Source organism: Elaeis guineensis, chromosome 9, assembly GCF_000442705.2.
Source record: "Elaeis guineensis isolate ETL-2024a chromosome 9, EG11, whole genome shotgun sequence".
NCBI classification, from domain to species: domain Eukaryota; kingdom Viridiplantae; phylum Streptophyta; class Magnoliopsida; order Arecales; family Arecaceae; genus Elaeis; species Elaeis guineensis.
In genome coordinates this window covers 89,597,041-89,669,129 of record NC_026001.2, presented here as the reverse complement: position 1 = coordinate 89,669,129, position 72,089 = coordinate 89,597,041, and the positions used below count along the sequence as shown (strand labels likewise).

Genomic DNA, 72,089 nt, shown 5'->3' with positions numbered 1-72,089 from the left:
TATCCAAAAGAGACCAAAGGATATTATTTCTACCTAGCTGATGAACAAAAGGTGTTTGTCAGCCTTAAGATAATCTTTTTGGAAAAGAATTTCTTTGGTGAAGGGACTGTTGCCTCTAAGGTCGAACTTGAGGAAGTTCGGCAGGTGAAAAAATTGACACAAGTTGCTGAACTTGAACTGGATTTGGTTAGATCAGATCCGAAGCCCATCGTTCCTGCACCTTTAAGGCGATCTGGTAGAGTACCACATCAACCGGACAGATACTATGGTTTCTTGATCCGGGATGACGATCCTGTCGAACTTGATGAAAATGATGAGGATCCGATCATCTACATGGATGCAATGTAGAGACCTGACTCTGAGAAATGGCTAGAGGCCATGAAATCCGAAATGGAGTCCATGAAGGTCCATGATGTGTGGACATTAGTTGACCCACCCGAAGGAGTAAAACCCATAGAGTGTAAGTGGATCTTCAAGAAGAAGAGGGGTGTAGACGAAAAGGTGGAGACCTATAAAGCCCGTCTGATTGCCAAGGGATATCGTCAACGTTATGGTATAGACTATGACGAGACGTTTTCTCCTGTGGCAATGCTCAAATCCATTCGGATTATGCTTGCGTAGGGATGGCAATGGGTAGGGTTTGGGTCGGGTAGTATACTATCCATCCCCAAACCCGAACTTAATACCCTATACCCAAACCCTATCCGATACCCAATCGGGTAAGAAAAGAGATACCCATCCCCATACCCAACGGGTTCAGGGATACCCGTGGGTAACCCATTTCTCCATACCCAATCCATACCCGCCCCATACCCAACCCATACCCATCCATTCTATACAAAAAAAAAAGTAAAATAATTTTATGCATATTATCAATCAAAAATAGAATTACCAATTATATATATATACATACATACATACGCACATACACACTTCTAACACACACACACATACACACATGCATACATATATGCATGCATACATATACATACATACATATATATAATTATATATATATAGAGAGAGAGAGAGAGATCATATATGTGTGTGTGTGTGTGTGTATATGTATGTATATGTATATGTATATATATATTCGGATATGCATATATGTATATGTATATGTATATATATATTCGAATATGCATATATGTATATGTGTGTGTGTGTGTGTGTATATATATATATATATATATTCGGATATTGGTTCGGATATTACCCATATCCATAGGTTCGGATCGGGTTCGGGTAGAAAATAGCACTACCCATACCCTACCCATACCCGTACTATAGTTTTCGGGTTTTACCCAAACCCGAACCCAAACCCAGTCAAACCCTATTTTTCGGGTTTGACCGGGTTCGAATAGGGTGTATACCCATCGGGTCGGATTAATTTTGCCATCCCTATGCTTGCGATAGCTGCCCATCTGGACTATGAAATCTGACAGATGGCTGTGAAGACAGCTTTCCTAAATGGAGAACTGGACGAAGAGGTATATATGATACAACCTGAAGGGTTCACATCCACAGATGAGTCTAAGGTGTGCAGGTTACAGAGGTCCATTTATGGACTTAAGCAGACATCCTAGAGTTGGAACATACGTTTTGATAGGACGATCAAAATGTATGGCTTCGTTAAGAACGGAGAAGAGCCCTGTATTTATAAGTGGGCTAATTATCCAATAGTGATATTTCTTGTATTGTATGTGGATGACATTCTCTTAATCGGAAATGATGTCCCTGCATTACAAAGAATAAAGATTTGGCTGTCGTCACAGTTCTCCATGAAGGATCTGGGAGAAGCTTCCTACATCCTAGGGATGAGGATCTATAGGGATAGATCTAAAAGATTGCTTGGCTTATCCCGATCCACGTACATTGATACTATGCTGAAGAGGTTCAGCATGGAGAATTTCAAGAAAGGCTATCTACCGATAGGCCATGGAATTTCTCTCTCGAAGAGAAATTGTCTGACAACACCTCAAGAGAGAGAGCGTATGGGTAGAATTTCATATGCTTTGATAGTGGGATCTATCATGTACGCCATGATATGTACACGACCAGATGTGGCATACTCACTAGGGGTAGTGAGTAGATACCAATCTGATCTAGGGGAGATCACTGGAAGGTTGTTAAAATCATCCTGAAGTATTTAAGAAATACTAAGGACCAGTGGTTTATTTTTGGTGAATCGGACTTGAGACTTATAGGGTTTACAGACTCTAGTTTCCAGTCTGATCACGATGACAGCAAGAGTGTGTCGGGATTTATTTTTACCCTTAATGATAAGACTGTCTGCTGGAAGAGTTCCAAGAAGCACACTGTGGCTGATTCAGTTTGCGAGGCAGAGTATGTCGCTGCATCAGATACTGCCAAAAAAGCGGTGTGGCTGAAAAAATTTCTCATTGAGCTCGGAATAGCATCCTCCCTTGTTGGTCCAGTTCTACTCTACTGTGATAGCTCTGAAGCCATTGCTCAAGCGAAGGAACTGAAGGCACACCAGCGGACGAAACATATTCTACGCTGCTACCATCTTATCCGGGATATCATAGATAGAGGTAACGTCGACCTTCAGAAGATCAACGGGAAGGAGAACCTGATCGATCCATTCACTAAAGCCATTGCAGTGAAGGAGTTCGACGACTTCAAGTCGAAGATGGGTATTAGATACTGCACCAATTGGCTTTAGGCCAAGTGAAAGATTGTTGGGAATAGTGTCCCAAAGCCAATCGTCAGTCTGTTGATGGTTGTGCTCTTTCTTGTATTAGTATATGAATTATAAATTAATAAAAGTTATTTTGATATTTTTCATCACAAATTGTTTCATCTTCTAATGAACTCCTGTGTTGTGGTGAAGTCCTTAGGACTATTTAGACTCGACAAGGGAGGATTTGTCGTTTAATCCTTAAACCTGTTCGCGACCAAATGATACGTTGTTACCAAGGACAACAACGTTTATCAAGCATAGGTCGTTGTGTGCCATATGGGTTGGTTGTTCTCTTAACCAAGGAGTGTGGAGACACTAGTATGGCATACAGGTGAGATATAAGGATACATCTGCACTGAATATGATCGACTCTAGAACTTTTTTTGCTGTCAAGATTTGCTCCGATGGGATATGGGTATAACTGTCCCTCCGACCTGAGACTGCCACAGTGACTTGCAAGCAACTCACTGTACTTAGGCACTGGACTACCTGAATTTCTAATTCAATGACGGAAGGCTGCTGGGTGTAGTCAAGTACTTGACTTATCGGTGCGTGTCAAAATGAGATTGACCACTCCAGTTCAGGAGCTGTGTACAGTCGTGTTTCAATTTAGCAAAATCTTGGCTAGGGTAGTCCTAATGAGGAGTCACAGGACTGTTTGAGTTGGGTACGATTCGGATGATCTGATCAGGATTGACAGTTTAACCCTGAGTCGTCCTATACACAGGGGTCAAAAGGGATGAATTATACAGTAACCATATTCGCATAGGTTCTGAATGTTGTGATTGTGACTATTTGACCTATCCGGACGTCGGGTATCATTGTTAGATGGTCACTTCGATTAGTACAGGAATTGGTTCCTGTGCTACCGGCTTAGGTTCGAACCTGTGGGGTGACACATATTAGAAATTCCTATCTGATCTGATGGCTGGTGAAGAGTCCCACTGGACTGGGACTCTTCGACCAAGAGTCCTAATGCTCGGGGACTCTGAGTCCTATGTGTCTGAGACTCTGTGATCGAAAATTAGGATTCTTTGATCACGAGTTCCACATATTTTGGGTACCGGGATCAAGAGTCCCACTGGTTTGGGACTCTTCGATCAAGGTTTTATATCGATGGACTTTGATGTCCGATTGCCCATCGAATTTGGACTCAGTATTTATGAGAGGTTTGTTTTGTGATTTGATCACTAATTAACTCAATTTGATTGAGTAATTATTTTTGGATCAAGTCCAATTGAATTGGATTCAGTTGGGTTTGACCTGATTAAGTTAAGAGTTGACCTAATCGTCGAGGTGGTTTGGTCCCTGATCTGATCAAGGATTGGGCTTAGTCAATTTCTGATTTGATTAGAATTTTATTGAGCCTAATTAAGCCTAATTGTATTGGATTTAATTTAGTCTAATTATGTCTAACCTATTTTAATAAGGTTGGTTCAATTAGGTTGATTTAATATTTGAAACCACCTTGACTTATCTCCCTGCGCCACCTCACCCACCTGTGCCTATTTGAATTCATGAGAAACAAGTTCTCGTAAATTTTCTTCCACGTAGAAGCCTTCCCACACCTCACCTGTGTGTGCCATTTTGAGTGGATAAAGATGGTTGGTTGGCCATTCAAATTCAAATGATGTTTGAATTTGACTGGGCAACTAATCACATGCGCCACCTTATCCATTTGTGCGCCACTTGCTCTACATAAGAAAAAGTTTCTCGTGTAAACTCTCCACACACAAAGAACCCATACCCCTTCTCTTCTCATTCCTTGAGTGGATAAGGATAGGTTGGTTGGCATTTGAATTCAAATTCGATTTGAATTCAAGTGAGCAACCACCTAGCTTTATCCTCTCACACGGTGAAAACACTGAAAAGATACGATCTTGCACCATTTTAAAATGAGAGAGAAGGTGGGGCGTGCGATATCTAATCTGAGAGAGAAAGGGTGGCGTGAGAAAGGCCTTCTGTGTGAGAAAAGAAAAGAAAAGAAAAAAAAGAAAAGAAACAAAAAGGACGCAGGGTTTTTCTGAGAATACCCTAGGGTTTCTGCCTAGGGTTCGGAAAGTGAGAAGGTGAGCTACGAGTGTCGTGAGTCTACCAAACTTTAGAGAGAGCTTTATCAACCTCTCTAGTATCTTTGCTGATGATTCGAAGCATCCAAAGAATCGACAGACACCGATCGAAGAAGTTCGATCAGCATCAGCCGTCGAAAGGGTTCTGCAACGAACTAGCATTCATGAGGAGCCGATCAGACCGAGAGCTTCGTATGAATGATCCACAGAGGTCAGACATACTGTGTGGCTGTATTGCAACGATCAGATCTTTCCGACGGTGATCAGACTGCAGCGATCGACTACCTGCATGAAGGTAATGTGTTCGGAACACATAATAGTAAAATATTTACTGTAGAAGTTTAAATTTTAAATTTAAATGCATGCTATATATATCATATTTAGATCTTTGTGTAGGGTTAATACATGTTAATTAATTAGATTAATTAATAATTTTCACTGTAAAATTATAATTTTAAAAAAATTTTAAAATTATTATTTTACCCTTGCACTGAAATTTACTTCAAAGAGACCATCTATATCTTCTTTCTTCTTCATCAAGCTTTCCTCATCTTCAAATTCTTTTCTCCTTCTACAAAGGTAAAGGCATCAGTTTTCTTTCATCCATCGATAAGATCTTTCTTCTTCTTGAATCTGCTAGGTACAAAAGGAATCTCATTTTTTTTATGAAAGTTTATCTTTAAAAAAAAAATATAGACGAAAGGAAAGGGAAAAAGCTAATATTTTATTTATTTATGGATGTTTATCTTAAAAAAATACTTACCTTAAAAAAATACAAACAAAAAGAAAGAATATCCATCCATTTATTTTTTTTTTATTGATGGACATATGGAATACGAAAGTGAAAATACTGAGGATGACATCCATTAAAGAAAGAAAAGGAAATATGACATCCCATGGATAACATCTATATACTCAATATGTCCACCTAGACAACAGGTCTTTTAACCAGAGAATCTTATTGATAACCTTCCACCAATTTTCAACTAAGTCCTCAATATTCTCACTTTCAGAAAGGCTCTTATACTTGATCATCCTTTCTAACAGATTCTAGGCTTCTATCTTTTCTAAAAAGTTCATATGGGCCTGTATGTAACATGAAGCACATCCATATTCTTTTCTAGATTTTTGCTATAGTACTTTTAATTCATTAAAGAAAACATATATTTATAAAATTATTTTTTTTTTCATTATTTCAGTTCATACTTAGAAACAACTACAATGTCATTATTTGAAGTTAGTATTTTAATTCCTAATCTTTATCTATTAAAGTATGAGTTTTCTTTTTTATAAAACCGTTATTGTCTCATCGAGATTTTGTCTCAACTCAATGCTTTTAAAAAATTATATGATAGAGAACTTAGATTATATATATCTAGTGCTGGGAAGGATATATGTTGATAAGAAAATCAAAAAAATAGTTTAAAAACAACAATGAAGAGCATGAACGAATATGACTTCTTCTTTTTTAAATTAATATCATTTATTTTCTATCTTAGTATGTTTTATGTAGATTGATTATGGCAAGAAGGAAAAAGATTTATAGTCATGAAAAAATAAATGAGGAGAAGATGAGAAAGAAGGAAAAAGAGACGATTACAAAAAAAAGAAAAAGAAAAATTGATGAGAATTTGGATAAGGAGAAAAAGATAAAAAAAAGAAAAAAAGATAACAGATAGGAAATGAAGGAGAAAAAAAATTAAGAATTTATAAAAAGTTAAAAATGCAAATAAGAAATTGATTTTTCATGAAGAAAATATACTTGAAAGAGAAGAAGGACATAAGAAAAATGATATACCTGAATTGATAGATATAAAATGTTATGTCATGTATTTTGCAAATTAGTATAAGGTTAATGTGGTCAAAAGTATGACAGAAAAGCACCATAGATTGTTGGCAAAAACTCCATTTTATCATTTCCTTGATTTTTTTGGTAAAGGATGCAATAAGGATCGATTAGATGATATTTTAGAGTTATAGATGACAATAAAGGTGTTATTTTAGTAAACAAAAAATGATATCATTTGTTGGAGAAGATGTCGAACCCATATTAGGGTTGCCATGTAAAGGCTATAAAATAGGACTATCAAAAAAGATCAATCTTGAGGAGTCTGAGATGTATATGAAATAGTTCTCCACTCATTTTTATCCTATAAAAAAATATTTAAAAAAGTTTTATAGAGTTGAAGACAAATAAAAAGTAAGCAGAAGATTTTGTCAAGCTTGAAATATTGTAGATCTTTTGCATCTTTTTTCCATAAGCAAATTAGGAAGTGCCTAAAATCTAATTTTCATATACTGATAATTTGGATAATTTATGGACATATGTTTAGGGGATAGCTGTACATAATTATTGATGAAGTGGAATTTGGTGCTCTATAAAGAAGGTACAGTTAAGGAAGAAGAAAAAATGCCAAAAAATTGGCTATCTTCATGGATGCGCTTTCATATTACTGATAAATTTTATTTTAAAAAGTTATTTATAAATTTTAATTATAACTATAATAATATATTAAAAATTGATATGATATGTAGGTATTATTTGAATATACATCCTGTGGACAAAGATGTAGTAATCAGAATATGCCTTGCTATCTTAATTAAAAACTTTGGAGCCACTATGAAAAAAAGAAAGTTCTACTGAAAGAACTATCTAAGGTACCTTTAAGTCAGATAATCTAATATATGTATTTGATATTTGATTTTAATATTATAATATTATAAGTATTTATTATAATTTTTTAAAATTGACAGATTATCATTACTTTTTTCATACCAATGGATGATTAAAAGTAGATTTTGAATGCAAATTCCCATTCTAAGATAAAATCTTTGAAAAGACTAAGAGATGAGCAAGATATTCATAAAAGTATGGATAATGAAGATAAAAAAAATATGACTGCAATGCAGGCTAAGAAATTATAGAAGGATGATACTGCCAAAAGGATACTCCAACTTGAAAATAAAATAAAATATTAATTTATGAGAAAGGTCTTTTTGTTGAGCTTACTGATAATTAGAAGGTTAGAATTGAAGAGCTAGAAGAATAGATAAAAAAACTAACCCATGAGATCGAAGAGATAAAAGAAAAAAAAATATAAGAAGTGCAAAACTATAAAGTAGAAAAGGGTGAAAATGAGTCAACCTATGGTTTCAATGATTCAATACATGCACACCTTGCTTGAAATATTATTTCTTATAATTTGAGAGGTGAACATATAAAATCCTTTGGAGCTTTATTATCTCCTTCTGTAAATATACTTGAAGTAATTTCAGAGAGTACAGAACCAAAAAAAATAGTATAGAAGAGCTATGCAGTAAATAAAAAGAACAAAGATATTCAAAGAGTTTGCTCCTATAGTGGATATATTATCCATCGAAGAGAAACCATAACAATCGATAACTACTCATTTCTATCAATTAATAACTTTATGTTTATATTGAATAAATGTTGCTAAACATTATACTACTTTTTTGCTAAAATTTCTAGAGCATAATCAAAATTATGCTGGTAGAGAATATATTTAGGAGAATGAGAAAGCATTATTTGATACTTGATTGGAGCAAGAGATTGATAGGTATATTAATTTAATTTCATACATGAATTAATATATTTGTATTTTACATATTTAATTATGGCAACATGAGATTAATTATCGCTAATCAATTTTAATTTGTTGTTATAGTTTGGTGCTTGAGTAGCATGATGAGTGCTCTTCTATTTCAAAATTTTGTATAAAGCAACTATTATTTAAATGAGAAATACCGAATGATGTATGAAAAGTTTTAATAGTACAATATCTTGATATCTATTCTCTTGTAATCTAGTATGTCCTAATGTATTGATCACTTACTTTTTATGGTAAAAGATTATTTTGGTCACCCTATATATTTGGAAACAAGCATGATAATTTATAGATTATCCATCAATATCACTTACTTGTATCTCTTTTTAGTATGGCTTCTCTTTTCTTTTTTTTTTTTTCTCTTCTCAAGTGCACTCTTCATCCTTTTAGTGGATAGACCTTTCTTAATAGGTGGGGGCTTGATTGTGATATAATTATTAGATATTTTCATATTAATCATTTCTGATATAATATTTTTTTATTTTTTATTGTCAATATTATTTATATTCACTTGATGTAGCATCTTTTTGACCTGCATAGTCAATTTATCAAGTTCATTTTCTACCATCTTTAAAATATCACTTGAAATAGCACCTTTGACTGCCATAGTGATTGCCTTTTAGCATACTTTGGTATAATGAGAAGCCAATATTTCTTTACCATTTGAATGGACAATTGATTGATGAGTGTTTGACAATGCGCCATCTTTTATGAACTTAGTCCATCATTTTAGTATATATTTAAAAGGTAAATAAAGAATATTATTATGATGCAAAACCTTTAGTGCATGCAAATATAAAATGCCCATACTCTCAAATTTTAAATAGCTACATTTAACTGAGATATCAAGTGAATTAAATTCAATACAGGATAATAACTATCTAGTAAAGTAATCTTATAAGTGTACTCATCATTCTCACATCCTGTACATTCACAAAAACATGCAAGTTAGTTTCTAAACTCCTCTTCAAAATCACTATAAACATGCTTTGTATATTTTTCAGCTATGTTTGTTAACATGGACAGTCCATAGATATAAACAACTAGTTTTGTTTGTCTTGATTTAAAATCTTCATACAATTCCTATTCTTAAAATAGCTTTGTTACTTTCTCGTACCTTTCTATAAATATTAAAAGAGATAATTTTAAAAAAAAAAGCTTTTGAAGTGATTATTCATACTCTTATTTCGTTGTATTGTTGTCATATCGACATAAAAGGACTATCGATGATATATTGAAGCTCATTTCTCACATAATTCATACAATTCATTCATCTATCGATTTTCTTCAAGTTTATATTTTTTAACTAAGCATTTTCATTATGACTGAAAATGCTCCACAGAGCGGCATTCATATATGCAAATTTTGAACTCTGTTTGAAATTCAGGATGACTAGCATATATATGAAAAAGATTTTTTGCAGTATTTTAAAATATATGTCATAAACATAGATGGTAGCATGTATTGGGTAGGGTTATATTGATAGCTGTCGACATGGTAGCATACTGATCTGTAAAGATTGTTTTGAGTTATTTCTTAGATATTGCAGCTAAAAAGGTTCTAAACAATCAAACAAATGAATCAATTATTTCATCAAATAATAAAGCCACCCTAAACACAATCATTTGCTTGTGACGATTAATGTCAAGAAGTACAACAAATGATATTTCATATTTGTTTATTTTAAAAGTAGTGTCAAATGAAACAACATCCTCAAAATATGCATAGTCTATAATGATCTCCCATCTGTCCAAAAGAAATTAGCCACCTACCCTATTTCATCGAGCTGTATAGCATAATAAAATGAAGAATCTTCTAAGTGCTGACTCTTTAAATAATCCAAAAAAATTTGTGCATCTCCAATCTTAAGTTATCTCATTCTCTTTGTAAATTAGAGTAATCAATTCTTGTAAACCTGATATGTTCGACACCTTAGGATCCTTCGAAAAAAAAAATTATAAGCTTGTGAAGAATTGACTCCAACTTTTTCCATCTGATCAATAACCATCATGTGAATGGGTAATAGTTTGCGATGTGACCTTAACATATATGTCTTGTCGGGACTTGTTAGAGGATGATTATGATCAATGATTGCTTTACTCACAACCCATATATTCTTATGATCAATTTTGAATTCAATGCGAGCCATGCAATTTGTTCTCCCGATGGCTTATAATTTCTTAGTACTATGTGTGGGATGAGTAACATGAATACCTTTGTTATTATATAAAAATATTATACTCTGTATACTTCCATCCTTTCTAATCCTATAGTGACCTTTGCGAACACTAAAACCAACTCTCTTTGCATATAAGTTATAAAACTTATACGCTTCTTCTTCTAAAGTAAACATCATGCCAATTTCTAGGTTCGAATGTGAAACCAACAACTATTTTTGGCAATAAACTTTTATTTTGAATAAATATCTATAAACATCAAACAATTCAAAAAAAATAACTTATCTATATTTATAGTACTATATATGTATGTCAGTGAATTTTTGAACATATATTAATAAATAATAAGATTTGTATCAAAAAAAATATGTATGCAGTCATTCTTACTATATTATTTTAGCTTGATATATGCATGTATTATTTGCATATGTTGTATGTATTTGTATAAGAACTAAGTAATATATGGATATCCGCATAAGTAGAGCAATGTAATTTAGCGTTGCAAATAAGAGATCAAACATAGAAATTAATTCAGCTAATACCATATTTTTTGGTGCAAGGAGCTCGGCATTCTGAATGGGACATGTGCTACAACCTGTAATCTCATCTCTCATCTTCTAACTTTTTCTTAGCATAATTTATATATAAAAAAAGAGGATAAAAAATTTAACGGAATGATAAAAAGAAGTTTCTAGCTTTGTCTGACATAAGAAATTATATACATACTATTCTTTAGATTCCATAAACTTTTAGATGAAAAAAATCTTAGAAAAGAAGAAAACTTTGAAAGAGGAAAAGAGATTCGAGAAAGATCTCAAGGATAGAAGAGATGCGGAAGGAAGACCTTACGGATGAAAGAAATGATTTCATGAGGAAGATGATGGATGAAGAGGCTTGATAAAGAAGAAAGAGAATATAGATGGTCACCAAAGGTCTCTCTTAGATGTGTATTTTATTTTCTTTGTTATGGAACTAACGAGCTCCATTAGTAGGAGAAATTCAATCCTTATTTGACTTCTAGGTTTTCACTTTAAGATGCAAAAAAAGAGAAATGTGGTATTAAATTAGGCTCACCCTATATGATTTTTGTTCATCCCTACCAGCATTCACACGCAAAGATGTTGGCCGGTGTGATGGAGTAATTGAAAGACAAGGATCCTAAACAACTCTTATTGATTTCTCCTTAACGCCCATTTGAAATTATTTTAGATATTAGCAATTGCCTACCACTCAAAAGGTATATAACCCATCCAGCACCCATGAAAACGATATTTCAACTGCAATGTCCAACTTCCTCAGTCTCAAAGCTTGAATGCCCAAACAATAGCTTTAAATATTTTAATTCTCTCCCAAGCTACCAAGTATAGCTTCCTCTGTTAAGATGAGTAGCCACCTTGAAAAACTTCAAAGTATGCTCAATTAATTGGTTTCATGATCTTTGAAGTATTCTAGATTGCAACCTCTCAAGTATACCAACTACCAAGTGTGGTTTCCAACAATCTTAAAGGAATCAATATGTTCAATGTGGGGAAGGAGGAAAGCACAAATTGTAGGAGTACAACACAGCCAGCGAAGGCCAGATCCTTCCACTTCCAACTAGGTTTCAATTGATAAACCTAGTTGATAAACCCATGCAGCATACACCACCCTTTTATTGATCGATGTGGGACTATGACAATCTCTCCCATCCAATCTCATTATGCCCTCATCACTGCTTGTTCCTACTTAAAGAGGGGGGGCGATCCATGACCTGGATTCTACTCTATCCTCTTGGGTCTCGCTTGACCCTGATATCTCCTCATAAAGGGTCTACACAAGCAACGAGAGTTGGTGCATATTGAGTCGGTTCTAATACCATTGGTCATATAATCATAGGCTATAAACTTAAGTTTAGAAAATGATGAGCCCAGACTCCGAAACCCGTGTGGTATTCTTTTTATTAGTCTATGTGGGACTATGAAAATAGGCATCCAAAGATTACTCCATATATCATTCTCGATATGACCCCGAGCTTCTTCCGATCCTTCTTTGAACATCCACAAGAATAGAGAGACTAAATGTGTGATGTACATTGTTGGTCCTTTCCTATCAACTTAAGTTTTGGAAATCACTTATTTAATATGGTATTGCAGCTCAGGTTTAAGGATGCTACACATCTGAAACATCATCAGCCATTTTCCTATTAGCTTAATTTTTGAGTCTTTTGGTCAGTAGTTAATAGGATAAAGGATTTTTGCATACTCACAGCTTGTCCAAATTAAAGACAATTCTTCCTCATATCCTCTTTCAGAACTTTGCCATCCTCTGGAGCAAGCAAGCAATAGTTACAGCTACGATGTATTAGTACATTATTGGAGAGATCAAAGGCTTGTAATCTAGTGGAGCAGTGGCTTCCTTCAGGGTTTTTGACACGTCTGCACATAGTACAATAAAAAAAAATAGAGAGAGAGAGAGAGAGGGCAACGCTGTCCAAGTGGTGACTGGTGAGAAATGCCAACCAAGATGAGGCTGGTTGGCTTTATGCTTATAAAAGTTAAGCAACATGCTTTTACTAAATTCTTCTAATACCTAGTGAGGCTAGCAGTGCTGGATTAGGGGATGCTTGTCAGAATGATCTTTATTGATGCAAGCCCACTAATTTATTTGAGGATTCACTCCAAAGCTCACCACTGTCGGATTCAAGTGGCTAAGAGGTTGTTAAACAGCAGTCATTCAGTTGGTCCCACAGGTTGGTGGCCAACATGACATGTTTTAGGGCTACTAATTGAGTCTTGGCATCTCAATGACATTGCTTTCCCCTGTCTGTGCTGGGGAAGGAAAAGGAGATGTTAATAGCTTAATATATTGGTTGTGTGACTTTAGTAGAATTTTTTTTATTATAGTTTCAATCAAGATTTTTTTTTTTTTAAAAATAACACTCAAAAGGACTAATTGTGTAAAAAAAGGATCAAGATTGCTCATAGATATATTTTTCAATTGTGTTAGATAGACGCGGCATAGATTTGGGTATCTATATATTTTCTGTACCAGTTAGCATGCAGCTAGAAGAAATAAGGGCATCCATTCTAGGAATTTCAAGAACTTTTGCATCAAAATGAGATTATAGGTCTTGGGTATTTTGGTATTTCAAGTACACTTGGTGTAACAATAGAGATGGATTTACCAGAATTTAGGAGAGGTCGGACTTTGTATGTTTATTGAAATTAAAGTTAGTGACCTTGTTGTAGCAAGCTTCGATCATTAGGAATGCAAACAAGCCGAGCCGAGCCAAGTACCAGGCTGCTCGAGCTTGGCCTGTTTACAAACAAGCTATTTGAGCTTGGTTCGAACTCGATCCTAGCTCAACAGAACTAGTCCAAGTTTGGAATGGTCCAAACCCACTCAGGTTCGACCTTGTTCTGCAAAGCAACGCCTGGTTGAGGTTTGGCTATTATGTCCTTAAATTTGATCTCATTCTCAGTATACTTATCAGAAAGAATTCCCAATTTCAGCAGGTTTGCTGTGACCCTGTGAGAGAGCAGGTGCACTCTTTTATGGGGAACTGTTACAACTCCCCTAATAACACACAATAAATGGCTGCATTGAGTTACACTTTGAGCAGTTGTTATCTGACCCACTAGCAGCAAACGCAGTGCTTTCAATATGCAGTTATGTTGCCTGGCCAGAGTGGTGGGATGGTGGTTGATATGTTTTGTTGGGGATGTTTTCTGACCATTTTGAAGCACATAAACTCCAAGTCACCTTTAAACAAGCTGCTCCTTCCACCAGCTTTATGTCCATTTCTCATGATCTCTTTGAATAGCTTGGATGTGAGATTGGCATCAGCAGCACCTCAGATGGGTTTAATGAAGCTTCTCAAACTTCTTCTTTGGGGGATGCTTCTGTTGCATCATTTGGCTGAATCAGCTGTCTATATACATTTTGATCAAGTGCCGCCAGCTCGAACAAAATTCTCTACAGCAGTTTTTAGATACTCTATTATGAACCAGAATGGCCAAGATCTCTGTAGGAATCTAGGATGTTCCATGTATTGTGAGGTAATCCTCTACCATCTCTTTGTTTTCTAGTGTTCTGGAGTATGCTTGAACTTCTGTTTTGACTACTTAGAAATGTTCTGATTCTTCATGACTTCTCACCTTGTTGGGATTCATATTGCGATAGGATGTTGCATTAATTTATTTCTGATGACAAATTTGGTGGGCTGACGAGTCCATAATTAAGAAGCTTCAGATCATCTGGCATTCTAATTGAAAAATGTAGATCTGTAGACTAACACTTTATAAAGCCAATTGCTCCATGAATTCTGTTTGTATTTTTAATGAACGTACATGTTTTTGAAATTTAAACAAATTAGGCAGTCAGGTACTCGCAAAGAAAATTTCAAATGATAATTCATTTTCTAAATAATATAAAGAATTATGACCCAGTGATGTTTCTAGTTATACATCCATAACAATGCTAGCATCTTTTAGCTAAATATGATTCATGAATTGTTGGCGATCTTTAGGCTGAGGTATGTTCTCTCTCTTTTTTTTTTTGCTTGAAAGGCAAAATATTCTTTTAAGCAAATCAGCTGCCTACCACTATGGATTGTCATCCCATGCTTGACCATTTGCTTTAATTATGTAGTTTTCTACTTTACTATGATTGAGGTTGATAAAAATAGATGACTTTGTTCTGATAAGAATAAGATGCATGCCAGCATTAGTACATTGTTTTCAGCAAATCATTTATCAAATGGCATCTAAATCTATCCTACTTATTTGAACAGCTTGACAGGCAGCCCCTGAAGTCTTGCTCCATTGATCTCATGGTATTTGAAAATTTGACTACCAATCATAACCATAATTTTCTTCTTGTTGTCTCAACCCCCACAGGAGAAAAGAACTCAACTTCTTATAACTGGTATATTGGTAAATTTTCTACCTTATTAAAATAATTTTAGTTAAATTGTGCTTTCTTAACTTCTCTTTCCCAAATATCACCTTTTTTTAGCAATTTTCTCCAAATATCACCTGTGCAATTTTCACTTTTATTTGCATCGCAGATACAATCCCACCAACAGCATTCGTTTATACTCAAATGAAATATACCAGTGCTGATAATATCACTGTTGGGATTACATTCAGTGAGGCCTGCACTGGTCGAGGTGGCTTCAAGTGTTCCAATGCTTCAAGCTGCGATGTGAGTACGTCTATAATATATTGATATATATTTTATTTTCTTGTATCATGGGTAATATATTATCTTGCATTGAAGTGTTATGCATGAATTGAGGATGTTGATTAAATGTATCTTTTGGAGCATCATATCTGGAACTACAGAACTACTCTATTAAAGCCTGTCTATCATGACTTAAACTAATGAAGTAATTTGTTTAGACTAACATATGCTTCTCTTTTCAGAGCTGAATTATATTGGTTAAATTTGATGTTTCACCCTCCTTTTCCCTTAAAGAAAAAAAAAAAAAAGGACCTGTAACTGTCAGAATTTCTTCTTTGTTTCTAATATATGCTGTTTAATAAGAGAAGACTTAAAAATGGTCTCGACGATTCATATGCTTGTACTTTCTTATCAAAGGTTGCACTGCAAAGACTGGATATTCAACACCAAAACTATTTATTTTGTTACTTCTTTTGGCTATGTAATTAGCTCCAGCTTTGTTCATCCTTCAATAACTAAACAGCATTAGATACGAGCCATCTAGCTTGTTGGAGTCCCTATTGTTACGTTAAGACCAACTTCGAGGATAACCCCTCTTATTTGCAAAGAATTTAACCTTTAATTTGATTTAACAGAAATGCAATTCCAGTGATCTGATTGTGCAAAAAAAGATGGTATTCGTTAGAAGTCTTCTAATTTTTTAGGTCCCTTGATCCATGCTTGAGGTTCTTATTTCAACTAGCATAACAATTTCTTAGACCACAAGAATGACATTGATATAATATATATATATATATATATATATATATAGAGAGAGAGAGAGAGAGAGAGAGAGAGAGAGAGAAAGAGCGTCGGACTAGAATAAGATCGACCGGATTTGGATTTAGATCCGATCAGGTCAAAACTCTATAATGAGGATCCTACATTGATGATCCAAAGTGTTGGATGTGATTTACTTCTTCAAAACTGCTTGTACACAAAAAATCATATGATTTGGAGACCCCTATGTATCAAGTAGTCGAAAATTGGACAACCTAAATAAAATTAAATTAGATATACTTTTTGATTACTTGATACATAGGCTAAGAATCTCAAAATCATATGATTTTTGGTATGTAAGCAGTTTTGAAATAGTAGAACATATCCAATAACTTGGATTATCGATGTAAGATCCCTATTGTCCGATTTTGACTTGACCGGATCTAAGTTTTAATCCAATGGACCTTACCCAAGTGTGTGTGTGTGTGTAATGTATGTATGCATATATAGATATATTGCTAGATAGATATTCATCCAAGATGCTGTTTTTTTTTAAAAAAAATTGCAACCGATGCCCAAGTTTAGTAGTACTACTGATGATTTGCACGAGCACTACATCAGCTTCTTTTGATTTGCTTTGTAGGTAATGATTAATGGACCTGCCAATGTAGATGCCTCAACATTGCAAATAGTTAAACCTGGCCTCAGATATAGCTTGGTTATTGTGTTCTCTTCAAGTGCAATGCATGGCAGAGTAATAATTAAAACGGGTGAAAGCTTTTGTACTGATCAGGCAGGAAACTCATTCACAAGGACAAAGCACTCGATCCATCTTGTTTATTTTGGTAAGATGTTTATATTACCTTCCTCAATCTAATCATATTCTGTTCTGATCTTTAATCTGCTCTACGACAGATAGACGACAAGTTTATGCTGAACTAAGAACATTGATACCAACTTATGAGTTGGAGATTGAAAAAGTGCCAAGAACTGTTCTTGCCACTAACAGAACTGAGGAAATGAGATTTATTCTGTTCTTCAGAATCCCAGTGATAAATTCAACAGATGATATCTTGAATGCTTTACAAGCAAATGTAGGTCACTTTGTACCAGTTCCTACTGCAACACATGGGAATCGCCATTTCTGTTTTGACGTAAGATATACTTGGCTCCAAAGAAAACCTCCTGTTGTATATTTTCCAATCTGTTCTCAGTAATGGAGAGGCCTGAAAGGCACAGTAAGTCATCCATGCTCTAATATTTGATTGATACTTTCTATATCTCTATTTTGCAGCTCAGAAATGTTTCAGACACAGAAATTATAACAGTCAAGCTTATGCCTGATTCTATTTTCGCGCAATCAGGAATTGCTGTCTCTCCAGTTATGCCTGTTGTGTTCCTTTATGGTACATCCCTGTCTCCATTCAAAAGAAAAAAAAAAAAAAAATCTCTCTTAATATTCTCTCTTCTAGCATCATATTAAGTTCTCAAAATAGCTTTTTCCAAATTGATTATGGATTTGTTTGATAGATACAACTCGTCCCAGTGTCATGCTGAGTACTAGCTCCCCTATAGTTACAAAGGAGGCCAACATCAATGTGGTAGTTGAATTTACCAAACCGGTTTTCGGATTTGATGCCACCAGCATTGAGGTTGAAGGGGGAAAAGTTGCAAGGCAGGTGCATGTGTTGTCACCAGAAAACTTATTTCCTTTTTGCTTGATTATTCTTTGTCGGCTTCTCTTTGCATTGACATCCAAATTGTCACTAAATAATTTTTTTTTTTATAAAAAAAAAAAAAAGACATCCATGCTTAATCTTATCAGAAATTGGGATGCCACCATAATTGAGAAAAGAGCTGAATCCATAATTGATGCAGAGAAATCAGAATACTGGTTCCACGGAGATTGGATTTATAGCTGTTGGAATGAAGTCCATCTTGATGGTCTAGCTGGCCACTAAAAGTCCAATCTGTGTTTTGTTTTCCATTAACAATTCTTTTGGTCAGATTTTTGTGCATGTGTGCCCGCATGTGTGTGCAAAAGTCAGATTGATCAGCCAAATTTCATGCCTTTGCTATCTTTCATGTGTTGCTGATTATTTAGAATAATTTGGTTTCATGTTTCAAGATTCTGGTTCCAGAAAATATATGTTGAATAAAATACCTTATCACATACACACTATAGTTGCCGAGAATCAAAAACATTAGGAGGCAATGAAAATGAGTGCAACATCGATGCATTATAAGCATCAGAATGTTAATATTTTAGAAGAGAACATAATGGCATGATAGCAGGCACCGGTACTTCCCATCAGTGCAAAATACAAATATGTATAGCTAAATCTGAAGCTTCCACATCAACCTAACAAAAACATTGTCTCAACCGATCACTATAGATTGCCATGGTGTTACAATAAGAGTATGTTTTACATTGCAGATTGCTTCTCATATTAGAGATTTTTGACTAATAATTAGACATAAGGATAAAATAGTTTTACCTAAAAGATCTTTCTCGCTGAGGAAAAAAGACCTGATAATTTGACCAAAAAATGTTCTACCATCTATAAATTACATGATATATCTCTCCTCATTTTGTTTCTTTTGCATGCAGACTGAAACAACTCTCTGAGGCTCTCTACTCAGTGACTGTTGAGGTGCTACCTCAGACTATAGTCTCCATCCTTGTACCTGAAGGCAAAGTGAGAGATGTCACTGGAAATCTAAATTTAGCATCTAACAAACTGGAATTGAGACATTGTATAGTACATCACTCTTCCTATTTGCTCTTAATCAGCTCTTTCATGCCTGTTTTATACTAGAAAAGAATAGATACTGGAACTCTTGGTTGCCTAGAAGCCAGTTCTAGGAACATAATATAATTCTTGTTGTGAGGTGGATACTACAAAAAAAGTATAGGGTTCATGCATAAAGACAAGGTATAATATCAACAAATTTCCTAGAAGCCTTTTAGTCCTTCACAGACCTAGAGCATCTATGCATCACCAAGGGCAATACTACAACAATATTAATGGAAAGTCATAATGGAAATCAGCCATCACTACAAACACCTTTCTACAACAATATCAGTCCTTCTGGCTCCTTCTTCTAAACATTGTATTCTTTTATTCTTTGCTAATGAATTGGGGAGAGGTATTTCCTTCCTCCACTTCAAAAACAAAGGTTTCATAGGCTTATGTGACTGTAGTAAAGAAGAACTCTCTATACTTTTTATGATAATAGATCACATATATGTTTCAATGTTCTGATACTTGTGTTCACATGTAGATTTTGTGCCTGCTGTATCAGTTGCACTGTACTCATTTGTGACGGCAGGGATTCTGGGTACATCACTAGCAGCTGCTATTGTTGCAGTCTCCTCAGCAAATCTAGCAGCAATAGGCAGTATAACAAGTGGGATTAACAGTGTAGTCATTTCAGATCCATCAAGAAATCTTCTGGTGAGTGTCAACATACACTTGTGAGCTATGTCTCTCCATACTTTTCTCTTTAAAAAAAAAAAAAAAAAAACTTTTTCCAAATATGAAGGTGGAAGCCCCAAGTTCTCCCTAGATGATACTTGATTTCTGATAAGCTTCTTCAAATTTAACTTTAATGAAACAAAGAAACAGGAGTCAAGTTTCAACTACGGTAGGTAATAAGTGGGCCCAATGTTGTTTATCCCAGGGAATGGCAGGGCATTTGCAAGTATTTGTCTTGTCAGATTGGTATTCAGCTGGCCTGCCTGCTGAATATTCTGAGACAACAAGAGGCCTAAGATGGCTTCTACCCAGAGCAAAGCTTCCATGGAAGAAGGAAGACATGCCCACCTGGCCCAACCATCCTTCATCTTACATAGCCTTCAGTAATATCTCAAAGAAATATGACGAAGGATCTCTTCTTGGTGGAGAAAGAGGACAACATTTGTTGGCTCTGCATTCAAATTGTGCATCTGCACCATCAAGGCAGTCGATGATCCCACCAGATTCTGAGATGACTCTAGAAAAATTTATGGAGCACAAAAGACCATGTGAAGTTAACTCATCTCCAACAGATGCAGGCTCTGAATTTGGTAATTTTCAGCAAAAACAGAATGTGACCATGGCAGATATTCCTTATGGAAAACCTCTCAGTTCTGAGGAATATTTCATCCATTTCTTGGTAAATATCCACCTAAAAAGTTGGGTTTTCACTGAATTCTTGTTAACCCTTCAATGTGATGGTAATTGTTCCGCATGCCTTGTTGCAGAGAGGAGAACCTCTGTCTGCAGCGAATGTTATTAAGAAATTAGAGAATTATGAAGGGTAAGGTCTACTCTGGTCTTTTGCTTTTTATTTCGAGTTAGGAAGATATTTTGCAACATTTTACTGGAACTTGAAGCAGTTATGGTAATAATCTTGTCTGAGGCATGGATTTTGTCATCTTCTCTTCAAACCTTAATGTTTCGCTTTTTGAAACATAAAGATGGCAAGACTTGGAAATGAACTTGTTCTGGCTTGGAGTGGGGGGTGGTGGCCTGCTCATATTGCATTTCATCACACTACTATTGCTAAAATGGAGGACAAGAACATCGGTTCATGGGCTACTCTCCATTCCAAGGTTCGAACTCTTCCTCCTCATTCTCTTGCTTCCATGCATTGGCCAAGCATCAACCTTCGTCATTAGAGGTAAATCTCTTGTCTAAATCTCTGAGTTTCTTGACCTTAAAGATATCTTTCTGCTTTTTCTGGATCCATGCGGTTACCACCATTGATTCTCAGGTGGCACTACAAAAGGAATAGTCATCGGTGCCTTGTTCTTAGCCATTCCCACTGCACTTTTCTTATCAATCCTACTGTTCTTCACAAGCACTATATTCATGGATAGTATGTTCCTATACAAAGAAGTAAAGCGCACCGATGCAGATCATTCAAGGTGTAGCAAACTTTCCAATTTCTTATTTGGTAGGAGCACTACCGGAAAATGGTTTATGGCCGAAGGAGCACCGACATCTTTCCTCTCTCGGTTTGGTATTCTCTTTGAGGACCGGAAAGGTCCTCCATTGTTTGTCTCTGCTGAAACAAAAGATCCAAGCAGCATAACAAAGTGGACTGGCAGTGGGCAAAGTGGCATTGGAAGAATGAGAGCACTAAGCTCAGCTGACAGCAATGAAGAAGCTGGTGCCTCTGAAAGGCTTCTCGGGTGCATCAGATCAGCTTACCTCATTTTAGACCTTATTCGAAGAGTTGGATTGGGAATCCTTTCTGCAGCCTACTCAGTTCCAAGTCAAAGCCAGTGTGTTATAGCTTTCAGCATCACAATGTTGCAGTTCCTATGCCTCTTCCTCCTCAAGCCATATATAAGGAGGGGAGTTCAGATGGTGGAGAGTATATCACTTCTCTGTGAAGCCATTTTATTCGCGCTCGTGTTCTACATCGATCACTTCAAAAATTATAAGAACCAACAGACAATTGGCATTATAATGCTCATACTCCTCTTTGCTAGCTTTGTTTCGCAGCTTGTCAATGAGTGGTATGCTTTAGCCAAATGCCTGCTAAGGATCACACAGACACATAGATCTTTTAAGCTGGGACTTGAATGGATCTGTAAAGGCCTTGTGTTGCTTTACCTTCCAAAGAAATACTGGAGCAGACTCATTCCTGGATCCACTCAGCCTACTACTGGCCTAGTTCCTGTTGTGCCACCAAGTCCAGAGGTTGAATTGGAGCACAGGAAACCTGAAACAACGAAATCCATAAGCCAAGCGAGTGCAATGGTGGTTCCTGTGAGCACTCCTAGTGTAGCTGTCTGCGGCACACTGGAAGGAGCAATGCAGATGAATGTGGGTTCAAATCCACTACGCTGGCAGGTACCGAACCAGAGGAGCAGAACAATGTTTGCAGAAGGAAGGCAGTCGCAGAATTTTAAGTTGGCACAGAAGAGTGATATGAAGAAGCTGAGGAAGTTGGCAAGGGCTAGTTTTTCGGGTAACTATCAGAAGGCTGGAGAAGGGAGTTGCAGCCATGCACCAAGAGAGAGTCATTTGGATGAATCATCATCAAATGGCTCTACAGCTTAATCAGCTAGAGACAGGCAGTGAAGAGATGTGGACTTATAGAGAGTGGGATGGTGCTACCTGAACTTAGCTGTTGAATAAGAGTATACATCTTGGTTCTTGTATCCTTTGTTTATATAACTGGTGCTGTAATGAGGAAATTCTGGGTGTACAAATGCTATCTCTTTCAATCCTTCTCAGGTAAGAAAAAGAAAAGAAAAAGAAGGAAAAAGAAAACTGCTAGATCTTTCAGTCTCTCTACTTTACAGAAGTAGATTAACATCAAACCTCTTTTCACTGCAAGATGAAAGCATAGGAGCAAAGTTCCTTGGGTTCATGTCACTTGGAATCAAGATGTAGTCATTTGCTCCAACAAGGTAAAAGAGAAGAATTCTTAAACCAATTGGTGCAGATTGTGATGAAGAGCATAGGTTTTCAATTTGAATGACATCACTTGCTTAAAGTACATTCTTTTCTTTCATTTCTCAAGGAAAGGCTTAGATTTTCCCAACTTTTCTCAGCATAAAGAAAGAGGGGAAGGGGTTGTTTTCTGCATGGGTATGTACGTGAGCTTTGTGTGCTGGAGAGTTGGCTATAATGCTATACTAGGACGTAAGCCGCGGTGCACAGCGGTCCCTAATTAAGTTAAAAAAATAAAAATATAGTATTTATATAGAAACTATATGTTACCATTTTAATTAGCAAAATTTTTTTCTCATATTGCTATCAATTTATATATATTAAAAAAGAAAAGAAAAAAAAAACTGCTAGCATCATCTAACCCATCCCATGAACGCATGCCAAAAGAAGGCATCGGGCACTTTTTGCATTCGGCCCAATCACAGCCTGTGCACAATGCCAATAATGGAACTATGGCATGTCAACCACCGTCATCTCCGTCCTCTCGTTGCTGGATCTCTCGCCTTGTGTAGCTATCCTTTCCCTCGATGACCATCAGCTTCCTTTTTTTCGACTGAATCTAACGAGGCATAGCTAGATCCATCATGAAGTTATCTATTTCTCCTCATCGTTCCCTTTTAACTCTTCTCTTTTTTTTTTTCCAAGACTCTTCCTTTGTATCCAACTAGCAGCAATCTAACATGAAGCTCCCGCTGCCAGCAATTGTCCACCTCTCGCCATCCACCATCATCTGCAACCTCTCCTCACTAGCTCCATCTCTCCTTGGATCTAGCAAGGAACAAGAAGAATCAACATGGAGCCCCCATTACTTACCTTCACTTTCAGCACTTCTTTTTTTTACGTGCCTCTTCCCTTCTGATCCAGGATATAAGTGTGTTTTCTTTCCTAATTTTGCTGGTTTTTTGGATTTGTTTCCCTCTTTCCCTTCATGAGAAAATCCCAAAAAAGGCTCCTCTATGTCACATTTAAAATATCATTATTTTTCCACTCATTTTGTGAGGAGCTTATGGCGTATATTAACCTCGCATCAATTATTTGGTCAGAAAATCTTAGGTACTTGCATGAGGCCAAGAAACCTAAAGAGCTGTTCCCGTCTCTAGCCTAAGAATACTATAGCGTGGATTTATCAGGGCTAACCACGTATCAATCACGATATTTATAATAAATTGATGCATAATTTTGGATTCTTAACCTAACAAAAATACTAGGACTTAAATATTGAGGATATCTGGTCAGGACACCACCTTCATAGGATCTTTTTGGTACCGCACGTCATAGTAGGAAGAAAGAAGAAATAAAACAGAAACAGATCAAATACGTGGATCAACTAAAAAATGCTCACCTCCGTGGGACATGAAAGCTTCACTATAAGAAAAGAGAAAAATTATAAGAAAGAATCACACATTCAATCCTCATACACCCAATCTCTCTCTCATAAGAAGTTCTCCTTGATAAAAGCTCTCTCTAGGAAGACCTCTCTGAATCTCTGAAGCGACCACTGTCCGCTGCCTAACAATCTGCCTGAAGCATCATGTTCCTGCTCTCTGTCAGCATCGATGCTTTGCCTCTGCTGCTGCTGTCCTCTACTGAACAACCAAAGCCGCTTACGTCTCTATTTTGTAAACAAGGGCCTTTAAAGCCCTGAATCCGAGTAGAAATAGGAGTCATAGACTCCTCACAGCACCCAAATAGGTCCCTGAACCATCAGATCAAGACCGGCAACGCTCCAAGCCATCCGATCATGCAATTGATCCACGAAAATCTCCATAGACCGTGAGAAACCAGAGGAAAACATCTACCGATCCATCGTGGACCGCACGAAACCACAGGGAAACGCTTGCTCGGTCCATGCGAGTCCCCATGGACCACCGGTCTACGCACTGCATGTGGACCACGTGAGGGGTATCGCGTGAGCTGTGCAGCGTGTGCCTGCCTGGGCCCATGTGCGCGCCTGCTCGAGCCTGGGCCGCGCACCCGTGCATCCACGCATGGCCCACTGCCGGCCTCCGCCGCTTCGATTTTCATGCTATCTTCTATCGAGCGTATCTCCTTCATCCGATCTCCGTTTGGGCCAATCTTAGGCTCGTTGGACTTCGTTCGTCATCGCAGACCTCGCTGTGGGCTTAGTGTAGATTAAATTTTGAGGTATCAAATCCTAACAATTTTCATCTCGACTCGACATTCGATCTCCTCTTAACTCTGAGAGCTTCTAGATCTTCTCGTCCCCATGCCCTGGGGCAATTGCCTGCTGATCATAGATGGGCAGACATAAGAGTCGAGCTAGATCGTTCGATCCTAACTCTATCATATGCTGTACTCCTCCTGACCTGAAACTTGTCGGGGTATCATTCTGCGGCAACAAGAATCTCACCTTGCGATATCGCCTCTCATCCTCCCGAGTCTCGCATCTCGTGCTTGATCCACTTCCATCTGGAGCTTCATCTTGCTCTGGGCTCCTTCTAGCTCTTGAAGCTCCACCTCGCATTGGGCTCCCCATCAGGTAGTAATATCCTCTCATCCTCTTCTCTTCCAGAATAACCCTATTGCCGTGCAACACCTTCAAAATTTCTCCACCAACTATCATCATCTAGCCTCTCGAATCTAGTCTGCTTAGTGAGATAAAATTTCATCTGAAATTGGATATGTATCGGACCTCCTCCAACCTCCTCACTATACCATCATATATCCTCCAGCTGACCGTTTCGATGCCTCTGATCATATAACTCGATCCATTCGATAAGTAAATAGTACCCTCACTGCTTTCCAAGAAATCAAACTGCTCCTCTCTACAATATATATGATAGATGCATACAGAATCTAAAATTCACTGCTGGAAAGAAGTAGATACCTCATCAGATATCTCCAGGACATTACCCTCTGACTCTTTACTGACCGTCGCTGCAGTAGCCTTCATCTGATTCCTGAGTTAAGAGCAATCTCTGGCTAAATATCCCAACTCATCACATCGATAACATCTGATCTTGCTCAAGTCCCTCATTCTGGACTTGGACCGCCCTCGTTACGATCTCCTATCGCTCTGTCTACTACCTCCTACTCCTTCAGAAATCATCAAAGCTGAGCTACCATCTGAGCTCGAAGCTAGATTTTTCCTCTTGAGAATCTCATTCTGAAGAATCACCACGGTGACCTCATCCATCTTGATGGTACTCTTCTCCATTAGAAGAACAGTCACTAAGAACTCATACGAAGGGAGAAGCGATGCTAGCAAGACCAGCGCTCTGGTCTTCTTCTTAATTTTCTCGTCAATGCTAAGGAGGTTGGTGAGGATCTTCTGAAAATGGTTGAGATGCTCCTGCACGCTCTGTCCCTCAGTCATCCGTAGCTGATAGAGCTACCTCTAGAGGAAAAGGGTGTTGGTGAGAGACTTCGCCATATATAACTCCTCGAGCTTCGATCACAGCATCATCGAAAAAGTCTTGCCAAGCACATAGATCACCACCTCATTCGTTAGGTACAAGCAGATTGTACTCACCACCTGCATCTGGAGCCATCTCTAATCCTGCACCTCCATGGTGGTCGGCTTCTCTTCACACAAGAAAGCATCGATCAACCTTTGCTGGATGAGCATGTCCTTCATCCTTACCTGTCACAAGGAGAAATTGCTCTTTCTATCAAATCTATTGATCTTCATCTTGATTGGTCCTGTCCTCTCCATCTTCAATCTTGCTCACCATCGCCGCAATCTGCATTCTGCTACCACATCAAACTGATACCCTTTGTTGAGAATGTCTAGCTAGGACACTACCTCCACAGGATCTTTTTGATACCATCCGTTGTAGGAAGAAGAAAGAAAAAATAAAATAAAAACATAATCAAATACGTAGACTAGCCAAAAAAGGCTCACCTCTGTGGGACATGCAAGTTTTACTATGAGAAAAGAAAAAAATTACAAGAGAAGATTACACCCTCAACCCTCATATATCCAATCTCTCCCTCATAAGAAGCTCTCCCTCACAAAAGCTCTCTCTAGGAAGATCCCCATGAACCTCTGAAGCGATCGCTGTCCACTGCCTAACAGTCTATCTGAAGCACCCTGCTCCTGCTCTCTGTTGGCATCGGCGCCTCGCCTCTGCCGCTGTCCTCTACCAAACAACCAAAGCCGCTCACGTCTTTGTTCTGTAAACAGGAGCCTTTAAAGCCCTAAATTCGAGCAGAAATAGGAGTCATGGACTCCTCACAGCACCCAAACAGGTCCCTAAACCATCAGATCAAGACCAACAATGCTCCAAGTTGTCCGATCATGCAAGCGGTCCATGAAAACTCCCATAGACCGTGAGAAACTAGAGAAAAATGCCCGTCGGTCCATCGTGGATCGGGCAAAATCAAGAGAAAATGCTCGCTCGATCCACGTGGGTCCCTGTGGACCGTGGGTCCAAGCACTGTGCGTGGACCGTGGGTCCAGGCACTGTGCGTGGACCGCATAAGGGGTATCACGCGGGCCGCACAGTGCGCACCCGCCTAGGCCTGCGCCGCACCCATGCATGCACCCATGCATCTGCACGCGCTCGCAGCCGAGCCGTGCATGGCATCGCGGTCGAGCCGGCACGCCGCCGGCCTCCACCGCTCTAATTTTCTTGCCATCTTCTATTGATCATATCTTTTTCATTCGATCTTCATTTGGGCTAATCTTGAGCTCATTGGACTTTGTTTGTCATTGCAAACCTCGCTATGGGCTCAATGTAGATCGAATCTCAATGTATCAAATTCTAACATTAAATGGGAGGATTATATGAGGATTTGTATAAGCATATATTTATTCCCATATCGGTTGTTCACTAAAAAAATCTTGGATATTTATATATAGCTAAAAAATATAAATAATATCTTTCGGCTAGTCATTTTAGGTTTGATCCTAAATTATGATAAATAGTATTAGAATCGATCTAGTCCATAGCCTATATAGACTAGAAAATATTACAACATGTACAAATTCATTAGGGCTAACCATAGACTGATCTTGGTGTTTATGAATAGATTTATGGATTGGATCTTTAGCCTAGCAAGGATGCCAGAGCTTAAACAGAAGGAGTGTGTGAGGACCTATGCGGATATGTATTTAGTCTTTCATCAGTTATTCAATGGAAAGATCGTGGGTACTCATACATGGCCAAGGAATCCAAATGATACCTTCTAGCTAAGCTTTTTGGCTGAGATCTTGGATGTTACATATTTTTTTGCTTCTTTCTTCACTATTGTTGGGTTCTGGTAATGCAGCGAAATAAAAATTTCAAAAATTTTTATATGCATTCAACAATTGAAAACAAGTTTAACAATTAAACTAGATTATTGAAATACAAAAGTCCTAGAAACACCTTGATGATTGCAATCAAATAACATAAGCATGTATATAAGCAAGGAATAAGATATCATGTACTAATATGAAGATGACGATCTGATAATTTTGAGATCTCCACAAGACTCTAAAGTAGAAGCTCTCCAATGGTGATCCACACGGGACTGATCAGGGCCATTCCCAATTTGATGTAGTGCTGCAGCCTTCTTTGCAAGTTCACTGTCAATCATCCTTTGCAAGAATGGATTGCACTATCACTTATATGCCTTCGAGACCTCCACTAGGATCACTCTAAAAATCTTTTCTCACAAGAACAAACCACATAAAATCAGATTTAATATTCAACACTTGAACAATCTGATTTTTTGGACAAGCATCACATGCTTTCCTTTTTCCTCTTTCCTTCCTTTCTTTTTTTTCTTTCCCTTTTTTTTATCTTTTTCTTTCCAAATTTTTTTCTCATTTTTTCTTCTCATTCTTACACCTATCTCCAGCCCAAAATTGGCACGTCCAATCTGATGTAGCACCCCCTTTTTATAGGAAAGAAGGGGCGATACTATGAGATGCCAACTCTTGGCGTTAAACATTCCCACATGGTGCAAATTAATTTTTTTCATGGAAACCAAAGAGTATGGCATAGAATAAGAAGTGATTGACCAGTAGGACTCTTCCTCTGCTTGAAAAAAATTAATACGCCATCATATGTCACGTGGGATAAGGAAAATGGCATGAAACTAAGTGTCCATCACATTAAGGACTCTTCCATATTCAATGCACTCATGAAGGGGCATCCCATTTATTTTGTGGCATTCAAATTTCTTGCTAGAGAAGGACTCTTCCTTCTTTCCTGCACCCACAATTTCAAGAGTCATCACATGACACGAGAAAATAAAGGAATGCACCAAAAGATGGTAAGAATTTTAAGAGGAGTGAAAAAGAAAGACTCCTCTTAACACCTAAAATAAATGGGGCATGACAAATATATTGGCATGTGGTTTTGGCGTGGAGAAGGTTGATTACTTATGGAACTATTCCATAAAAATCAAATCAGCCACCTAACAATTAAATGGTTCGAGCCTAATCACATTATGTCAAGGCAAAAAGATAAGGGTTAGCACAAACACCTTTGCACTGAACCCAATTGAAAATTTGGGTTAATTCATGTGCTAGCAATTTAATTAACCCATTGAATTTATAATAAATCCAAATAGGTTAAACCAAGACCAAATCTCTATTATATGTGATTCATTGAGTTTCAAATCTAGCCAGCAGTAGATCCAGCTCTCGATATAACCCTAATTTGATTAGATTAAGTCAGCTCAAGAGTCCCAATCAACTAAGACTCTTCCTAATTGATTCTCGAATTAAACTCTTTTAATTCTGACGAGTCCATAAGTCAAGATTGACGTCTAGCAACGTATCATGACTATCCGAAAGATTTAAAATTTGATGAAAATATCAAAATTATTCTTCCATAGTGAGTTACTGTGCAATTCAATCCTTCAATCACACAACATCCTAGATAGGCCATGGGCATAGAAATATATCAAGTCCAAATACCTATCCATATGTATCTCGATCTGATGATGATGACTCGATTGATGAACCAGTAGAAATCTTTTCTACTATTCATCATTGCTCTAACCAGAGACTCTCAGAGTCATCATCCTATGAGATCATATAGGATATTCTCTCCTCCTACAAAGAGTGATCGATTTCTTATTGACCACTCACAACCTCCATGCACACTTCATCATACCCAGAATATCTCACATACATCTCAAAGTGATGTGCTAGGAAATAAACCAAAGTAAGGATCCATATACATAAGGTACAATGGTAATCTCAGGTCAAAAGATCACATGCACTAGTCCCACTGGAGAACCATCTGTCGACATGCTGTAAAGCTCCATCAGATATTCTTTCTGTAGATCAGTTTAGTAAACTCATTCTCTAATGAGTACCTACATCTTTATATTAGTGTCACTATACAAGTGATTATGAGATTAACCATTCTCTCCATCGAGTGAATATACTAGTCTTATCAGTATCATCGATCTTCTACTCAATGATCCAACGATTGAAAATATTTTTAGATTAGGACTATCAAGATTTTAGGTCTGACTAGTATGATCTCATCATGATCCTAAAATCATTGTCCTAATCTATGAAATTTATCATAATCATAAAAATATAATGCAGCAAATGATAAAACACAATATCTCATGAATAAAATAATTAATGTCATGCAAATGAGTAGAAAAATATCACAGAAAAGTCTCTTCGCATCATCCATGTGATTGGCTTGTAGGGCACTATTCCTTCAATCTCCCACTTGCACTAAAGCCAATCACCTCTGTACCTGATGCCTATGCAATCAGGGTGGAGAATACACTGCTGCTGTGTTAAGGCTCAGTGAACTGGTCCATTATGCTGTTCTTAATATGAACTCATTTTATGATCAAATCATGAATGAGATGAAAGTACCTAAAGATGTGCGTGGGTTCCTAGTGAGACCACACCCAACTCAGTGATGAACCCTTCATCAGGCGATTTTCTTTAGCAATCTTTACTCACAGCAATTAACTGAGTCAAATACAGTTTGCTGTTTGAAATTTTTTCAATTCACTACTCTTCTAGTACTTCTCAAGTACTTTGAGAATACTTTTCACAGTTTTCAAAAGATCCTATCATGGATCTGCCTGAAAATAATGATTATGCACAAAGTATAAATCACATCAGGCTTGGTATATTAAATGTATAGGTAAGTAAATTCTTTTACACCCATATATGTTGAACTTCTTCAACATAAAATCTATGTACCTAGAATGGGACAAGCCTAATATCCACTTACATCTATCCCTATAGATGCCAATTATATTGGATGCTATATCTAAGTCTTTTCCATAAAAACTTTTGTGATAAGCATGTCATTGACCGAGCGTAATATCGGAACTACCTTTCCAACATGCTGTATGTCATTCACATACATAACCAAGAAGTTAGTGGGTCTCCCACTTATCTTCTTACACACACACAGTTCATTCATATTTTGATAAAGTCAAACATTTTGACTATCTCATAAAAAATAGAAGTACCAACTCTTCAATATCTGCTTTAATCCATAAATGGATTTGCCCTCCCACTAGAGACAAATCTCTAGATGGTGTGCGGCTATAGCAAGCAATAATCCGAATTGATATTCCTGTTAGTAACCTGTTGGGTCACACCCATAGGTACTTCAACCATAATCTATACTTGGTTGATGTACAGGGAGTTCATTTTAGATACCATGATTTCAAGCTATCTATCAGAGTCTCTATTCATGATGATTTTTGAATAGATCAAGAAAATATCATTCTCAATGATGTATGGTGTACAGTCATTCATAATGACAAACTCATATTTTGAGTGGTACATTACACACATAGATTGACCTTCGATGAGGAAGTGTGTGTCATGATCGTACCTTATCAATGGGCATATTTGATTGAGGATCAACTTATGGATGCTCCACAGGTTATGATGGGATAGTTCATAGGTCTTAAACTTCTCAAGTTCAATTATCCTTCCACTGACCTCTTCTTAGAAAAATTTTCTTTTCCAAAAGATGACATACCTACTAATAAAACACTTTTTATCTTATAGGATGGTAGAAGTAGTATCACATACTACTCTTAGAATAACCTATAAATTTATACTAATCTGATCTAGTACAAAACTTATGTACATCAATTTTTTTCACATAAGTTGGACAACTTGCCTCTTTCCATATCTCATATGGAGTGTTAGTAACAGATTTCGATGGTATCTAGATCAAAACACATGCAGTAATTTTTAAGGTATATCCCCAGAATGAGATTTGTGAAGCAAATTAGAGAACACACCATATCTCATATAAAGTGTTTATCTTTGGGTCGAGATATTATTAGCTTTTGAACATCCATATGTACAAAGCTTAATAACTCGCTCTCATCTTTTTCTATGTCCAGTAAATGAGATCTTGGTCATTTTATCTATGAGACAAGATCTACAAGTTCTATATGATTCAAAATCATACAGACAAAGAACTCTTCTTTGTATTACTTGTTTATCTTTGACTCACAAAAATGGCTAAGTTGGCAATATCAGAGATATGTGACCATCACATATTCTTTTCTTGTTATCATCAATATGAAGAACAACATCATTGAGTGATAGAAATATGAAACCATTATTATAAATCCATACCCATAAAATTTATTAGAAGAACAAAAGTTACTTTTATTCTTTACATTAATTTCAAAATCATGTTACAATAATAAAGGAATTGAAATAATATTTCTGATAAATTTAGGCATATAACAATGGTCTACAAGTTTTTAAATCTTGCTAGAAGGTTACATAAATTCCTACAGCCTTGTATGAATGGATTATCCATCAGTGCCAAAAGCATGTAGTCACTTGTCTTCAGCTTTATAGGTCCAGCAACACTTTGGATAAGTGGAACCTATATAAGGTATCACATATCCAAAATTTTAAAGCTAAAATACTCAACGATAAATTAGATTGTATTATATACAAACCATTAGCATATGCAACTTTTGCATCCTGCTATTGCTTCACACTTGCAAGATAACTCTTACAATTTATCTCTAATGTTCATTATTACTGTAATGATAATAGACACCTATGGTGAAGACATTCTTCACCTTCTTCTCTTAGAAGACACTAAAGAAGAAATTTAGGAGAGTTAGAAGGATCAAATCCTAGATTAACTCACTATCCATGATATTGACTTAATCGCATGATTAAGCTAATCAGGATACACTTTGACAGTCTTACTATCATTCCTACCATATCACATATGCAATTTTTCCTTCTTTATAGTATCAACGCCGAACAAATCAAAATCAGAAGAATAGGAGACTATCTTTTATGTGAGAACTATTCTCAGGTTCCTCAATCATTCCATGAATTTTGGTTAATTTAAGAAATATCAAAAATACCATGTAGTGATAGTGAAGATGTAGATATAAGAACATAAAAAGATTATTCATGATGACATGCACAATTTAGATGAGATTTTTATCTAAATGTCTTCCACTATTTTAGCGAATTTCATAGCCCTCAAATATGAAAATTAAGAAAACTTATCATCTAGTTTCTTAGTGGGGTTGAGATCCTAATTCCTCGTAAAAAGCCTTATGGATAACACAATAAGCTTCTATAAGTTCAAGGGTAGGTAACTCTTTACCAATTGCATCTCATGTAACTCTCAATATAACTTTTGCCTCTAAAATATTTATAGCCTTGTGGATAACACAACAAACTATAGTATCTTAGTTAAGTCATACCCTTCAATCTTATATGGTCATATCTGAATAATACTGCTCTTGTGGATAGCACAACAAGACAACACTGTCAAAATATGCCATAAGCATCACTTAGTCAACATCATATCAAATCCTATAGCAAATTTTGTGGATAGTACAACAAATTCACTATAGCTTTTGACATACTCTATCGACTTAGTATGAGCTAAGCTTCATTATGCACCAAGACAGTATCAAATCAGTCCCCACAGCAAGCCTTATGGATAGCACAGCAAGTCTACTATGGTTCTTGACATAATACTGGCTTAGTATGAAGGAAGGTATGGCTGGTGTTCTTAATACTTCACCATTATGACTTAATATAATTTAAATAAGAAACTTAGGTCTCATGCACATCTAAAGCATATATATAAAAAAATATATCTTATATAATTTTAATTCTAACTACCAGTATGTAAGAGCATATAAAGAAAATCTAATGGTTATGAACTTCTGAAAAATCATTCAAGCCACAAGATGGTTTATGGGTCTAACCCTAGGTGCATTCTAGATTAAACCATCTCATGGTCAATCTTAATGCACCTTTGCTCTACAAATGACTGATAGTCCAGTCTTCATCTTCATGAAGACTATCATGAATGCTCGATCTTTATCTGAAAATAGAAAGAAATAATTTCTATCTATTCTCAAATAATTTTTTTTCTATAATTTTATATCAATATGTAAAAATTTCAATCAACAGTTGGAGAACAAACAAAAGAAAGATTCAGCTGATAATACAATGCATTAGGGCACCCAGCCCCTATTGCAACTCTTGCTGATGCATTTATATAATCAGCTAACATAGAAGCATTCATACATACATCCATCACATACCATAGTCTATAACCACTCAACATATATGTCATAACAATTATAAAATAAGATAATTAACTGCTCATGTTATCTTAATTGTGATATCATTCATAAATATGTCAATGAAGATGTTTAAATATTCGAACATAAGACCCATCTAAGATTTTTTATTCGAATTCAACTCTTGACCCAAATTTAATTTTAAATCAATCATTTGTCATTATTTTGAGTTATGTTGATCAATTCTTAGGTTAACCCTAATCCAATTAGATTAGCATAGATTCGATCAACCATGACTCAAATCCTAATCGAATTAGGTAAATGACAATTTGATCAACCTAAATTAAACATGACTTCTAATCAAATTAGAACTATGAATTTGATTTAATCGATAATACTTACTTCTAATCATGTTAGATCAAATGAATTATAGTTAAACAAATCCATCGGTAAAAATCTTAATCCATGTCTAATGCATCCTTTCATGATCAAATTTTTTCGGCTCCATACATACCATGGACAACAACCAACATGGAAGACCCACAATGGTGAATGCCCAATAATATGGTAGTCGGCCCTTAGATCTTAGGTGAATGCATCAAATACAAAAAAAAAAATCCTAAGTCTTGGCAATGTATCCAATGTATCATTCCAAAGCTTTGCGTATCACATGCATTGGATTTACAACTTCATAGAAAATTAGATCATAGGATATAACTTTAAACTTATCTCACAAGTCTAAAGACCATGGAGACTCATATCTAAGATTTGATCATAGATTGATAATATTTTATTATTAATAAAAATACATCAAGAACATCAACTAAACATCAATCAGAAAATCTGATTTTGACATAATATGAACTGGATCTAATCCATATCACAATAATAACATGATATTTGATTGAATCAATCAAGGGTGGCTCTGATACCACTGTTGGATTTTGATGATGCAACAGAATAAAAATTTTAAAATTTTTATATGTATTTAATAATTAAAAATAAGTTTAACAATTAAACTAGACTATCAAAATACAAAAGTTCTAGGAACATCTTAATGATTGCAATCAAATAACATAAGCATGTATATAAGTAAGGAATCAGATGTCATATACTAATATGAAGACAACAATCTGATAATTTTGAGATCTCCACAAAACTCTAAAGTAGAAGCCCTCCAACGATGATCCACACGAGATTGATCAGGGCCCTTTTCAATTTGACGTAGTGCTGCAGCCTTCTTCGCAAGTTCACTATCGATCATCCTTCACAAGAACAGATTGCACCATCGCTTGTATGCTTTTGAAACCTCCACTAGGATCACTCTAGGAGTCTTTTCTCACAAGAACACACCACACAAAATTAGATTTAATGTTCAACACTTGAACAATCTGATTTTTTGGACAAGCATCACATGCTTTCTTTTTTCTTCTTCCTTTCCTTTCTTTTTTTCTTTCCCTTTTTCTGGTCTTTTTCTTTCCAAATTTTTTCTAACTTTTTCTTCTTATTCTCACGCCTATCTCTAGTCTAAATTTGGCACGTTCAACCTGATGTCGCATCCTCTTTTTATAAAAAAGAAGGGGCAATACCATGGGACACCAACTCTTGACGTTAAACATTCCCACATGCTGCAAATTAATTTTTTTCATGAAAATCAAAGAGTATGGCATGGAATAAGAAGTGATTGACCAGTAGAAGGACTCTTTCTCTGCTTGAAAAAATTAATATGCCATCATATGGCGCGTGGGATGAGAAAAATGGCGTGAAACTAAGAGTCCATGACATTAAAGACTCTTCCATATTCAACGCACTCATGAAGGGGCGTCCTATTTATTTTGTGGTGTTCAAATTCTGCCAGAGAAGGACTCTTCCTTTTCTTCTACGCTCATAATTTCAAGAGTCATCACATGACATGAGAAAATAAAGGAATGCGTCAAAAGATGGTAAGGATTTTAAGAGGAGTGAAAGAGGACTCCTCCTCTTAATGCCTAAAATAAATAGGACACGACAAATATATTGGCATGTGGTTTTGGCATGGAGAAGGTTGATTACTTATGAAACTATTATATAAAAATTAGATCAGCCACCTAACAATTAGATGGTTCAAACCTAATCACATTAGGTCAAGGCAACAAGATAAGATTTAGCACAAACACCTTTGCACTGAACCCAATTGAAAGCTTGGATTAATTCATGTGCTAGCAATTTAATTAACCCATTGAATTTACAATAAATCCAAATAGATTGAATCAAGATCAAATTTCTATTGTGTATAACCCATTGGATTCCAAATCTAGTCAGCAGTGTATCCAGACTCTCTATATAACCCTAATCCGATTAGATTAGATCAACTCAAAAGTCTCAATCAACTAGGACTCTTCCTAATTGATTCTCGAATTAAACTCTTTTAATTTTGACAAATCCACAAGTCAAGATTGACATCTAGCAACGTGTTATGACTATCTGAAAGATTTGAAATTTGATGAAAATACTAAAATTATCCTTCCATGATGAGTTATCATGCAATTCAATCCTTCGATCACACAACATCCTAGACAGACCATGGGCATGAAAATATGTCAAGCTCAAATACCTATCCATATGTATCTTGATCTGATGATGATGACTCGATTGATGAATCAGTAAAAATTTTTTCTACTGTTCATCGCTGCTTTGGTCAGAGACTCTTAGAGTCATCATCCTATGAGATTACATAGAATGTTCTCTCCTCCTACAATGAGCGATCGATTTTTTATTGACCACTCACGATCTCCATGCATACTTCACCATGTCAAGAATATTCCACACACATCTCAAAATGGTGTGCTAAAGAATAAACCAAAGTAAGGATCCATATACATAAAGTATCATGGTAATCTCAGGTCAAAGGATCACATGCACCACTCTCACTGGAGAATCATCTGTCAATATGCTATAAGACTCCATCAGATGTTCTTCCTACAGATCAGTTCAGTGAACTCATTCTCTAATAAGCACCTACATCCTTGTATTAGTATCACCACACAAGTGATTATGAGATCAACCTCCCTCTTCATCAAGCATACATAAGATGTATCAGTCTTACCGGTATCATCGATCTCCGACTCGATGATCTAATGACTGAAAATATTTTTAGATTGAGGCTATCAAGATTTTAGGCCTTACTGATATGATCTCATCATGATCTTAAAATTATTATCCTAATCTATGGAGTTTATCATAATCATAAAAATATAATGCAGCAAATAATAAAATATAATACTTCATAAATAAAATAACTAATATCATACAAATGAGTAAGAAGATATCATAGAAAAGTTTCTTCGCATCATCCATGCAATTAGCTTGTAGGGCACTATCCTTTCAACTATCTCAAATACAAAATTTTTCACTTTCAAATATGCCAAAAAAGAAAACTAGATTAAAGGCATAGCCACAATTTCTTTTTTCACTCATTTTTTCTATGTTTTTACCGATCCTCCCTCCCTTATCACAACTAGTATGGCACAGCCATCCGCTTAATCGACAAGACCCTCCACCAAGTTTCTCATCCCGCATCCCTTAGCTTTGCGATTCCTTCTTTCTAAGGTCATTGAAATATTTTCCCTACTACACTAACCTATAGAAAATATCAAGCAAAATATTTGAAAACAATTTGCCAGCAATCATTTTTTTCAATTTTCCACTCGATTAATTATCGTCATTGGTCTTTAAATTTTTTTCATGTGTTTTAATTTGCATTAATATTAGTGTTCATCTAATCAAAATATTTTGATTTTCATCCAAAGCACCATCTGAGTACTCAATGGAGGAGAAAGGAAAAAAATTAGATCTCTCAAACTCATGATACCATCTTTTGCCAATGATATCTTTATTGACCCTATAGTTGATTTTGATAATTTCAAAATATTGAGTATAAATGATACTAATCATTTGTTTCAAAGATGAATGTAAAATTTTTTAAATGTTAAAAATAAATAATTTATCTATGGAACAAATCTTCTCAAAAAAGCTAAGTCAAAATAATTCAAAGAAGAATTTTTATGTATTTGACTTAGTAGAGTCGACCCTAAAAGCATAGGAGCCAACCCCTGAATAAAAATAAGCTAAAAATTAAAGAAAAATCAAGTTCATGATGTTCAGGAATCGATCTCTGGAGTAGCAAGTTGACTCTAGCAAGTTAAAATGCACTGACACGATTGGCGAGTCGACTCATGAACAGCAAGAGTTGACTCTGTCAGAAAAAATAAAAGACTGAATTTTCAGACCCTAGCTCGGATTAACTCCTGAAGAGCTGGAGTCAATCCCAAGACAGCTGGAGTCGCCCCTTGAGGAATTAGGGTCGACCTTTGGTACAGGACAGTACTAATAACTAATTTTCTGTACTTTTTTAATGGCTAGGTTTTTACTCTAACGGCTACTCCAAGGCTTTCAACGGTCAAAACTCATTCTCTAGCAACTTTCAAACTGCTTAAGATGTAAAGAATCATTTGAGAAGTAAGATTAAAGAAATTAAAAAAGTGAATCATTCAAATTGGTGAGAGCTTCATTGAATATTCTTGAGAAGAACAAAAGAGAGGAAAGTTGTACACAGAATTCAATAGGCTTACACGAGTGATCTTCTCCACCATCAATAATATCCTCCCAAGTATCAAAGAAGAGAAGTCAAGTATCAAAAGTGTAACTCATCATCGACTTCCTCCAAGCTTAAAATGTTTTTTCTTTTATTCTTTAATTATGCTGAAATTTTTATACTTTATATCTTATTTTTTTAATAAGTTTCTTTGGATGAAAAAAACTTAGAGCTAAGCCCATCCAAATTCAAAATCGGATATTATAGGTTTTGATTGGTGAGCCCGTAAAATTAAATAGGTTAATTATGAATCCAAAAAACAATCGGTGTACGATCTTGATTGGTGATCCCGAAAAATTAACTAAATTTGTTTGTGATTTTGGATAAAATAAATATACTGTAATTTGATTGATTATAATGAAATTTTCAAGAGGAGCTTGGAAAGTGGACATAGATGCGAGGTTACACCCAACAACTATAAAATCCTTGTCTTTGTATTGTACTTTATGTACTTACTTTTAATTCTTGCTTTACATTCTTACTTTATTTTTATTATCTCAATTTCACTGTAATATAATTGTATACACTCCATAATCACTTAAGATAGCTTATATTGAAGCACATTATTGTTTAGATATTAATTTGATTGAAATTTTTAAAGAATTTAATTCATCTTCTCCCCCCTTTAGATTGCTATTTTTTTGGGCAACAATCTTTCTTTGACAATATTTTCTTTCTACTCCCATCTTTCCTAAGTAAAGCATAGGAAGAGGGAGGCTTTTGTCTGCAACAACAACCCTCCACATGAAAGCAGTAGTGGAGATAGAGGGATGTAGAGAAAAAGTTGAAAGGAGAAGGGGAGCCAATTAGCTCTAGAAGTTTGTACTGGAAGCGTTAACAGGCATGGTGAATACACTCTCTAATGAGTATAAATAGATCCAAGTGAAAAACCATAGGTCTATTAAATAAGTAAGTATCATGCTGAGCTTCTATTCTCTAAGAAAAAGAAGTGGTACGAGACTAAGGCCAGGGAATTGACCTATGCCTTCTCACCCGAAATAGAAATATGGATAACTGAATCCAAAGAATCATAGGAGCCCATCATATAGGCTCCGACTTTCACAGGCTTCCCTCGATATAAATTGCACATGTGGCCACAACCAAATTTGACACAATCTGACATGGTATAGGTATTAAGCAAATGCACCATTCATCTTCTCAACCCATGTATAGATTAAATTCACTATTCCTTCATCCCAAGCCGATCCATCTTTTTACACGAACGCGCGCGCGCGCGCGCGCACGCACACACACACACATATATATATATATATATATATATATATATATATATATATATATATATATATAGTCTTTTCGATCAAGTGGATGGAAAGTCACTTATCTTAAAGGAAAAAGAACAGCAAGAATGATCTAGCAAAAAATTTCTCCTCACTAACTATGGTCTACCTTTGCGAGACAGCTTTTAACCTCTACTCTAGTATGAACTGAGCTAAAGCCTACGAGCTTCTAGGTCACCCCGCTACGTTTCTTGTGATTAGATCTGTTCGACATGCAAGTGGTCTAGCTACTGTCTGTACAGTCACTCTTAACCCAGTGGAGAAATTTCCCTTGCTGGTCTCGCTCAGTGAAGAAAGAGAGGTGCAGCTCTTGCCAAGAGTTCGAGCAAAGTTCATCGGGGTGGAGCACGGTCCGCCAAAATCGGCATAGGTTAGGTACTATTGATGGAACATGGTAAGCCCATCTTTCTTCATATGGAAGTGCTGCGGGTACATGGAGATGTGGATAGAGGAAGTCTCAAAAAGCGAAGATCGAGCTGTAGGTCACGTGACCTACACTGAAAAAGTGGCTGCACACAAACAAAACCCCAAACCATCTTCTTTGTGTACTGGAACAGCTACCACTTTCTTAGAACAGCACTAACTTAGCACTCTATACTATACTATAAAAAAAAAAAAAATAAATAAAAAAAAGAGAATAGCTCCATCTTGTATGCTCTCACACTTTCAAAGAATCTCCTACTTGCACATTGACCTTAAAAAAAGCTTCGTTCTCGAGTACTTAAGCCGACAATATACAACATATACGAGAGAAACCACTTTACTTTGTGTTTGCGTACCTACCTCTTAATTTTATCCCCTGCCCCCCCCCCCCCCCCCCCCCCCCAACACACACACACATATATATATATACAGCCCCAATCTTATGATCCCAACATATGTTGTACTGCATGCGATGGCCATTGAACACCGAAAGCATTTCTTTAAACAGAAGGTATATATGTGATCCATAAACAACCCTATATCCCCTCCAAACAATAAAAATTAATCATCTTTACTCATTTATACAACAAGCGAAGCTGTACAAATAGATGGGAGGAGGTGCAAGCCCACAAAAAAAAAAAAAATAGACACCGCATCCAACAGCATGCGACAAAGCTTGAGAAACGGATATATGTCGCACCCTAATAGATCTAGACTTCCCAACCCACATGTACATGTATTGATTAAATACATTATTCCTTCATCCCAAGCCATGTTGCCCATCCATTCTTTTTTTTATATATCTTATTTTTTCAATCAAGTAGAAGGGAAGCCACTTCAAATTTAAAAACAGCAGTGAACCTTTAATTTGCCCTCTCCCTACCCTGCTCATATTTAGGAGCATGTGCATACAACCTCCATCCTATGATTCGGATCAAGGCCATACTACATGTGATGGCGACCGAGCATCAAAATTATTTTTTTTAAATGGAAGATATGCTTTCTATAAACAATCTTATCCTCCCTAAAAAATTTTTGGGTAGACTTATTCTGTGACCCATGTGATATAGGCACAGCTAATTAGAAAATAATTAAAAAAATTCCTAACTTTCTATTTACCAAAACAAATCCTCCCCCCCCCCCCCCCAAAAAAACAATAATATATATATATATATATATATATATATATATATATATATATATATATATATATATATATATATTTTTTTTTTTTTTTTTTTTTTCCCACATCCAAGGATGAAAAAACTCCCCATCCAACTCTAGCCTTTCTCCTCCCTAGCCTCTTCCAGTGCCTACTCCATTTTCCAAGGATATTCTTGATACTTATAATTTTTTTTTTCTCTATTTAATTGCCATTTTTTTTCTTTTTCTTTCTATTTTTATATCTGAATTTCAGATCTAATTTTTAGATATCCTAATCTTTCCTTCTCTTTCCCACGTCCAAAAAAAAAATGAAACTCAAAATTATGATGGAAATTTGAAATTGAAATTGAACTAATTTTTAAATCTAATTTTCAAACCTAATTTTTAGATATCTCAAACTTCTCTTTCCTCCCCATGTTTTCTCCTTCCCTGAACAATTTTCAACTCTGATTTTTAGGTCTAATTTTTAAAAAATTATTCTATCGATGTGGGGAAGGAGGAAACATAAAGAGGGAAGGGATTTTTTTTGATAAACAGAAATTAATTTTTTTTTTAATTATCTTTTTCTAAAGAGATGGAAATCTAAGTAGAGTTAAAGAAGAATGAGATTCAGGAGATGTTTGGTTGAAGAGAGTAGGGGTTTAGAATCGGAATCAGAATAGGTGACTCTCATTCCAACTGTTTGGTTAGGAAGAGTTCCATTCCGATTCCGATTCCGATTTCAGGGTGAAATGGGAATGCTCAATTTATATAGAACTCAATCCCTACTCTTCTCTGTGGATTTAAATTTTCATTCTGATTTCGATTCTGATCACGAACCAAACGCTTCGAAGGATTTGGTCATTCCGATTTCGATTTCAAGTCATTCCAATTCTCATTTCTATTCTGATTTCGGTTAGGAATCAAACACCTCCTCAGATCTATGTGAATTAAATGCCGAGTTGGTGGTTTCTCATTGACTGTGCCTATTATATAGGCTATAAAATAAATTTATCAAGAATTTTTTTATTTTTATCCATCTCTATAGCAAACGAAGCCATACAAATGGGTGGAAATAGGTGTAAGCCTTAGAAAATAATAATAATAATATCAACAACAACAATAACAAACTACGACATGCAATAATAGGTGACAAAGCTCGAGAAATGGATACCTATCATGCTCTAATAGTCATGCTCCTTGTGTAAAGGAATAAATTATCCCCACTAAGTTTAGGAACTTTGTATTGAATATTTTATAAAATTTTTTGAGCTCATAAAACTATTAAACTTTTTATTTTCTTGATAGTCTTTAGAAACTGCAGCACTTTGGGACACCACTATGATCCAAAAAATGAATGGTGCTGCAATAAAATGGTAGCATATTGTAAAACTTTTCTCGATACACTAATGGAGCTTCTCTCTTTAATTGCCGCACCTAGAGCTGAGTCAATCATGATGCAATAACATTTGGCCGCTATCCGTATTCTTATTATGGAAATGGCCCTTTCCTTGCTACAACATCCTAGTTTTTTTGTCATGGTGTCCTATTTTTTTCCTTATTTTTTTTTCTAGTAAAACAACCGCATCCATTTACTGTTTCAATCCACATCATCATCTCATGATTCAAATTTAAGAAGGGCATAAAGCAAAAAATTCAACATGACTACTGTTGCTGCGAAGCTCAAAATTTCAGACGAAGAGATTAGATAAAATCATGTTAGAGATGCTGTGGCGATCCAATACGAGTCTCTTTCAAAAAATCCTGTAAAACAAGTCAAAGAACTGGATGGAGATCCTTCGATCTTGACCCTCCGATGCTTAACTTAGTTCGAACCTCAAAAACAGATGGAAAAATGGAAGAATAGAGAGTAGAAGGGTTGGTGAGGAGCTAGAGAGTTTTTGACTTTGTGAGAGCTAAAATCCCGATGGTAGAATCTTCCTCTAGTTTGAGCTTGGAACTTGAGAGTCAGAACTTACCTAGAGGATCCCCTGGCCCTTTACTTATAGAAAGGCTGATGAGACCGTTGGAAGGATTTGTTAGGCCATTAAAGCCAGTTGTAGAGTTAGTTAGGCCGTTGGAGGCCAATTGTAAGTTAGCTAGAACATAACTGTATGTATTAGCTGGAAATAAGGTTATACTTAGCCATATGTACCGATTAGAGATGAGTTGTAGCACAGCTGTATGTGAGATCGTAGCCAATTGTAGATATCATGGTGGGCTTTAACAGGATGACTGTAGCCATCAATATAATAGTTTACCTCGATAAAATACTGAGATAAAATCAAATATCATATGAGATCCTGAACGTCTCAAATATATATAATACTTTATTTCAGATCGGTATTTATATGAATTGAAATGAGTCAGGTCAGTATTTATATAAATTGAGATGAGTTAGGTTGGTATATATATGAGTTGATCATAATATTTCATCAGAAGTTAATTCAGGTAGCTTAGATCAGTATTTATATGAGCTGAAATGAGTTAGATCAACATTCAACCTCCAAGTTAGGTCGGTATTCAGCTTCCAATTCAAATCTGCTTTATATAAATTCAGCGTTCAATTAAGATCGACTTTTTTATGAGCTAAGATGGGATAACCTCCACAATAACTACAATGACTGACCTCGACCTAGAGACTGACTTTGTGTAATTTGACCCCTCCAAGTCTTAAAAACTTAATGTTCTGTGTAATCTGAGGTAAGGTTGAGCCGCAAGCATGCACTTGCACACGTGTGCACAAAGAGAGTCATTTCACATAATTTTTCTTTATAAATGGTTGAGACATCATCAATTTATATTAATGAAACAAGATTTAAATAAATAACTAAATGTTGGCAGACAGCTACATTTTTTAACGAAGTTACTGGAGGATAACCATGCATATACCCCTTCCTCTTGAAGCAGCCACATCCATCGTATCGTTTTCTCAAAGCAGCCACATCTGCCACCTTTCAATCTAACTACCTCCCCAACCTTCGATCCAAAGAATCCAAGTGCTTCAAGTCAATATTTGTTTGGCTTGTTTTTAATCACAACCTCCTCATCAAAATTGACTTCTATAGATTATGCAGAGGGGTGGCATTCTATGACCCAACTCTGTGGACTCGGCTGATAATTGACTCACTGTAAGTTCAGTGAAGCCATATAAGTGGGTTAACCTTCTAGATCTATTTATTACACAGGTTGGATTTGAGTTCAGACATTTGATATTTTTAATAATTAGGTAGGTCAAGTTACGGCGTATAGGTCATGAGCTCATCTACTCTAATACTATTTGTCATAATTGAAAATCTCATTCAAAAAAATTAGCTGAAAGATATCATTTAAATTTATTAATCTAAATAAACATGACCGCACCTCATGGTATCTCAGGTGAACACCAGAAGGATGGAAAGAGAACCAGTAGCCATGTTCCAATAGCGTAAGAGTCATCTGGATAGATCATCACCAAGTGGCTCCACAGCTCAATCAACCACGGATAATGAAGAGTGTGGAGAATGGGGCCTTATCCGCTGAATTGTGCTTTGCTTTTCAGATAAACAAAGTCTTGGTTCTTCACATGTGTCCTAGGTTCCGGAAAACTGATGCTTTAATGAAGAAATTGTGACCATGCAACATTGCAACTGCAAGCTCTCTCAGTCCCTCTATTTTGTATACATAGATTAGTATCAACCTCTCCTTAATTTCATGTCACCGGACTCAAAATTCAGTTATCTGGTTCAGCAAGGTGAAGAGACAAGTTCTTAAAACAATTTCTGTAGATTGTGGTGAACAACAAATATGTTCAGTCTACATGATGTATTATCTTGGCAATGAAAAGTTTGGTCGATTTTCCTACTTTTCTAGACTGAAGGACTTGCGAAGATCGCCGATGTGTATGTATGTGTTGCAGAGTGCTGGCTCTCATTCTATATCACTAAGCTGGGTGCAGCAACTTTGGATTGAATCTTCTAATATCTTTGGAGCTCATAAAACCATTTAATTTACTTTTGCTTTCTTGGTAGGCCTTCAGAATTGCAGCCCCCTGGCACACTATTTTCTTACCAGCCCAAACATGCTTCAAAAAATGAGTGTAAAAACAAAGTGAAAGCAGAGTGTAAAACTTTGCTCAATGCATTAATGGAGCTTCCTGTTTTTAAAAAATCTAAAACCCAAGAGCTGGCTCTATTTTGACATGATAAGACTTAGATGTTGTTATTGATAATCTTGTTATAGTCTTGCTATTAGCATGGACCTTTCCTTTCAACAGCTGCATAGGCTAGGTCTCCAACTCTCAGACATCTTACTGTTCCAGTTCACATCATGATCACATAAAATCCAGATCCAAGAGGAACACAAACCCAATATCATGGACAAAATATAGGCCAAGTTGATGCAACATCACTCGTTTCTGATGGTCAGGATCAAAGTTCTTCACCCATTTTCCAACTCGATCAGGTCTTGGTCTTGTTCATAGATTGTCTGGACCACATATTGAGAGAGAGAGAGAGAGAGAGAGAGAGAATTTGGCTACCATATGTCTGATACTAATGATTAGAGAAACATTCACACTGGTCGATAAATACCAACCTCTTGCCTGCATGATTTTTGTCACAGCCAAGGCCTGCTTGGCTGCCAGCCACAAGATTTTGGAACATCCATGTCAGCTAATTTCTGGAGTTGAAGGATCCAGGGCTCAGATTCTCTGTGCCACCTGTCAGAACAGAACGGTCTCACATGACTACGCTCCTATCTCTCTAAGATAAGCCCATCCCATGCATTAAACTGGTGCCTCCTATTTTACTCTACTCCCCCATAACCACCACAAAGAAAGCACCATGGCTTCAGTCTGCGCCTCCTCTTCTGCTATCGCTGCTGTTGCCAGGCAAGATTATCTTCTTCTAAAGCTATCAATGACAAAATATAATGTTAAATTCCTTTCTTGGTTTGTAAAAAGCCCTCACAGAGGAAAATTTTAGATGTGCCTTTCTTTCTTCTTCTTCTTCTTCTTCTTCTTTGGGTACAATTGCACAAATTTATGTAAATTGGTTTTTGATTACATGTAGAATATTACCTATTGCTTATGGAAAAAGTTTGCTTTTGGTTGTTCAGTATAATCTAAGGCATTTATCGTAGGAAGTATAATAAATCTCTGCTCTAAGTTGTTTCTAATGAAGGAGAGGTTGTTTTGCATGGGAAATTATTTTGTGTGGTTCTCTGTTGATCAATGTAATATGTCTAAAGTAAATGTGTTAAGAAAGGAAGGTGTCCTGGACCTCTGATCATTGCATAAATTTGAATGGATTTGATTCAGATCTCAGAAGAGTAGGAATGGCTTGGGTGCAACAAAGGCAACCTTCCTTGGAGGTATAAAACTAAGGCAAAAGAAGTGGATAGCACCTGCTGCACGCCGGGCACTTTCAGTGTCTGCTGAAGCAACAACTGAGAGGCCACTCTGGTTCCCAGGCAGCACCCCTCCTCCATGGCTTGATGGCAGGTAAAGACTCCTTTCTCCTTTTCTCGATCACCCTCAACTTCTTTCTTTTCACCATTCCCTCCCAAAAAAACCAAAAATTAAAGAAAGGCAGATTTGTATTGATTCCAATTTCACTTCCATGGATGCAGCCTCCCAGGAGACTTTGGATTCGATCCTCTAGGCCTCGGTAAGCCTAAAATCCACTGACCCTTGACTGTTAAAAAGGATAAGAATAAAACTGATAAGTAAACCATGAATGCAGATATGGGTGTATATGTATTTGGAAATTTGATATTTTATGTGCATCTCAATTGAAACAAAAAATAGATGTATAGACTAATGCATTCTAAATATTTGGTACTCACAACATCTGAATAGTTTTCAAACTCAAAAATATGTTAGTAAATTGAAAATCAATGGTGACCAGAAAAAGAGTTTCAAAAGACATTTTATTCAACTGGAGCTTAAAAAAGAAGCATTCCTTCATACGAATTGAATGTTGTTGGGTCTTACACAGGATCTGATCCGGAGAGCTTGAGATGGAACCAGCAAGCAGAGCTCGTACACTGCCGATGGGCAATGTTGGGCGCTGCTGGCATCTTCATCCCTGAATTCCTTACAAAGATTGGCATTCTCAACACTCCTTCATGGTACACAGCGGGAGAACTACAATACTTCACAGACACCACCACCCTCTTTGTGATCGAGCTCATCTTGATCGGTTGGGCTGAGGGGAGAAGATGGGCTGACATCATCAAGCCAGGGTGTGTTAACACGGATCCCATCTTCCCAAACAACAAGCTCACTGGAACTGATGTAGGATACCCAGGTGGTTTCTGGTTTGACCCACTTGGATGGGGAAGTGGATCTCCTGAGAAGGTCAAGGAGCTGAGGACTAAGGAGATCAAGAATGGAAGGCTGGCAATGTTGGCAGTAATGGGAGCCTGGTTCCAAGCCATCTACACGGGCACTGGTCCGATTGATAACCTCTTTGCTCACCTTGCAGACCCTGGCCATGCGACTATTTTTGCTGTAAGTGCCATTCCAAGATAAGCTTCCATTAATTTCCTGTGCAAAAAAAACTTTGGAGTTAAATAGCATGGAACAACTACATAGATACATAATCTCTAGAATGCAATTTTATATCTCAGTTCCCAAATTTCAATACTCATTTTTTAACTCTATATTTCAGGCTTTCACCCCAAAGTGAAGAAGGATCAGAAGAGCATTGGCTGCAGTCAGCATGGGAAAGATAATGATGTAAATCTTTTATGGGAATGGAAGCTGAGCTGAAGAGAGGAGTGCAGTTATCATGGATGCTTGTATCATTAAAAAATAGTACTTGCTTTCTACTCAAGTGTTTAGTGTAAGAAGTGAACAGTGTACAAATAACTTCAGAAACCTTGCATGTGGATTAGAACAAGTATGACGATCTTAACACCTAGATGTAAAAAATCAAGGTATTTCATCCTTAGGCTCCTTTATAATTTTGAAGTTAGCTAGTGTCCCTTACTGACAATTCTTCACAACAGCATATTAACAACTTAAATTTGTCTGTTCTGTTTAAGAAAGAGTCACCACCTTGCTTGTCAATGAAAGTAAGTTAGCAAAAAGTCATAGATGAAACAGATATCAACTATAAATATTAACAGATGAGAATGATGTGCTCAAGTGCATAAAAAGGATGATTTGTTAATGTGCACAAGCTAGAGTGAAATATGACCTTTTCTACTACAACTACCCTGCCTCAATGAATCTCAGTGGAGAAAATGGCTGAGTCCCCATCAATTCCAAAAATAGCTGCAAGGGTTAGCAACTTTTTTTTTTTTTTTTTTTTTGATAAGGAAGGATTAGCAACATGAAAATAAATTTTTAACACAGAAGAAGAGCCATCATTGAAGTCCACTTATGGAAAACCTTCAAGACTGACCGTATAGAGAACATAACAAAGAAGAGATATTACAGATTTATCATGAACATGGCAAGGATCCTGATAGAATGCTTACAACTCTCTGGAAACTTGACTAAATCTGTGTCCATTGTTATTTGTGCTCCTTAACCTACATAGCAATAGTCTTGTCAAACCTTTTAAGTACTTAAATTTGGAAATAAAATCTAAATTAGAAAAATAAAAATATATATTAAAAAAAACTTCTGAGAAGAAATAAATGCAACATCTGAATTGCATTTTTTTCCTTCACAAAATAATCTGCACACAACTGATCAGAAGAACAGATATCTTTATCTTAACCAGTAAGTTTTGGATATTTTTTGAGATTTTAAACAAAAACACAAAGATCTTGAGGTCCACAGTATACTGACCGATAATATGCACGAGAATAACTAGGTAAACCAGATGCTTGTCCTAAAGTTTGACATAACCAGAGAATTTAAAAGCATAACTTAAAGTGCAGGGTACTTAAAAAGAACAAAAGACTGGGAACTTGTACCATTGCATTTTATTCAGATTACCTAATTGTGGGACAGAAAATGGGGGGAAAGATAAAACGAGCAATGATTTTGCATATTGACACTTACAAAGCCACTTCTTCATGCTCCATTAGTTCTTGGAAAGCTTGAACAATAGATTAATATATGCATCGTGCCTCAGCATGTGCGGAAGTTACAGTGACACCGAAGTAAAGATTGAGCCATCAGCTACCAAGCCTTTTTCTTTTCCATTACAAGAAGCCTGTGGCTATCATCCACAGAGAGGAGATTGGCCCTTTTTTTTTACCCCCAAAGCCTAGTGAAGGCGGGATCTGACACCATGACCCTTGAACAACCACCTAGAGACTTCACCATCTCGACAAGCTGGCACCTTTGTCTCAATAATTACACACAAAAAATATTTAAAGAAATCTACTTTCATATCCTCTTTAATAAATATATAATTAAGTTTCTTAAAAATAATAAAAACAACAGAAGGACAATTATCAGAAAATAGAAAAAAACAATTGGTGACAAATAGTGTTCTATCATTGTTTTATTCATATTTCACCTTGAGACACATTCGATATAAGAAATCATACAATGTCTTTTCTGCATAATTATTCATAAACCAAATCTTTATTCACCATGGTAAGTGAATAATAATTTTAGTATTTAACAAAAGTCTGGCTATGCAACTTTCTCCATGCAACGCTGTTTCATTTTTTACAAGATTCAAAACTGAAAAAAGATAATAGCAAAGGAGTAATGATAGTTATCTAGCTACAGATGTTTGTGCAGAAGATATGTGCACCTTAGCCACATAAAAGAGCTAATGAAACTAACATGCCGCAGGCATTGAGAATTTATAAAAACCTGTTGATTTTTGTGCTTGAGTTTACTTCAAAATGATATATTGGTCATGTTCATTTCGCAAGAATATTACTGCACATGCCATGGCAAAAGATGGAAACTTTGGAGTGCTACCTTTTATATGCAAATGCAGACACAAAAAAGAAAAAAGAAAAACACCTTCTTGAAAACAGAAGTAATGCCATTTTTATACTTTAGAATATTAAAGGTGGTTATGCAGCAAGATTCTGCATAGATTCTGCTAGCAAGAACATCGTATATGCAGCAACAATCTGCAGCTGCATTCATACAAAAAATAAGGCAACTAGTTTCACATCACTTTATTGTATTTTGAGTTATCCAGGATTTTGTGTAGTGTAGGTAATTCTAGGCTAAAACTGAAGTTTGTTGAGATTAAATTCATTAGATATGGCACATGAATGTACAATTTATTGAAGATCATGCTTCCTAGATGGTAAACAAATTCAAGGGACTCCACTTAACAATTCAAAGCAACAAAGACCCATAGATCTTGCTTGGCTTTACCATATTAACTCATTCAGAAATATTTAAAAAAAAACAAATTGCTTTAGTTTTCAAAAGAAAAGAAGTAGTTGATATCAAAGTGAACATCGACAGTCCTTCATTGTCCACCAAGATTCACCAAGATAAAAGAGGTTCAATATCAGTCCCCAAACAATTTCAAGATAAAAAGGCTTAAAGTGAGATAGTTTCAACAATTTCAGTCAGTTTTAGCTGAAAATTCAATCGTTGCCTATGTTTCAAAGCATATTATGCGAAGCATTCCACTTCCAAGCATTATAATCTCCTGCCTTTTAAACTTACCAAAGATGAAAATTTTCAAGGAAGATTCAATTAAGAAACAACAACATGTGCCATCACTTCCATAGAAAAATGGTGTGTCAAGTTCTATGAAACAGGCTTCAATGATGAGTGGAATACTAGGAAGGGATAAAGTTACTTTGATAAAATTGCAAGCAAAATGAAGGGAAATAAAGCCACTCAGACCAAATTCAAGACTAATCAACTGACTGATATTGGAGGTACTCAATGTTACAATATAAAACAACAAAAGGAAAACTTGAAGGCCCAGAAGAATGAATGGAGTCGAAATAAGATGAATAATCAAAGTCGCATGACAAACATCCATTTGGTCATGAAGAAATCTCCATTTTTACCAAAACAACACTCAGAACAACTATTAAAGATTGAATTGGTGCATCCAGCTTCAACAATCTCAATGATCGGTTGACAAGTTCATATGTAAAGGCCCCGTTTGGCATCACTGCAAGTTTCCAATTTCAAAAACACAGAAACTGAGGCAGAAACAACTTCCGGTAACCTAGTTCCATTTTCGGTTACGAAAACCCATTCTCAATTTCTAGAAATTGTGGAAACTAAAAAATTTAGCTTTCACTTGTTTTTTGAAAACCAAAATCACCCATGGTCACTCCCCCACCACCACCATCTCCGATGACCTAGTGGCTGGCCACAAGTTGCCAGTGGTGCCACCACCGCCAACTCTCACTTGCACCACTAGCCACCATCACCAACACCACCGCCACCAAGTACAACCCAAGTGACCACCAAACAAGTTCTGGATTTCGATTTTTGGAAATATAGTTATACATATACAAATGTATATATACATATACATGCATATACATATACGTATGTATATGTATGTATACATATACATATATGTATGTGTGTGTGTACATATATGTTTAGTCCTCATGAAACCTGAAAACTGCAGAGTAGCAGTGACGCCAAACTCAACCAAAGAAAAAAACAAGTGTCCAATCATATGGTTAGATTCCAATTGCTATTTTGGTGGTGAAAGGCCTCTATCAAAACCTTACCGGAAGAAATAGCATGTGCATGGATTCAAAAAACCATCAGAACAAGACGGTAACATCAGTATTGTACTGTTCTGTTAAGAAACAGACTTGTATATGTTCCAAGACATCGAAACAGTTTGTACAAGTGCGTACTGGTCAGCCAGTTCATACCATGCATAGCAATGCATCTTGGTAGTAACATATCAACCATATTACTTGGTACCAATACCTCTTGTGGTCAAGGGACTCCGGTACTTATACGGATGGAGGGCTCATCCCAATAAGAGGTATTGTCCGTTTTGACCGTGTGCATACCGTAGCTTATAGATTTGCGGCCCTTGGATCGTAGCTGATACACTTGCAGTTGCTGTAGCTTATAGATTTACGGTTCTTGGGCCGTAGCTGGTACACTTGCAGCTGTCGGACTTCACGACTTTGTCCCCTGGGCTTTGGCCTAAAAGACGCCTCTTGAGAGAGAGAATGTCTCCCATCTCATATAAGGCAGAGTACCTCTGACTCACAACCGATGTAAGACTAAACCCTCCACAATAGTAGCCCCCCTAATCAGGGAGACTCCGTCTTATTGGAGGGCCTTTCCTCTAGCACCATTTGTTGTGGTCAAGGGACTCCGGAGCTCATACGGACGAAGGACTCATCCCAACAAGAGGTATTATCCGCTTTGACCGCATGCATACCGTAACTTATAGGCTTGCGGCCCTTGAGCCGTGGTTAGTACGCTTGCAATTTCCGTAGCTTATAGGCTTGCGGCTTTTGGACCGTAGCTGGTACACTTGCAGCTGCCAGGTCTCATAGCTTTGTCTCCTTAGCTTTGGCCCAAAAGGCACCTCTTGAGGGGGAGATCTCCTATCTTATATAAAGCAAAGTATCCCTGACTCACAACCGATGTGGGACTAAACCCCCCGCAACAATACCTTTTTATTATTTTTATGTTTTCAATTTTAGTATATATGGTCGATCCCAGTACCATGCCATACTTCCCAATCCAATGCAAAATATTATAACTTCCTATATTGGTATTTAAAACCTTAAGCATGCATACAGGTTGATTAATTGAATGAATCCAGCAATGTAGACAAGGAAAGAATTATCCAATCTTTATATTAAATATCTATAGCTATTACAAAACACCTAAGGAGACAAGCCCCCAGTCTAATACTATGCAACTTTCAGAACAAGGTTGAAAATTTCCATTTTGATTTAAATTCAATTGAAGCAAATATTTTCTGAGTTAAATGATTGAAGTAGCATTTGCACTACTTCCAATTTTTAATTTTTTTAGAAACTAAAGTAGATTCTATTATTTCCTGCAAACTAAAAACCCAAACCCTATTAAGCAGCTTCAATTTAAATTAAAAAAAAAAAAAAACTTTAACAATTAACAACATAGAAAAATCAGCCAAAGCTGAAAATTAAAGCAATTCACAAAAATTATATATTATACTAGAGTATATTGCACACCTTTATTTGCATAAAGTTGAGGTTAATGGTTTGAACTTTGAAGCCTTTTATAAAATACTAATCTTCAAAAAAAAAAAATCAAAAACAGGAAAAAAAAAGGCTTTTAATAAAGGGTTATCTTGATCAGCAAATAATCTTAATTGAGTTTCATAGGGGGTTCCTGCAGGTTTGCATCACAAAAGTCCAATGCGCTTAAGCAGTCCAGGATTTGCTAGGATAGCACAACCCTTTTTGGAATGTGCTACCTCAATGCTAAGAAGATAATGAATAACAATAATTCATGAGGGGTCCTTGTGATATATCAAAAATGAACAACTTCTCAAATATCTATAGTCACAAAAGGCATGACTATTGAACCAAGCATGAGGAGATGTTGAGGCCATATATGTCCTTCTTCAAGTGGCAAGATTGACCCTCTTCTAACTAGGGTGAATGAAGGTATCCCTATGCATCTCCCCACTCTGCCAAAATCCCTTCTTAATATCCCATTGGAACAAGAGATTTATTAGGTTAGCTGCAATAATGATGAGTACTCCGACAGAGTTCAAGTTGGTCACCAATAAGAATGTCTAAAGATACTTAAACAGTGTCTCATGATGGTGCATACAGCAAATATGTATTGATATGGCATGATACTTTCAACCCATGGATGAGATATTCGAAGCTAAGGTTATGTATGTAGGAAAAAGAAATTTCAAAAGAGCATAGTGATTAATGGGATGAAAAGAACATGCTTGTTTCTTTGGCTAGGAAGAGAGGTCAAAGATCAAAAAGAGAAGAAGGCTACATCTTTGAGTCCAATATGACACAGTATAGGAACAATAAACAAGATGATAAAGAAATAAATAGAAGAGAGAAAGAAGAACATAGAGAAGAGAGCTTAGGTATGGAATATAAGGAGGAAGAGCATAAATATTTAATAGCTTGATTACCAACCTTGCAATCCTTCTAATCTATGGAAATGCTATAGATTCACCCCTTTGAGCTGGCTTATTAGATAAATGCTAATATTGGGGTCTAATTTATGAGAAAACTTTTATATAGGACCTTGCTTACAAATATTCATTGCAGTAAGTCAGCCCATATTATCCTTAATATCTTTGAAATCTTCACAATCTTTCGAAATCTTAACAGATCAACTCCATCTTTCTCATAAGCAAAGTAATAATAAGGTAGATTTACAGGAGTTTGGACAAGCTTCAAGATTTCAGAAATGTTAATTCATAAAAAGATAGCTTCTTAGAAGTTGGAGGTCAAATGGAGGAGAAATCAGGCAGAATAAATTGTGTCCAACTTAGATTAGTTGGTTCAAATAACAATTAATGTCAGAAAACAACACAAGGACATTATTTTAAAAAAAAAAAAAGAAGAGCATGAGACCATGGAAGATGAAGAAAGCCCAAATACATTGAGTAATCAATGTGGTGAGAAATAGCAGTTTAGTTTCAGAGAAATCCTGAATTCTTCAAAAATGACACCCAGAAACAGCCAAGTAAGACTGAATTTCTGCATTCAACTTCGGTGGCTTAGCAATCAGACCAGCACATACTTCCACTCCAAGGTAGATGAAAGCCACCAATAATCTATTTGACTTTCAACAGCTTTCTCACAACAAAAAGGCATCACGCAAAGCCTAGCGATAAGAGCATGTTTTAGTCAACAAGGTAGCCATGTCCAAGAATGAAGACCAGAAGAAGATTGGCAAATATTTCATAGTAAATATATATTGATATTTTCTGAAAATTAAAATTAAATTTAAATTTAAAAAAAAAAAAAAAAAAAAACTTTGTGTGTGTCTGTTGGTGGAAGGAGGTATTCACACTTACAATTCACATACTAAAGACACCTATAAAACATATTGGTGCAATTTCAATGATGGATCTCAGCCCCCTCATATTTTCCCTATCATAAATAATTTGTGCAGGAAAAGAAAGCTAAAGGCCTAAAACATATCTATGAGCTAACTGACATGTATGAGAAGTATCTAGGATGTCTAATTATCCAGGAAGGCATGGTGAATGGAGGCTTGTATGAGAGGAAGAGGAAAGAGCATAGGCCACAAAAATATAAGAGAGGATATGAGATACTTTTCAGAGTGTCTATAGTTTACACGTTTATGGAGCATAGGCAAGGGGTTTACGTAAGGAATCTTGTATGTGGGGGGCTGCTTGTCTGATTGCACATCAGCATAAGATAAGTTTTTGTGACAGAAAAGTGACTGAAGTGATAGATGGGAAGAGTTTTCTCCATAAAATGGTTAGATATAGTGAAACCCTTGGTAACGTTTGGGATTGCATCTGTCAATAGCACATTTTCAGAGTCCATTATTACAACCACCTAAAGAGAGATATTTCCTCAATTTTTTTTCTTTGTTAGCAGGGTGTGATTTAAGAATTTGTACTTCATTTGGGATTGGGAGGCCACCTAACATCTTAATTTTTTATTTGAAAATACCCAATTATAATTATTTCCATTGAAGAAAAAATCTGTCATTTCCTCTTTAAATCATGCATTTTACAAAGAGAGAATGTCTTTCGATAATTCAAAAATAATTGAGAAAGAATATCAAACCATAGTCTCCATAACAATTAGTAATTTTATTTACTAATTTAAATCAATTCTTTATAAAGCGTGGACATGCTGGAAGAAGATGATTTACCAAAGCCACCTTTTCAAGAGACTAAAGATGGAATTCTAGCCCTTCTTCTCCCACCAGTTTTACATAACATGCCCCCCACCCAACACATGCACACATGCAACATCCACATCTCGAAGTAGCAACAGGTAATCTGCCTTGTAGTTGATCTAACAAGCATCTAAACTAAATCAGATTATTTAGAAAATAATGACACTAGTGCGTGGAAACTATATAATTGTTATTAGATAAAAGAAAATGTGTGTAATCATTCCACAGTGTGTCAAACAATGGGAAATTTGTGAGAATAAAACTGCACACATGTGTATAACATTTGATGGTTTTTCGTTGTTCTAGTCATCATGCTGTGAGTACCAACCATAAGCTGACTGACCCAAAAAGTTGGGGGTTATGATTACCAATCATCATGCAGTCAAAATTTTTTCCTAACTTTCATAATGCAAAGAATTTTCCAGGGGTCTTTTCCAGTGTTGCATGGACATGGATATGAGATTTGGATTTGGATATGTATCCAAGTATTTGACTCAGCAAGTGGGAAAAGAGAGATACGAGGGTAAATAGAATATCATATAAATTTGCTAACTTATATATTTATAACACTGAACATTACCTGTTTATTGAACATGTTGAGACATTTTAGTATGCAGGTTTCTCATTCAAACTTCCCAATTAACTTAAGGATATTAGCAAAATAATATTCATATCTACATCTTTAACAAATATCAAAAAAACAACTAGTCACTCCTAATAACAAATTAAAGGATCAAAATTGTTGTTGGAAGAGTTCCTCTTCTAATCTTTAAAAGTGGTCTTCAAAGAATTCATAAATATTCAAGTATCCGACATGTAACTGACCTAGACACGTATTCAATACAGATATTTGAAGCTAGACACTGGTGTCCAGCTAACACTGGTCATTGGTTCCAGTAATTCACCGTATCAACTCTAAGCCCTTTTCCCCAACTTTAACAATGATCCAAGTGGTCAACAAATTAGCTAAAAAACAGTGGGAAAATAGAAAAGCAAAATCCTAAACTCAACTTTTAGAAGAATCTCTCTCTCTCTCTCTCTCTCCGAATCTAGTATTCACACTACAACCACGTTTCTCATTGCCTATACAAATCCATACGACAAGTGATCCATAGCAGCATCAAACATAAGCTAGAGAAGTCAAGATTATTAAGGATGGGGGAAAAAAATCCATTACAAATTTCGAATTCTAACATATAGACTCAGCTCCAGAAGATTAAATCTTCATGCTCACTTCTTCATGTCATCAACTCAAGCATCCAAGCATAAATAACACATCAAAATTTTCTCAAAGAAAATATAATATAGAACAAAAAAACATTAAATAAAACATAGCAAAGAGATACAGAAGAACAAGGCATCTTGCTTATAATCTGTGTTTTTTCTTTTCCTTTAATCAATAGATGAGATGTAGTACACAGAAAAAACAGAAATCAACTCCATCTTGTTCATAAATTGACTGAAACTCCTATATGAAAACCTATCATCTAAAATCATGTAATTGCCCACCAATCCAAAAATAACTGACCAATATACACATGAGCTAATCTTTGATATTTAGATATTTCTCTCTCTTGTAGCTACAGCTACCGGTTAGATCTCAGGTTGAGCCGGATGGGGAGTGGCCGGCCGGTGCCGGATCCACCGCAGCTGCTGCAGACCATGCGTCCGGACCCGGCGCAGGTCCGGCACCCCACATCGCCGTCCGACCACCGGGCGCACAGGCACGTGACCCGGCCCGTGCCGTTGCACGTGGCGCACCGCGGCGGCCGCCACTGCCCGGGCCCGGCCATCGGCCGGTCCATCGCCGACTTCACCAGCATCGCCCCGGCCAGCACCCCGATCCCCGTCGCCAGCTGCGACACCACCACCACCAACGGATCCATCGAGAGCGGTACAAGAAGCGGAGGCCGAGGATTAGATTTAGGGGAAGAAATATTATGGATTAATATAATAATTGGAGAGGGTGCCTCAGAGTCACAGACTGGGCGAGATATTATATAAGGAGGAGAGGGCGAGAAATTTAGGGTCACATGTTTATTTAGGGGACGAATAGTAAACGCCTTGCTCGTTTGAGGGGGTCTTGAGGGGCTTCGAGAGCCCATTTCGGTTGGAGACTCCGCGGCGGACTGGGAAGGGCGGAAACGGGGTTGGGTTCTGGAAGGTGAAATTGTTGGTTGGACCAGGTCCACCAGCCCAGCGGTGGACCAGTCCAACTATGAAGCGACACGTCTGCAGCTTGTCTCTTCCTTCCGAGTAATTGTTTGCCACGCTGCATGCATCGGTGCATGCAGACCGTTGATTCTCAGGAGTACTAATCAACAAGCACGTGTCTCAATGTTATTATGGCAATCAGTAGTGTTCCATAGGTAGGGATTGTACTTGGATTGGATACAGCTCGGATCAAAACCTTACCGATCCAAACCCAACATATTTATTAAATAAATAATGAATCCAATCTACTTAATTTATTTATTAAATTAATTAATTAAATTAAATAAATTTGTAACGAATTTCAATAAATTAAAGAGATTAAATAAATTAGATTAGATAAATCAAAAATATATTAAGTAGATTAAATAAATTTTAAATAAATTAAAAAATTAAAATAAATATCTGAAATTTAAATCCGATTAAAATACTAAATAATTTAAATGAATCAATTTATTTATAATTTAATTATATTTAATTTAAATTTATTTATGATAGATCGATCGTGAATTGAATTGATGGATTAAATTATATTTTATCAATCTTATGCATAATAATTTTTGTTTTATGTGTCTGATGTGCGCGTCACTAAGATTGTTGGAGTCGGTGGATGCCGTCCAACCATTAACTTCTCGTTTGGAAGGGAGTGGGATGGGGGGCCGTAGGGAATTCCATATGGTTGCTTCCTGGGGCTTTCTATCCTTCGTCCTTTTGTTGAGATGAAGTGGACTAAGATTTTGGCACATGTAAAGCCTGACGGTTAACCAGGGTCCTCACATGTTACCTATTTTTTTAAGTCCAATTGACTAGTTCTTGTTAATTTTGCCCCTTGACTCGTTCCTTCTAATGCAAACTATCTCCACTCCAATGTGGACCAATGCTCTAGGAAAGAACCCAGGACTTTAATTGATGGGGACTTGGATGTTGGAAAAGTTGGAGGAAGAAGTATGGCAAGTTATGGCTGCTTGGCGACTTGGAGTGGAAGTTTAGCAAAATTCCGGTTGATATTTTATCAAACATCTTTCATGAAGTCAATCTTGAGTAGGGCAACCTTACAACCATTTCTCTCATGGTGCAATGTAATTTCATGGGTGGAGATAAAGTTTTCTAATATAAACCACCCTTTGGTGAAGGCCAATTAAGAATCTTCAATAAGGTCAGGCATTAGAGCACTTAGCTTGAGGCTAATTTTTATAATAATTTTTGTAGAGCTGTTCGATGGATTTATAAGCCTAAAATCTTTGTGGGACAGCAAATTATCTTTTGTTCGGTATGAGAGAACGAACATAAGTGACCAGGGTAAGATCAAGGGTCCTTATCAACTAGTAAGAGGAGATCATTGTTTTATCAACTACCAAAAGTGTTGGTAGAAGAACAGAGAAACCTTCTAGTCCGAGGTGCTCTCCAAACTAAACACAACAAATTTAATCTACTTAATGGAAAATAGAGAGGAGACAATGGAGAAATCACATTTATTCCCCATATGGCTGAGACTATTTTAGAGATAGAGGAGATACATATTTTCTTACTATGAAGCAACTTTCGATCCATCCACCATAAATTGGTAATAATGTTTCTTCTTTTCTTAGCCAAAGCCATTCTATGAAAGTAAAAGTTATTGTCATCACCTTCCTTTTAGCCATTGGATCCAAGATTATTATTTCTAATAAAGTTCTTTAGCATTGATATCTGATAGAGCACGACCATAGCAATACTAGCTTGTTGCTTCACTCACGTCAATGACTTTCTTCTCGATATGTTTGATATCTTTTAATATATTGGCTGCTTAGATCTTGAGAATATGTATGTAGCATAGGTTTCGCACTCATGTTGCAATAGCACAGCCCTCCTCTTGAATTGACTCCAATACTACTTGAATTATATCATTAGTATCAAGTTCTTTAAGCCACCACTTTCAGATCTAGATAGCTTCAGCATATGAAAGGAGAATATATAAGTCAGACAATGGGATCATGATTTGAGACTACCTAGAGGAGAGCAAATTGGATTTAGGGAAGAGGATTTCCCACATCAATGACAACAAAAAAAAAAAATCCAACGATACCATGGAAGAATGCTTTCTTATAATAAAGTCTCTATCATTGAAAATTGAGATCAAATCCAATTAAATCTAGCTCATTAACCATATTACAAGCACCAAGTCATCAACCATGCATTAAGAACATCCTCTTTGATCAAAATAAGATCTTGTGATGTTGAAATCATCACCTAAAAATGAGACACTAAGGAGGAGGAATCTTATCATCATTTTCCCTTTGAAGTAATTTTTCTACCAACAAAATATCTGAAAATATATTTTTTTCTGTAATTATATTTTTAGATAAATGATTCATAAGAAAAATAAAATTATCTCATGATCCCCAACTAAACAAATCCTTACCTATTCATCCATGTTGTTACCCCATAAAAACCTAAGAAAAGAAGTGGTGTGATTAGAAGTCTTGGTTTCTTGACCGGAGATAAGACAACAATTAGAAAATCAGATGACATCAAAGATCGGTCTCTTTTTAATATAATTATTACTTCTAGAAAACGAAGTTGGGTAGGTTGGTGGGATGATAACTTTATTTTAACATAGTTGGTGGGAGTTGTTGAGGGTAGGACTTCTTTGGGATTTGAGGTGACAAATATTGCGTTGATTGCTGGGGTAAGGTTTAGCAGAGGAAGTAATTAGTCCCCATCAAACTGATAACTTGGGAAGAAGATTGTTTATTCGAATAAATATTTTTTTAAAATTTAAATATCTATGATTATTTTATTCATGCATTAGTGACTTAAAATGATTTTTCTTTACCATCCACTACAATGACTATTGGTAATTGCCATAAAACTATTACTTTAATCCCACATGACATTTTGGTAAAATTAACAAATTATTTTAAATTTAAAAACTTGCTTTTTTTTCTTCACGTATATTTCCCAAGAGTTTTCGATAAAGAGCAAGACTTGAACCAAGTAGAATGCATGGTCAAAAGATGGTTATAACATAGGGATTGGTTGAGTCTAAATTCCTTCCAGCATGGAATTAAATATGCTGACTGCTTTATAAGAATTGTGAAGTTTTTATTTTAAAAGAATGTACATCATATATCGGGTAAACTATTAGATCTATATCAAGCTAAAGTCGAGCCAGGTTTTCTAAAATCAATTCCATATGATAATATTGCTGCCAAAATTCGAACTAAAGAGATCAGATGAATTGGTAAATTGTGAGATCGGTTGTGGCAAAGCTTCGAGGAAGAGATTAGTTTGGAGCCTAAAGTTCGATCTAAAAACAAAGAAAAGACAACATCAAGGTTATCAGATTTTGTCAAACAAGCCTAAGTCAAGTAAGACTTTCGAAAACAATAGAGATTCGAGAGAATAGTAATAAAGCACCAGCATTAAAAATGAAAGTATCTAGAACTGTCAAGTGCAAATTTATATAAAATGAGAGTCATTGCCTGATACCAAGTAAGACAAATATGTGCCTTAATTACTCGGTAATTACCTACATGTCACACATGTTGCAAAACTTAATTGTGTTGATCTTACGGTAACTGCTCCATCTGTGTGATGAGCTGTAATCATCTTTCAATGTGCGTCATACCCCCGACCTGAGTTTTATGAGCCAGAGGTCTAGATAATCATCGTATACTCATGAAGAGTTATCCTATAGGTAGTCCAACACAGTATTAAATACATTACAATAGAGATAATGTAAATAATTAATATCTATAATTTAATTATTAATAAATTTAATTAATGAATAAAATTTTAAAAATCTTACATCACAATTAGTCATAAATCTAATTCAAAAAATCAATCATATTTAATAATTTGATTCAATATAAATTTTATCCAACTCATCAACCTTTAATTATGACCATACTTATACTCTATAGCTAGATTAAAATAGAATTATACTTATGCCATGTAGAGTGAGCCTTAATACTATATTTATATCCTATAGAGTAGGTCGAAGTATTATACTTATATCCTATGATTGAATTAGAATATCATACTTATATTCTATAATAGGATCGGAATACCACACATATATCCTATGATGGGGTCAGAAATAGAACCTTAAGTTCAGTAATAGTCAGAGTGCTAATGCGTAACCTCAAATTGATAGGGTCCATAACATAGTTAGATTGAGAGTCCAATCTGATACATATCAAATTTTTTTTATAAAATAACAAATATTTCATAATCTAATTAAAATATGCATATACAATATATGATTAATAAACAATTATAGTAATAGCCCGAGAAATACTTTGAAGTTATATATCCATTTTTCATTCAAAATATAATTTTATAAAATTCATAAATAATATATAAATCAATTAATAATTTATTTGATGTCAAAAATAATATTATATAAATAAAAAATTAAGAAAAAATAGGTCATTACTTATCTTGCAAGTGAAATCAACTGATAGAACCAATTAATTATAAAAATCCTCTCATAGTCTAACATTCAAAAATCATATTTTTAATTATATTTTTTCATCATAATTATTTTTAAAATAAAAATCTTTAATTCCAACATCCTTAGAGGGTAGGCCAAGTGATATGTCATGCCCCGACTCGAAGGACAGAGTTAGGCGTACGACAGACAGTCACACATCTTTAGAGTTTAAACCCCTTGAACATGCGAGACCTACATTTCATCAAAATATAATTACCTTAATTTAATTCAGATAGTGGTAAAAGCAAAATTTTTAATATCTTTATTTAATAGAAAAAAATAAAGTCTCCATGACTAATAAGAAACAAGATCTAACGATAATTCAAAATAATTTTTATTTAAATATAACTAAGTAAATAACTTTCTAAATCTTTTGCTCTTCAATGATCTATCCCAAGCCCTGTAAGTAGAGCCATCAAAATGGGCCGTGGCCTGCGGGCTGACCCGTTTAGACCCTTAAAATAGTAGGCCAGACTAGTATTTTGATAGCCTATTTAACAAAAAGATTTTTTAGCCCAGCTCATTTATGGCCTGACCCATGAAGGACTGGCCCGTCTAGCCCGCAGACCAGTCCGTTTATTTAAAAAAAAAAAAGAGGCATAATTTTGATGTAGATCTAATTTTATTTGTTCTTGATGTCTTTTTTCTTCTTCTTGTTCCTTTTTCTCATATACTAATACAAACCATCCCCCTCTAATTTACTAAATAGAAGTAATTAGGCCCCAAGTCTAATTATCTCTCTAGAAAAAAAAAAGTCCACATGCCCTTCTTAGTTCCCATGATGTTAGGGTTGGTTCTTCATGCAAGCTCTCATTTGCATCCGTAATTGGTTATATAGCTTTATTCATGATGGTAATATCTTTTTCTATAATTTAAGATAAGAATTTGAATTTAGTTAGATGCAAAATAATTTTTTTCTAACTATTTATTGATCTTTATTATTTGTTACTTATGAATTATAGATGAAGATGATGATTCAAGTATAAAAATTAGTGTAAATTTGTCAAAATAAGATTGTCAAGATTCTAATGTTATAATCGAGGAAGATGAGCATGATTATTGATTAATGAAATATTAGTGGCAAACATTTTGTGATAAAAATTTTGAGAATATGGACTGAATTTTAATAGTTGGACTTAATGTTATTTGAACAATATTTATTACTTGTTGGTTTGTTTGATTTTGGAGTTTAATTAGTTTGTAGTATTTTTTTCTTGTAGAAAATGGAGATTATGATATTATTATAAATTTTTTGAGTTATTTCATATTTACTTTTGGTATTTTAAAATTTGATGTAGGGATTGATTTTATTTATTTATTTGATGAAATATTATATTTGAGAGTTTTTTAATTTATTATAATTTTTTAGTTTATTATAATTTTTTAATTATTATAATTTTTTGGTAAGTTATAAGGGCTGGCCCGTTTAGACCTTTCACTTATAAGGACTAGGGCTGGGCTGCCTATTTGATGGCCCGTTTATCAAAAAAAACTTTTTTGGCCTGATCCTAATAGGCTCGGCCCATGGAGGGCCAGCCCTCCATGGGCCGGGCCAATCTATTTTGATGGCTCTACCTACAGGATCTTCTGGATCTAAAAAAAATAAAAAAAGATAGTAAGCTTTACAGGCTCAGTAAGTTACCAATAATTTTTAGAGATCAAATATAATTAATTTTTTAAAATATAATAATTTAACAATATTATGTAGCAACATAATTTTTTTTCCAAAACATATCATGCACATCTGTAAAAGTCCAAAATTCTTCTCTCAATTTTTGGTGATTATGATCATGATCAACTCGGTGACAAGGCCCAAAAGATATCAGATCCTGAATAACAAATACGTGATGCATCAACATATGCCAGCGATCAGTCCCGACTGACTAGGCCTGAAAGTAACTAGCTCTGATTCATATGACCATGATTAGCCCCATAATAAGACAAAGAGACTAATTTTAAAATACATACACATGACTCATCAATATGTGTTAGCGATCAATTTTGATTGGCTACGTCTAAAAGAATTAGCTCTGACAGCAATCAGCCCCGATTGACTAAGTTCGAAAGAAATATATTTTTTATGTGTGGCCAACAATCAATCCTATTTGCTAGATCTGAATCATAGTCTAATTGGAGAGTTTTTCTTATAATTTCATCATAATAAATTTCTCATATATCATTATACCAATTTTCATAATAATATTAAACCAAGCTTTTTACATCTCATTTTCAGAAATAAGAAAATAATTTTATTCAAAAATTATGTAAGAATAAACACGTATAATCTAAAGATCATGCAATATTAAAATAAGAAAATCATCTTCTTTCAAATTTTGTAATCATGTAGAGATGAGCCATGTTTGATCCAATATTTTAAATTTTTTTATTTATAAATACATACTTTTGAGCTTTAAGAATTTCTAAATATTTTATGTATAAAATCTAAATTTTAAATACATAAATATGTATGAAATAAATCCAGAGATAAAAAAAAATTTATAGTTGATTAGATCTAAAATTCTATGGTCTACTTGATCTCTAGATCTAGTGTTCCTCTGAGGATGAAGGCTCTAGTACAAATAGACAACAAGTTTTAGTAGCCTTCAATTCAGAAAAAAATTGAGATGAATAGAAAGAGACTCTCAATTTGATCTGGGTCTAGGCCTAGATTTGGGTAAATTTTCGTGTTAAATCTATACAATTTAGGTTGTCCCAAACTCAATTGGATTGGGTCTAATCAATAGGTTAGATTCACCAAAAAGAAGATTAGGTCCCTCTCTCTCTCTTTCTTCCTTAACCAAACCCACGGCTTCTTGGGTGTCACAAGATATGATCGAAAGGTGGAGGGTGTTGGTTATGATGTAGCTAGAATGGCTGATGGGCTGGCACGATGATGTCGAGGGGCGACAGTCTGACCGACAGTGATAGAGAATCCAAAAGATAAAGGAAAAAAGAGCACTGTCCATCATGCTATGATGATTATACCTAGGGCCGAAAAGGAAGGAAAGGAAAGGAGGCTTACCAAAGATGGTGGTGGCGGCGATGGTTGTAACCAGCGGGGCGAGTTTCGATGGATCTCACATTCGAAGTCTTCTTAAAATAGAACAAGATGGGTTTAAGAAGGAAGGATTGGGTTCTTGAAGGTAACGGCACTCAGCAAGGCAGCACGGTAGCCGTCGGAGATAAGGAAGAGGGAAGAGGAAAGCGGAGAAGGAGAAGATGATGGAATTGATCGAGGATGAAGAGGCATTTAAAAGAAGCGATGGGGAAAAGATAGGTTTGATTATCCTTGGATAGTGCTAGATCTCACCAACATAAATGATCCAAATACTCCTCGCTGGTGTACGACTCTTATTAGGTTGCCCTCGTAGTCTTATCTTCCTCCCATGGCTATGGATTAATAAGGGACATGGTTCCCCTATTTCACTCAAACTCATCTTCTTCTTTACCGCGTCTCTTTTTTTTTTCCAGTTTTGATGAAGTTGGCAAGAGTTATGGACTTCAGATTAAACTGGATCCAATGATCAATTCTTACATTCTCTCTCCCTTAAAAAAAATTTCATCCTCAAAATTGACATACCTAAGTCAAAAAATAGTTGAAGGTATTTAGCTCACATTTCTTCCTCAAGTTTCAGATTGCTTCTCGTTCTATATGGTTGCTCCATTGGACTTTGACATAAAAAATGTTGCGTCATCTTAAAACTTGATTTTTTCTATCAACAACTTGTGCTAGCCGCTCCTCATAAGATAAATCTTTTTTGAGTTGAAATGGTCTAAACTCTACCACATGGCTAAGATCAGATATATATTTTCTCAACATGAAGATATGAAAAATATTATATACTTTGACAAGAGAGGGTGATAAAGCAAGACAGTAAGCTATCATTTTAACTTTGTAAAGACTTCAAAGGGATCCACATATCTAGGGCTTAGCTTACCGTGAACTCCAAATCTCATCATGCCCTTAGTGGGTGACACTTTAAGAAATACGTGATCTCCCACTTAAAATTCTAATTCTCTTCTTCTATTATCAGTATAGCTCTTCTATTGACTCTGAGCTGAGTGAAGTCACTTTCTAATGAGCTGCTGTTGCTCCTAAATTGATTTTGATGATTACAAAGCAGATTGAAGGGATACAAATATTTTAAATTGAAAAAGTCTTTATGCTCTTCAGGGGCAAAATCATAATTTTACTAAAATCCTGATTTGATAGTATCATTTGGTAGAACAAATGATTTGTAATCTATTGGTAAAAATTTCATTGTATTTGGACTTATATTTTTGAAGTTATGAAGGTTTGAAGTGCATGAGTCGACTCATGAGTCAACTCATGGCACTATGAGCTGATTGGCACGCAAAAATTTCCCTTGGCACGCTGGATTTTTGGCTTGGCACGACCTGTGAGTCGACTCATGAGTCGACCCACAAGGCATGAGTCGACTCATGAGTCGACCTCTGCTGATTTGAGCCAAAAAAAATTCAGAAACCAAATCTCTGATCTTTGCAACAGAGGTCGACTCATGAGTCGACCCCTGAAGCATGAGTCGACTCATGAGTCGACCCCTGCGACGGAAATCGTCCGCAACGGCTAGTTTTTTGCCCGTTTTAATTGCCTTTTATGCTCCCTAAAAATGCTCTAACGGCTCTTTTTCTGCCTAATATGTTTTCTCTTGTTTCTTAATGCTATAAAAGGTTTCAAAAGGTGAAAATACGAGATATACACAAGGGATCCAAAAATCTACACGAGAGAGATTGAGATCAACGAAATACACAAAAGAAAAAGAGAGGGGATCCACAATCCACACGAGAGAGATAGGTGATCTACAATATACACGAGAGATTGTGAAAGAGAAAAGCAAGAGCGTTCAAAAGGGTATTCAAAAGCATTCAAAGAGAGGATTTTTCAAGCCAACTGTTCAACCTTGATCAAGAGATCTTTCAAAGCCTTCAAGAAGTCTTCAATCAAAGTTCATCTTCTCCTCAAGCGTTCATTCAACTTTTCAACCATCTTGAAGAAATCCAAAAAGGAGATTCTTCATTTGAGTAAAGTATTTTTATTGTTATATTCGCTCATTTAAGGAGCTATTCTTGTACTTATTTGTGCTCTAAACTATCTTACTCTTTGTGAGTAATTGTTCTTATTTTTGAAGGGTTTCCAAAATAAAAAAAGGTTGATCCGAACCTGAAATCGGAGTGTTTTGGGTTAGCTTGTACCCGAAAAATAAGTGGACTAGCTTGGGATAGCTAGTGTCGGAGTTTCCGACGTTTGTATTCGGGTTGAATACAAGTATAGTGGATTAAAATTCTCAAGTAGGAGCTTGGGGAGTGGATGTAGGTGCAAGGTTGGCACCGAACCACTATAAATCCTTGTGTTTGTGGTGTGCTTTATTGTTTCTCTTTATTTCCTTATTATATCCTTGCATTCTTGCTTTAGGTAATTAATCTTGATTTAAAGTCTTTCTTCTCATTCATCAAGCTTTTAACAAATACTTTTCATAAGTAATTAGTTGAGCTTAAAATTTTTAGAAACCCAATTCACCCCCCCTCTTGGGTTGCATAGCTGGGCAACAAGTGGTATCAGAGCCCGGTGCTCTAGCCCTTCTTTGATCTAACAATCAAAGAGCCAAAGATCTATGGCAACCCATGTTGGTACTTCTCTAGCCGAGGGGCAATCTACAAACCGACCTCCACTTTTCAATGGGTCTAATTACACCTATTGGAAAGCTCGGATGAAGATATTCATACAAGCACTCGACTATGATATGTGGAGTATCATAGTGAACGGTCCTCACACACTCACCAAGATTATAGATGGTGAGGAGTCAACCAAACCCGAGAAAGAATGGGATGAGGTTGATAAGAAATTGGTACAATTAAATGCTAAAGCGATGAATATTCTTTATTGTGCACTAGATGCAAATGAATTTAATCGCATCTCTACTTGTGCATCTGCTAAAGAAATATGGGATAGGTTAGAAGTAACCCATGAGGAAACAAGTCAAGTAAAAGAGTCTAAAATAAACATGCTTGTGCATAAATATGAATTGTTTAAAATGGAGCATGATGAATCCATAACTGCTATGTTTACTCGTTTTACTGATATAATTAATGGTTTGAAGAGTCTTGGCAAATCTTATACTAACAGTGAGCTTGTAAGGAAGATTCTCAGGTCATTGTCAAGAACTTGGGAAGCCAAGATGACTGCCATCCAAGAAGCAAAGGACTTGAACACTCTACCTCTAGAAGAGCTTCTTGGATCCTTGATGACTCATGAACTTAACATGAAGCAACATCAAGAGGATGAAGTCAAAAAGAAAAGAACCATTGCCCTCAAATCCACAGCTTCGCCTGATGATGAAATGGATGACACTGAAGATGAAGAACAGGATGAAGAGATGGCACTCATCACCCGGAGATTTAAGAAGTTTCTAAGAAAAAGGAAACAGGGGATGAGAAAGACGTTCACAAAAGGGGAACAAAGCAAAGAGAAAGAGAAAGATCAACCCCTTATATGCTACGAGTGCAAGAAGCCGGGACATTTTAGATCCGAATGTCCACAACTGAAGAAAGGTCCCAAAAAGTTCAAAAAAAAACAATGATGGCGACTTGGAGTGCGAGTGATGACTCAAGCTCCGATGAGGAAACCTCAACAGAACAAGCCAACCTGTGCCTTATGGCACACGAAAATGAGGTAACTTCTGAATCCACTAGTGAATTTACTTTTGAAGAATTGCATGAAGCATTCTATGATTTAATTGATGAATTAAAGAAACTAGGGATGAAAAACAAAGAACTGAAATTGAAAAATCAGTCCTTAGTGAAACAAGCTGAAAACCTTTCAATTCAAAAATCCACCTTGATTCACGAAAATCAAAGCTTAAAGAATGAAATTAACAAGCTGAAACCTATAGTAGATAAGTTCACCTTAAGTTCAAACAAACTAAATATGATTCTTGATAATCAAAAAGCTGTATATGATAAGGCTGGACTTGGCTATAACCCCTTGAAGAAACAAAAATTTCTGAAGAATATTTATGTAAATTATTCAAGTAACAAGTCTACAAATATTACTTGCTTCAAATGTGGTAGAATAGGACATAATCATACACATGCCTTATTAATAAATCTGCAAACACAACTACAAAGAAAATATGGGTTCCAAAAGGAACCATTTTGACTAACCTAAAAGGACCCAAGAAAGCTTGGGTACCTAAGACAGAAACTTGACCTTTGCTTGCAGGTGTGTCTAGCATCCCAAGGAGGAAACAGGAAATGGTATCTTGACAGTGGATGCTTGAGATACATGACTGGTGATGAATCACAATTCATCACGCTTGATGCTAAGGATGGAGGGATAGTCACCTTTGGAGATAATGGCAAAGAAAAAATCATCGGGATAGGTAACATTGGTATCACTCCCTCCAAATACATTGAAAATATTTTGTTAGTTAAAGGTTTAAAGCATAACTTACTTAGCATTAGTCAATTTTGTGATAAAGGGTATAAAGTTATTTTTGAATCATCTGTTTGCATTGTGACTAGTCCTATTAACGATGGCATTAAATTTATAGGACATAGGCATGACAATGTTTATATGGTAGATTTGAATGATTTAGCCAAATTAGACATGCAATGCCTAGTATCCTTGAATGCTAAAATTAATGAGACTAGTTGGCTGTGGCATCGTAGACTTGCACATATTAGCATGCATTCTTTTTCAAAATTAATTAAGAAAGAATTAATTCTTGGTTTGCCAAAACTGAACTTTGAAAAGGATAGAATTTATGATGCATGCCAATTAGGTAAACAAACTAGAGTTTCATTTAAATCCAAAAATACTGTTTCAACTTCTAGACCTTTAGAGCTCTTGCATATGGACTTATTTGGACCAACTAGAACCACTAGTCTAGGAGGAAAACGATATGGCTTTGTAATTACAGATGATTACTCTCGTTTTACTTGGGTTTTCTTTTTGGCACATAAAAATGAAACTTTTCATATATTCACTAAATTTTACCAAAAAGTCACTAATGAAAAAGGATTTTCAATTCAAAATATTAGAAGTGATCATGGAACTGAATTTGAAAATCAAAATTTTGAAAATTTTTGTGATGAAAATGGAATTGGCCATAACTTCTCTGCTCCTAGGACACCCCAACAGAATGGGGTAGTTGAAAAGAAAAACAGAATCTTAGAAGAAATGGCCCGTACCATGCTCTGTGAAAGCAACCTTCCAAGATATTTTTGGGCGGAAGCAATTAACACAGCATGTTACATTCTAAATCGTGCTTTGATTAGATAATTTTTAAAGAAAACTCCCTATGAACTTTGGAAATGAAGAAAATCAAATATTGCATATTTTCATGTTTTTGGTTGCCGATGTTTTGTATTAAATAATGGCAAAGAAAAACTTGGTAAATTTGATGCAAAATCAGATGAAGCAATCTTTCTAGGTTACTCCTCCACTAGTAAAGCATTTAGAGTTTTCAACAAAAGAACTTTAGTAGTTGAGGAGTCCATACATGTTGTTTTTGATGAATCTAACAATCTTCCTTCAAGGAAGAATGAGGGTGTTGATGATGCAGATCCACTAATAGAAGGTATGAAGGAGATCAATCTGAAAGATTCAGCAACTCCAGAAGACAAGGATCAAGAAGACGAACAAGATGAGAGAGGTGAAGAAATTCAAGAACAACC

General features: G+C 35.9%; 3 protein-coding genes and 1 long non-coding RNA gene across 4 annotated transcripts; 2 read left to right on the top strand and 2 right to left on the bottom strand.

Annotated features, from left to right (window-relative positions):
• Positions 1 to 14,345: 14,345 nt before the first annotated feature.
• Positions 14,346 to 22,767, top strand: LOC105042123 (uncharacterized). The gene is made up of 13 exons (XM_010919225.3): positions 14,346 to 14,613; positions 15,348 to 15,489; positions 15,624 to 15,760; positions 17,142 to 17,343; positions 17,414 to 17,652; positions 17,793 to 17,904; positions 18,029 to 18,173; positions 19,110 to 19,255; positions 19,784 to 19,956; positions 20,183 to 20,656; positions 20,745 to 20,800; positions 20,961 to 21,163; positions 21,257 to 22,767. The coding sequence occupies exons 1-13, from the start codon at positions 14,362 to 14,364 to the stop codon at positions 22,552 to 22,554; spliced, it is 3,579 nt and encodes a 1,192-aa protein (XP_010917527.1). The 5' UTR covers positions 14,346 to 14,361; the 3' UTR covers positions 22,555 to 22,767.
• A 23,878-nt stretch (positions 22,768 to 46,645) lies between these two features.
• Positions 46,646 to 48,818, top strand: LOC105042121 (chlorophyll a-b binding protein, chloroplastic). The gene is made up of 5 exons (XM_010919224.4): positions 46,646 to 46,804; positions 47,234 to 47,416; positions 47,545 to 47,582; positions 47,913 to 48,427; positions 48,588 to 48,818. Exons 1-5 carry the CDS (start codon positions 46,758 to 46,760, stop codon positions 48,603 to 48,605), a joined length of 801 nt encoding a protein of 266 aa, XP_010917526.1. The 5' UTR covers positions 46,646 to 46,757; the 3' UTR covers positions 48,606 to 48,818.
• Positions 47,830 to 49,393, bottom strand: LOC140851544 (uncharacterized). The gene is made up of 2 exons (XR_012134282.1): positions 49,119 to 49,393; positions 47,830 to 48,463 (listed from the first exon to the last, which is right to left on the bottom strand). It is a non-coding gene; the product is annotated as an uncharacterized lncRNA (long non-coding RNA).
• An 8,673-nt stretch (positions 49,394 to 58,066) lies between these two features.
• LOC109505593 (uncharacterized) lies at positions 58,067 to 58,726 on the bottom strand. Its single transcript, XM_019849093.3, has one exon. It carries the CDS (start codon positions 58,588 to 58,590, stop codon positions 58,291 to 58,293), a length of 300 nt encoding a protein of 99 aa, XP_019704652.1. The 5' UTR covers positions 58,591 to 58,726; the 3' UTR covers positions 58,067 to 58,290.
• Positions 58,727 to 72,089: the final 13,363 nt, after the last annotated feature.

What these genes read in the sequence shown, in the direction of transcription:
- LOC105042123 (XM_010919225.3), top strand. Translation starts at nt 14,362, where the DNA reads ATGATCTCTTTGAATAGCTTGGATGTGAGATTGGCATCAGCAGCACCT. An exon ending in GCCTGTTGTGTTCCTTTATG is followed by an intron (nt 17,905 to 18,028) that starts GTACATCCCTGT and finishes TTTGTTTGATAG; the next exon opens with ATACAACTCGTCCCAGTGTC. An exon ending in CAAACTGGAATTGAGACATT is followed by an intron (nt 19,256 to 19,783) that starts GTATAGTACATC and finishes GTTCACATGTAG; the next exon opens with ATTTTGTGCCTGCTGTATCA.
- LOC105042121 (XM_010919224.4), top strand. Translation starts at nt 46,758, where the DNA reads ATGGCTTCAGTCTGCGCCTCCTCTTCTGCTATCGCTGCTGTTGCCAG. An exon ending in GCTATCGCTGCTGTTGCCAG is followed by an intron (nt 46,805 to 47,233) that starts GCAAGATTATCT and finishes GATTTGATTCAG; the next exon opens with ATCTCAGAAGAGTAGGAATG. An exon ending in CCTCCATGGCTTGATGGCAG is followed by an intron (nt 47,417 to 47,544) that starts GTAAAGACTCCT and finishes CCATGGATGCAG; the next exon opens with CCTCCCAGGAGACTTTGGAT.
- LOC109505593 (XM_019849093.3), bottom strand. Translation starts at nt 58,590, where the DNA reads ATGGATCCGTTGGTGGTGGTGGTGTCGCAGCTGGCGACGGGGATCGGG.